The sequence below is a fragment of the Pinus tabuliformis genome, chromosome 5_1, assembly GCF_031772625.1.
Source record: "Pinus tabuliformis cultivar Carrire ecotype Pingquan chromosome 5_1, CPIR1, whole genome shotgun sequence".
Taxonomy (NCBI): Eukaryota; Viridiplantae; Streptophyta; class Pinopsida; order Pinales; family Pinaceae; genus Pinus; species Pinus tabuliformis.
In genome coordinates, this window is record NC_142305.1 from 326,551,391 (window position 1) to 326,623,479 (window position 72,089).

At 35.9% G+C, this 72,089-nt stretch overlaps 2 protein-coding genes and 1 pseudogene across 2 annotated transcripts; 2 read left to right on the forward strand and 1 right to left on the reverse strand.

Moving 5' to 3' along the window:
* The first annotated feature begins 30,170 nt into the window (after window positions 1-30,170).
* On the forward strand, window positions 30,171-31,173 carry LOC149164691 (germin-like protein subfamily 1 member 7). Its single transcript, XM_089429578.1, has 4 exons — window positions 30,171-30,376; window positions 30,484-30,620; window positions 30,751-30,887; window positions 31,000-31,173. Exons 1-4 carry the CDS (start codon window positions 30,171-30,173, stop codon window positions 31,171-31,173), a joined length of 654 nt encoding a protein of 217 aa, XP_089285704.1.
* Window positions 31,174-35,652: 4,479 nt separating this feature from the next.
* On the reverse strand, window positions 35,653-38,268 carry LOC149164692 (transportin-1-like). Its single transcript, XM_089429579.1, has 4 exons — window positions 38,020-38,268; window positions 36,193-36,282; window positions 35,946-36,023; window positions 35,653-35,799 (listed from the first exon to the last, which is right to left on the reverse strand). Exons 1-4 carry the CDS (start codon window positions 38,233-38,235, stop codon window positions 35,653-35,655), a joined length of 531 nt encoding a protein of 176 aa, XP_089285705.1. The 5' UTR covers window positions 38,236-38,268.
* Window positions 38,269-38,996: 728 nt separating this feature from the next.
* Window positions 38,997-39,521, forward strand: LOC149164693 (UDP-glycosyltransferase 72B1 pseudogene; annotated as a pseudogene).
* The last annotated feature ends 32,568 nt before the right edge of the window (window positions 39,522-72,089 follow it).

Genomic DNA, 72,089 nt, shown 5'->3' on the forward strand with positions numbered 1-72,089 from the left:
TTCATGTACTAGACTCAGTTAAGTGAGACCGTTTTGCTCGAATTGGTGTCACTTCGGGAGGCAAAGGCAGTTTGCTTGTTGTTCTCCGCGAACGACGGGGTATGGGTTGATGTTCCTCCACAATTGCTGATTAATTTTATTATCAAAAAAGAAATAAACAAAAAAGGGTATACTAGGTAAAAGTTTTACCAAGCAACTGTGAACTACAGAATACCTCCTGGAGAACCAAGAAGTATGAGCAGACAATCTCCCTGAATGTTGTGCTCGGTGTATCACAATTTACAAGGCGACCAACTCGGTTACCTAAGGATGGATAACAACCTAGAGTTGTCCTCCCATATATTCCCGAAGGTACATGGAGGCCCAGTCTGTATAAGCTCTGTCTAATGCAAAACCGCACAATGAGAGCATTCCCATATACTTTGCGTACTGTAACACTGCCCTATATACCTGAAGGTACATGGACGAGCTACGATATACTCACGTACATGGAATGAGGTATCACACTCGGGATGTATTGCAAACAAGTTACTGACAACTGCTTTGTTTTACGACGCCGGAACACGTCTCTAGCCTTGAACCACTAAATGTTATCGTTAATGATAATGCTCCATTAGGTAAATTGATGTTTATTTTAAGTTGATCCTGCTTAGGAATTTTCCTTTCAAGTTCACCACGTGATGTATTCTAAAATTCCTAGGAATGCAACTATCATGATAAGCATTCTTTCCATTCAATTTAACAATGAAAATCCTAGCTACTTAGGGATAGAGCAATCAAATTTATTTTGATCAAAGAGCAAAGAGCACAATCTAAATGCAATTTCCATACACTATTCCTATCAACACACACAAACTTTTTCAATGCAACATGCATGTATTTCTTTTCGATTCCCTTAATGTGAATATGAACAAAAAGGAAATATGCACATACAATCAATCAATCTTTCATATGAATGAAGACTTTTATGACAGTTCAGATTCGAAGGAAGAGAAGACTTTACGACACTTTCTTTCGAATGAATGATTAATCAATTATATCCTAACTTTGACTATTGATCGATAATGACAAAGAAAACATGAAGAAACATTAATCAATCCAATCAAAGACGGGCTAGACTAGGAGATAAACACTCATTTTCAGAGACATAACATTCATTGATCAATCAGCAAACAATCAAACAGAGAAAACTTGGTAAAAACTCTTTCCAAAGGTGGGAAACTGATCCTAAGATGATCAAAGTAGCCCAGAGTGGGAGACAGTGCACTTTAGAACACTATCCCTAAGCCAGGGATGCCCTACAGTGCATTGTGTCCCTCACAAGCCTGCGCTGGTGAAAGTAAGCCATTTTAAGATACAATTTGACACAATTTTGACCAATTTTTTCAATGTAACCAGCTGAATTACAATCTATGAACATAAATAGAGTCTACAAGGATGTCTGAGGAGGTGGATAAGCTACTAGGAAAGAGGATTCTTCCCCAATGGAGTCACCAATTTGTTTTGGAGAATTTAGTATCTACGAATAAATACTAATTCACTAGACAAGTAGTTGTGCCTAGAACAACAGTTTAAAGTGTTTTAGACTTTCCCTATAAGCAATGGATAAGAAGAGAGGATAGAAGGCCTACCTGTAGTTCGCTTTCCTCTCGTCTCCCTTCTATCGATTATGTCGCTCCCCATACTTAATCCGCTTGAAAAGTACCCTGCCAACACAACAGAAGATGAAAACTAATCAAAGCATACGATCCATTAAATATAAATGAAAGGAATCATATGCAATTCATACATATAAGCGTTATGAAAGAACACAAATATGGAAAAAGGTTCAAACACTTTACTAGATAGAAGAAGGAATTACAACCATCAGTGTCTAATTCAAAGTCATTCCTCCAACTTGGATCCCATCCATATCACATCAAAAGCAAGACAAGCTTGTGGCATCACATCATTTGCTCCAAAGTCAAGTCTCATAGTAGCATTATCTCCTTACAATTCAACATAGTCCAACTCCTGATCACTTAGATGAGTGGTCAATTTATAGGAAGATGAAGGATGTTTTGTCATTAATGGTGAAATTGAATGGCCTTCCATACTTAGAATTAGTTCCATGGAGGAAGGGATGAGAGGATAGGATGATCCTTAACTCATTCCTCATCCATTTTCGAGCTCATAGGAGTTGATAAGATAGGGAAACTTCTAGATGACTCCACAAGATAAGAATATTCCCAAACCCTATGTGAATTTCGCTCATTCTCACCTAGCGCAAGTGAAAGGAAGCCTAAGTGCTCTGCAGAGCACCTTGGCAGTGGACTTAGCTGCTCTGCAATGCACCTTCATAAGGGCTTACCTGGGCTGGTCCTTCTAGAGGAAATTTCTGGATATCTTCAAGTCATGAAACAGTTTGGGAAGGAGGCATTCAAAGGGTTGACTTGTTTAGGGCATGAAACAACTGATCTTAGGGTTTGATGAGTCCTAAATCACTGATTTGAATGTTGGGATTTTATGTGCCCAAATGGATCTGTAACAGGGACAATGTTACATCTTAGGGGGCGGGGAGAGGTGATATCCCCAGACAATGTAAATATTTGAATTACTGCATACCAAAAAACTGTTTATTATTTTAAGTTCTAAAAACTATTTCTTGAATTTAAGTATGAAAAAAGTGAAATAACAGTTACCTGTAAATATTGTTTTACTTGCTAAAATAGTTAGGATTGACAATTACCTGTCCCTAACTAATTTATTGAGGATTTACTCAAGAAATATCAAGAGGATAGGGGTATCTAAGATCAAGAAGGAAAGTGAGAAAGAAAGGAAAAGGAGGAAAATCTATGCTGAAATGTGAGGCAGTTTTCTATGGCTACATCTGGTTTGGACCAGATAGCTGTGGGATCGTGATTTCTCATACTAAAAGAAGGTTCCTATATTTAGGAACAGCTCGAGGAGAGACTAACTAACATGGTAGTCTCAAGGTTGGGAGGCAAAGAAGCAAGCAACAAGGTCTAGTTACATACCAAATCTGGAAGACAGCATGGTCTAGATAAGTGAAAAATCCTCATGTTAAACAATTAGAAATTTGATATCTATTTTGATACAAATCCATGCATGTTATTTGCTAACAGAAAGTAGAAACAAGTTGTTTAACCTGAGGAATTTGTATAAATAGTCCATAGGTAAATTTTTCATGCATCTAGATGAGAGGTAGATTACTTTTAGTACCCAGTAAAAGGCATAGTCAAAATCGATGGACCATGACAAAAGAAACTCATAAATTTTAGTTAATAATTTGTCACAACAATAAAAGAAAACATTTAAATACGCAAATGGTCAAGGTAGTTGTTACACATATTAAATATTCATGCAGTAACCAAAATGCCATAATATTTATTTAAAGAGGCAAAACCCTGAACACCAGGGATAGAATGAACAACTGTATATGAATATATGATAAGAAAACATTTGTATTATGTACCAGAAAAGAAATAATTATGGATACTGACCTACATAAATTAATTGAGAAAGCAATTGAGAGAGCTTAAGCAAAAAAAAAGAATTAAACGAGAATTTAAAGTTTACGACAGTTAAACCCACGAGGATTCATCCTTTGATTTTAAATCCCTACCCTCGGGGACCAAGGCAGACAATACTACCATCTCTACTTAAAATCAACAGATTGAGTAGAAATTTACAACTTCAACTTAACAAGCAGAATATACTTTTATCTTTGTCGAAACTAATGAAGAAACTACTGAAAACATTACGTTCCCAGAATATGATTAAAGATAAATAAGTAAACGGAAAATAAATAATTGTAATTTACTCACCACAACATTACAAGGTTGTCCAACTTATCATCAAGAAAGGAATATAATAGAGTCATGCCAGGTTTGAATCACAAAACCATTTGCAATATATACAAAATACATATCGCCCTATTTAAGGTCAGCTAGAAATTAAATACAGTTATTTACAAAAAAACTGATACATTAATAGTGGTCTGCATAACCCTTATTCAAATGTACCAAATGCATATTTCCCTTTTAGGGGCTGGCAATGCCTAAGGTAAATACAGTTAAGTATATTAACAACATAACAGTTCACAAATGGAGTTTCCTTCTAAGAGCCGAAACCCTCAACCAAGAAAAATCGTAATACCAAATCTTTCGGCAAGCACAAGTACCCGGTAGTGAGTTGGGACTTTCATTACCATGCTTAGTGGGCTAAGAGAGGGCTTCCTCCAGCATTTCACCCAAAAAAGTTATCACCTGCAAAACACTCCACCCCAAATGGGAGGAGTATTGAAGGTTAAAAGCTGGCATACAATAACAATAGAAGGATAAAATACTTGAAAATGAAATTAGCAGACAAACCATTCAGATAGTACTTGATTTAAACACATGTAGAAATCCTCCTCACTGCAGAATGCTGAGCCAAAAGCCCAAAACACATGATAAGGAAAACCAGGACAATTAGAAGGCATAAAGCAGCAACGGTGAACAAATTTGGAGCAAACAACCTCCAGTAACAAGCGATCAAACTATGAATACTTGAGCATGGAGGAAACCTCTCCATAGAGCATACCATATCCATTTCCAGAAGAGGGAAGAGTGAATGGATATACAACACTACTCCAAAGGCATAGAAACCTCAGGACTCTCATCCACCATCTGATGCAAGTGACAATCGGACATCGTCGATCTGGAGCCAATTCTGATGTCGAATGACAGAGTTGTACAACAACGACTCTAGCAAGGCGACACCTCCACCTAGGTCGATACAAGAACCGGTGAATTAATGTAGTGCAGGAGGCCGAGTGATAAATATTTATTGTTAGCTCAGAAACCGGACAGTAATAAAGTCTTGGCTTAAATGCATATGAGTATATGGTATAGTTAAATCGTGTCTCGAAAGTGACAAATGGGCATATGGCCTCGGTAGAAACCCCACCATTGTATAACCATTAAACAATAGTCATGGAAATTAAGCTATGGTGTAACTTGTAGTAAAGAATTATATTATAGTAATCAAATATTACATTAGTCATAGGTAACGCAAAAATGCATTGGTAAATATCTCACAATTTTGGTGCAATTATTAAAATCTTATAAGTAAAGTTCTCTATTGAATATACAATATTTATTTAAAAATTTCTTTATGCATATTTGACATGTGGGTGTGTGACAGATGCAAGGGAGCATGAGGGATTCACTAGGGGAGAAATACCATACCACATGCATTCATATTAGGGGATATATATTGAGGAAAAAATTACATAATATATTAAGCATATAATAGAGGGTAAAGGGTTTTTATATTGGCAAGTATAAAAAATGGAGCTCAAAGTTAATGAAAAGAAGCAAAGGGGTATAAAAAATGTTAATAAAAAAATGGATACCTACAATATCTAGTGAAAGTAGGGGTTTTCTAAATTGGCAAGGTGTATTGGGTTCTTATTGGTAGGGGGTTAAATAATGTTATTTTTAGAGGTATTCTCCAATATGTAGTCAAATTAAGGATATTGTTTAGTATGCCATGAACGCACGTGATATATTAGAGGTTTATTGAGTGAAGCCCCCGTGCAAAGGAACAGGTTACTAGTATTGGGGTCCAAACCTATGCAAACAATATATGTAGTAAGGAACGGAATTAAGACACAAATATGACAAAAAATTATGGTCATGGGAAATGACATAGGCATCTCTTAGACACCTCGAGTGATGGATTTATTGCTCATAGGAAGGTTTTGCAGGAAAATGTTTGAATAAATTTCTCCATTAAAGTGGATAGAGTGATCATGGATCAGGGTCAACCATAGAGGATGTTCCCTAGATGACCCCCTTTGAGGAAGGGGTTTCCACATAGGGGAGGGGCATTGGGTGTCTTGAAAAAATAAAAGGGGCTAGTATCCAACCCTTTATATGTTTACTCTAATTCTAAGAAAATAAGGGCACATTACATTCATTTTATGTTTAAAGAAAAATAGGTTGAGGTTTTTGAGGGGAATTGAGCCTTGGACCCTATCCCTTCTCCATTGGTGAGAAGAATGTCAAATATGTCCAAAGCTCAGAAGAAACCAAAGGTGGACATAATAAAATGTTGTAAATACATAATTGATAGGGCCTAGAGAGAAGGGAAAGCCATAAGGAAAGATTCCTAATTCAATTCTTATCCATTAATGTGAGGTTTAGGGATTGTTCACAAGATGTAATGTAACCGCTCCTCCTGCATTTACCCACTTTTACAAGCCCTCTCGGATGAATCTTAGCAGAGTGTTATTATGACATGACCTGAACTCCAAGTTCCAGTAATGGAAGTAGGATCTACAATCGACAACTTATAATTAACCCTCAGGGACTACAGACCACTCAAAGAGCCTGTAAACAACCCCAAGTGATCAATCCCTGACCTAAAACGTTTTTCACACAGTTTACTCCCCAACCATACCCATAAGACTACATGCATGTGGTTGTGAGGCTATATCTACATGCATAGGCCTCCTTCCATGTAGTTATGACCTAATTTCCCTAGTTTAGTGCATGTGATCACGATATCTGTGCCACATTTTCAGGAAAGCTTGCAGACCATGGCCCATAACTGCCTGTAACTTTTGAGAATCGTGATTAAGGTGATAACAATGTCAATTCTTCAAACTTGAAGCAATAACTTGACCTAGACTGCCTAGTACACATTAGTCATTTTGTTAAACATATGGTAAACATATAAGTTACAGGTCATGAATGCATATATGATCTTTAATATTTGAACTTCATCCGAGAATCACTAAGAAGGTCTAGTGTCCTCTCAATTAGCTACAACAACACTTGTTAGCCCATGCATTCGTCAACCATTCAAATACTTATCAAATCATGAATAAGAGACATAAATAGAGCACATCATAGAACCATGCTTGTAACCAACATATAACCAGAATAGAAACCATAACAACTCAACCATAAAATCCACATAACAACAAGTACAAGTGCTCATAGATCACAATATGAAAATAACTCTTATTAACTTATGTAAAAGCCAACCAAGTTAGAGGCTTCCACATACCACCCAACGATAGATTGTGTTGAACCAAATCTTTCTTTCAGCTAATCACCCTCGAGCCATATTACAAGCATGAATGTGGGATCTCATAGGATAAACCAAGACATAATCAACCAAGTACTCCAGAGGTTAAACCACCTCCAATCTCAAGCTATCGTGATCTCACCTAAACCGCTCCAAAGATCACAAAACCAAATAAAGATTAGATGCCTCAAAATTTCTTCACCATACCTTGAGGAATTTTCTTGTCTCCACCCACATATTGAGGGATTCCCATAGAAAAACATCTCCACTCCAAACCCTTTGGAATTCTCTTGAGACCATGTCACTCGGTTCCAACTTCCAAAACCTTTCGGTAATCCAAATCTCAACCAAGAATGAATCCCGTCACACCTTGAAAATCCAAGAAATCGAAAGGAAATGTTGAAACTATCGTCAAACTAGGAAAAAACCATGCCTATGATAACAAATGGACCAAAATAAACAAATGCATGTGTTATAGACATTTTTGTGCCTTACAGCTTTAAGCATGAAATGTCCATAATCCAAGGCATCCAAAGCCCCTAAAAGTGTTGTTCCTGCCCCTAAAGGAACAAGGTCAACCAATGATAGCTTCTCCCAGAAGTTCTCCACCAAAAACTACTCAGAATCAGTCAAAACAGGATCATTTCAAGTGCTCCACTAGCTGCCTGCGTTGCATAGCACCCAAGTACACTAGCTAGGTGCGTTGCAACGCACCTAAATGCACTACCAGGGTGCGCTGAGCGGGAAATGGCAAATGGCAGTGTCATTCCGCAAGGTGGACAGATAATGGAAGCTTCCAGAATCTTCCTCAATGACACTTGCCTCACTGAATTCGACCAAGGATGAGTAAGAGGCTCTCAGCCTCCAAGTGGAAGCAAGAACTGACAAAGAGAAGCAACAAGTCAAAACATAAGCTGACTCATCCTCTTTGCTTGCATCTATATATGGATCCCTCATCCCAGAGATCCAGAGGCTGGAATTTTGTACTTTGCAGAGAATTGCTGTTGGTTTTGAGATTGAGATTAGTGCATTGGGTGATTTATGCTTTGTTGGAGGTGAGGAAGGGATTCCTTTGCTGGGAGGTAGATGCTGGATCGAGACTCACTTGGTTGTATCTCCTCTTGGACTTTCTTATTATATCAATAAAACTATTTGAGTTTCTCCTACATGCTTGTGTATCGATGATGTTTTGTTATATTTGCATGTTTAGCTTAAATCTGATCCTAAGCTATTTATGAATGTAAATCTATGTCTTTTGTGTAGTTTTCCTCTTCTGTGATCTTGCAGGAACTTGGTGAAGCTGGGCAAGTAAAGGAGCAGGCAGCGGGAAGCGAACAAAGAGGAGAGCGATTGGATCAACAAACTAGCGAAAGACACAGGTTAGTTGCATCCTTCCTCTTCGTTTACATTTCATAAAGAAGAATACGAAAGTAGTTTTCCTTGTTTGTTGCTAAGGCACTGTCACACCTTAGAGTGGGATAGGGGCGTTCTGAATAGATACTTTTCCCAACAACAAAATGGCGACTCCGCTGGGGATCATGTCTAGTTAGTTTATTTGTGTTTCTCTTGTTGTTTGTTTCATAAACACAGAAGTAGCAATCGAACTGCATTTGCCATTGTCAAATGCAAAGTAGCTGCTACTTCAATCCGCTCACTAGGATTTGTTTATGATTTGAACAGCTGATCCACAAATGCTCTAATTACCCTTTGTGATAGCTCTTAGTCCTCCTTTAAATCATCCCTCTAATTGTACCTTACTGATTGCTTTTATTCGGCCAAAAACCATAGATCAAACTGCAAACCGTGACCCAGAACCCAGAGAAAATTCTCGTTTCTGCTTCAGCGCAGGCTCTGTGAAGAGACTCTGCATTTCAACGCAGGTCCCGAGAGGGCTACCTGCGCTGCAATTCAGTTTCTCTGTGCAACAGGTGCGCTGATCAGCCTTTGCCCTGTGCAGCTGAGGTTCTTTGCTTCATTTTGTTCAGTTTTATCTCTGATTTTTGCAGCCTGTTATCAGTGTGTGTACCTATCTGAAAACCCCTTTTCTTTGCCTTAATTCCACCTCAGTTGTATAAAAGAAACTGTACTTGTTTTTGTGTATTTGTTACATCATTTACAGTTTCCCATTGCAAAAGTAAACTGATCATACTGTCGCCCTTAGATCTAGATCTGTCGTAAGTGTCGTTTTGATCTTAGGAGAAAGTTTATTTGCTGTTGACAGTTGATTGCGCTTTTACTTTTGCCTTTGGTTTGAATTTGTGAATTTCTAGTGTCGAAACAAGTGTTTACTTCAAAATCATAAAGTGTCGTAATCATCTCTACTTTTTGATTTCGAAAAGAAGCTTGTTTGTGTTTTTCACTTGAAATCGAATTCAAATTTGTACAACAACTTTCTTTTTAGGCATCAATATTAAGAAAGTAAAAAACAAATACATGCATATGTGCATTTGCATTTTGACAGTTTGTATGGATTGATTTAGGAAAAGTGCATTTACAGTGTGCTCTTTGCTCTTTGAGAAAAGATTGTGTCTTTCGTTTCCCCTTGTAGCTAGGATTTTCATTGTTGAAAAGAGATAAAAGCTTGCTTATCATCTTTAGACTGCATTTAGGAATTACATCTACATCTCATGGTGATCCAAAAAGGCAAACTTCTAAGAAGGATCAACCTAAAATAAATTGAATGAACTTAACAACACATTGGAACTTAACGCACAACATAGAGGTCTAGGCTAGAGACGTGTTCCGGCGTCGTAAAGCCTGGTAACTGTTGTCCTCACTGTTGGTTGGGTGATTCCTCCACTGTGAGACGATAAGTGCCAGTACGGATTGTGCTCCCACGTACCGTCGAGTATATATTGGGAGACCCCTATAGGCATAAAACCTTTATCCATAGGAAGCCGTGTCGGCCGCCCTACTGATCGCAATGCACTGAACACAGCATTCGGGAAGATTGACCGCCCGTACCTTAAAAAGTATTCTGCAGTTTTGCGATTGGTTTGGCACACCCTCTACCTAGATCTCCAGAGCAGTCCCTTTCGTTCCTTTTCAGACTCCTTAACAGAAAAGGTCCATCTGAGCACTTGTCACTTCAGGCTCATTAAAAATCGAAGGAGACTAGAGTCATCTTTTGTTTTTTCTCGACTCTTTAAAACTGAAAAAACAAAGTTGTGTCTAAAGCGTCTAAAATTAATTTAATTCGGAAACATATTTCCCCTTTTGTATTTTAGTTGATCAAGTAATCCGCAATCGTGGAAGAAAGTCAATTGAAACCCCATCGTTCACGGAGGCTTACGAGTCAACCGTCTTTGTCTCCGAAATCGAAAACAGTACGGACAAACCGAACTCGTTTAACCGGTTCGAAATCTCCTATTAAAGTTAGAACAAGTGTTCCAACAACATCCGAGATTCCGGTTACTCCAAACATTTCTGGAATCCCTGCCTCAACAGAAGAAGTTCGACAGCCACAGAAGGACAGTGATACTGATCCTAGTTTGAGAACAAGCACTTGTGTTACTGAACCAGTTCCATCCATAACCGGTTCAGAGAGTCTTACCTTTCAAACATCTGTCGCTGCCTCTTCGACACCAGAAATATTTTACGGACCTGACGGTCTTCCCCTTCCACCTGGTTTGATTGCGATAGAGGAAATTGTAGAAGATCCGCAAGCAAGTACTCCAACACATTTTGGAGTCGGGGTCACTCTATTTCCTTCTTCATCAGAAGTTGGTCTACCACCAGCGGAAGTTCCTGTAGAATCGCTAGGTAATCTTTTGGATAGACTCCAAATGTCTGAACAACCGTCAACATCTAGGACTGTGTCGACTGACACAGCGACAGCAGAACTCCCTGCCGTCACTCCGACAATGTTTGTCGGCGTACCATCTGTCCCGACTAGCTCACAACCGCTAGAAGGAGTCCATCCAGGGGCTATTTCGACAGTATGGTCCGTTCTTGTTTGTTCCTCCGGAATAATATCCGGCAACTCTTATGTTGAGTCTCGACAAATTGATCCATTTGGAGGTCAATTTGGGCAATCCAGTCCCCAAGGGCAGACGATTCCCTTGAGTTCCGGATTACCACCGTATGGGGGGCAGTATGCCCTTTCATTACCCCCTCCGGGAGGATATCCATACGGGAGTTCACAACAGTATTCAGGTTATACTGGAGTTACATCAAGTGGTTGGGTACCTATACTACCCCAACAACCAAGGGTTGTGTATTCAATGCAACAATGTGTACCTATGTCGAACATCCCGACTACACCAGCTATTGTGACGGTGTCACAGGTTCAAACGCTGCCTGTTGTATGCCAACCTCAGATTTCTCAGGTTGTAATGCAACAGCCCCTTGACCCTGTGACTCAACCACAATCGCCAACTGGTGGGGCGACACAGGTCCAAACGGGTACAATTACCCCACACCTTGGTCCAACGGTTAGTATAGCGCAACAGAACATGGCTTCACAACCGTGGCTGGTGCAATACCAACAACCACAATTCCAACAAGTGTACCAAGGTTCTGAGCAGCAGATCTTTGCGAACAGTGGACAGCCGTACATTCAAAACGGTCAAAATCAACCATTTTATAATGGTCATGTCCACCAACCGTATCAGTCATACCAGCATCAACTGCATTATGCTGGTATGCAAAGGCCAACTGCTCAGGCGATTCCATCGTATCCTGGGTATGCTTCACCTAACCTGAATCAACAGTTACCATTCGTGGCAACTTTAGAGTTACCTGATTTACACCGGTTAACAAACGATCCAATTGCTTACGCCCCTTGGTGGCCAGCGATTCCGCATAAACTTCCATCAGATATTCCTAAATTTAATGGAAATCCAGGTGAAGATCCATCGAATCACGTGATGACATTTCATCTATGGTGTTCATCAAACACCCTAAACGATGATTCGATAAGGCTTCGCCTTTTTCAGAGGACGTTAACGGGTCCAACGGCAAAATGGTATATTGAATTGCCTAGAGCTTCGTTCGACAACTTTAGTACCTTAGCCACAACCTTTTTAACCCATTTTCAATTACCGATAAGGTACGAAACGGGAACGGAACTCCTCACCAACTTCAAACAGACAACGGCCACTCACATATCTGATCATATACATGAGTGGCGACGTCGTCGTAGGATGGTAAAAACGTACGTTCCCGATCAGCTATTAGTTGAATGGTTTATCAAGTCTTTACTACCTTCCATCACGGAAGATGTGGCAAAGGGGGGAGTCGTAACAGAAGAGCAAGTTATAGCTCGTGCACAATATCTGGACTTGATCTATACTCAGTCCGGCACGCTCTACGACAAAATACCTGACGCCCCTAGACCGGAATTCTCAATTCCTCCTCCTCCTAAATCAAACAATGACTCTCACGCCGGAGATGGCGTGATTGGCACGACAAACGCGAAATCGACAAAGGCTACGTCCAAGAAAGCCCGTAAGATTTCAGATCAAAATGCAAAAGACGAAATTCTTGCTTCGGAAGTAAATGCCATATCAACAGATAAAGGCAAAGAAACCAAACAACCAGGAAGCAAGAAGAAACAAGGCAAAGGGAAGAAGAAGAAACAGGATGAGTCATCTCCTGAAAAACCTTCTTCAAACCCTCCTGGAAATAGGAAACCCTCTACAGGATGTCACATATGTGATGAGGATCATTGGACCTCACAATGTCCATACAAATCTGAGCTTAAGAGATTCTTTAAAAGTTCGAAAACCTAAGCAGTGTTAACTGATCCGTTTCCAAATCTAGAAACAAATCTGGTTGATAGTGGAAATGCTTCCCCGTCTCAAGTGCTAATGTTGTCGATTTCAAAGCAACAAAATGATGCTTTGATTTCGACAAGGAACAAAGATTACAGGAATCTGCAGCCGTCGAACGACAAGGATAAAGATCAACCAAGTAGTTCGACAACAACTTCGACAGAAGTTGTACCACCCATCATTCCTGAATTAACAATAAAACCGCCAAAGGGAGTAGTACACAAGTCGACATTTAATCCCCGCGCTAGAGCGGCGCAGCATTATAACATAGTGGAAGATTTGGCCCAATCGCCATCCGCTATGTCGACTCTTGAAGTACTACAAAACTGTCCATCCCAAAGGCAGGCTTTGTTATCAGCCATTGGTGGGGTTGATCCAAAGGATTCCAATCTTGTATCCTTTGACCACAAAGGGTACGATCCTCAGTTACCAGCTCAATTAGCTTTCCTTGTTCAAGTGAAATCCCTCAACAAAACTGTTCACCGAACGATTATTGATGAGGGGGCATCTACATGTATTATGTCGATGAGCTGTTGGAAAACTTTAGGATCTCCAACCTTGTCGCGATCTTCGACGACGTTAAAAGCATTCGACGGAAGGACATATACCCTGTATGGTATCCTAAATAACTTGAAAGTTGAACTGGGGGGAAAAACAGTAGAAATAGATGTTGAGGTCATCGATAGGAATCTTGATTACAACATCCTACTAGGAAGACCATGGATATACGCCATGGCAGCTGTTGTGTTGACCTATTTTAGAAAGATTGCATTTCCCTTTCAAGGAGGGATTACAATCGTCGATCAACAAAACTTCCTCCCCAATGGTTCTCAAGTTACAGGAAGCATTCCCATGATCCATGGAAGCCCCCATTCGCTTCAGAATATCGGAGTAGGCCTACTAAAAGATCCTATACTAATGGGAACTTTCGCTCTTCCACCTCCAACCAATTTGGTGGAATTAGTGTCGATAGGAACCTGCAATATGATATCTTCCACAAAGAACTCAGAAAACGATATCAACATGGATCATACAATGGTTTTTCCCCCAAGCCCAATAGAAGTATTATAGCAATCAATGTTTCTAGCATGGGAGGCAAACCCAAATCAATGCTCATCAAGCGTTTGGGTAGATAGGTCTAGAGAATATGGTACCCCTTCAGATCCTTGGTCGCGAGTGCATGGAACCGACGAAGGAATTGTACAATCAATGTTGATTGAAGGGGCACCATGGAATGACTGCCACCATCGTTCCCTTCTTCCGGATTATGAAGAAGATACTCAAGATGACCTTTATCATCCTTCAGTTTTTGAATTCCTATCAAATACTGTAAATACGGTGGATTCCGAGCGAAACTTGTCCAACATTGAAGAGACTATAGCCATAAATATATCGACCAAAACAAATATTGTAGAGAATATTTATGTCGGCAAATGTTGTTCTCCTTCAGAACTAGAAATATACAACGCTCTTTTTCGCGAATTCAGAGATGTCTTTGCTTGGTCATATGATGAAATGCCAGGCATTGACTCGAGTATCGTTGAACACGAAATTAAGATGTATCCAGATGTCAAACCGGTACGACAACGGCTCAGGCAGGTGCACCCCAAGAAAGCCGCTGCCATTAAGGCAGAAGTTGAAAAACTTCTCCATGCTGGTTTCATCTACCCGGTTCCTCTAACCGATTGGGTATCGAATATTGTCCCTGTTATGAAGAAACAGGGGACAATTAGAGTGTGTGTCGATTATAGGGATGTAAATCAAGCTTGTCCGAAAGACAACTACCCTACACCCTTCATCGACCAGATAATTGATGAATGCGCCGGATGCGAAATCTTTTCATTCATGGATGGATTTTCCGGGTATAATCAAATAAATATCCGCCCACAGGACCAGTCAAAGACTGCATTCATTTGTCCGTGGGGCACATTCGCATATCGAAAATTACCCTTTGGTTTAAAGAATGCAGGGGCGACGTTTCAGAGGGCAATGAATTATGCCTTCCACGACATCAAAAACATCGTTCAACCTTACCTCGACGACCTTCTGGCTCATTCGCGAAAGCGGACTGATCATCCGCAGCATTTAAGAGCGATTTTTCTACATTGCCGACACTACAAGATACGACTCAATCCGCACAAATGTGTATTTTGCGTCGCTTCTGGTCGTTTACTTGGCTTTGTAGTCTCCAAGGATGGGATTCGTCTCGACCCTTATAAGGTACAGGCAATCATAAATTTGCCTCCACCTTCGAATTTGCTTCAGATTCAGAAACTCCAAGGGAAAGCAAACTTTCTGAGGAGGTTCATTCCAAATTACGCCAAACTTGCTAAAGGTTATACACGTCTTTTGAAAAAGGAGGTACCCTTCGTCTGGGATCAGGTTGCGCAAGCTTCCTTTGATGCTTTAAAAGATTCCTTAATAAAAGCGTCATTAATGTACGCCCCCGATTATCAAAGAGATTTTAACCTGTATCTGGCTGCAACAGATACAACCATCGCAATGGTTTTAGTTCAAGAAGTCGATGGAATTGAACACCCTATATATTATTTAAGTAAAAACTTAAATGATACAGAAAGCAAATATTCTTATGTTGAAAAACTAGCGCTTGCAGCGGTTCAAGCGATACAAAGATTTCGACACTATGTCCTCTTTCGGAAAACTACCATTCTGTCATATTGCAACCCCATGACTTATATATTGTCGCGACAGTTGCTGGGGGGCAAATATTCAAAATGGATAGCAATCCTTCAAGAGTTTGATCTGGAATTTGTAAAATCCAAGTCAAAGAAAGCTCTAGTTTTTGCAGAATTATTATGCGATCTCCCATTGTTGTCCAACGATGAAACATTTGAAGAATCAATCGTGGATGAGAATTTGTTTCTGATATCTACAAGCAATGAGTGGTATGGAGATATAATAATTTATCTCCAAACCCAAAGGTTTATGCCTAACACCTCTCACTCTGAACAGAAACGTATACGATACCAAGCAAAAGACTACATGATCGTCGGTGATACGCTTTACCGTCGTGGTATCGATACAGTTCTGAGAAGGTGCCTCACCCATGAGGAGGCCGAAAAAGCCCTGAATGAGTGTCATTCAAGGGCCTATTGGGGGCATCAATCTGGATATGCTACAGCACAAAAAATCTTACGAGCATGATACTTCTGGCCAACAATGTTCAAAGACTGCATAACCGCAGTCAGAAGTTGCCATGCTTGTCAAATTTTCGATAGCAAAACCAGAAGACCACCCACACCGTTACAGCCAATAGTTGCTGTTGGGCCATTCGCCAAATGGGGCATCGATTTCATGACATGTAACCCCACCTTGACCGGGGGGCATGGGTATATCATAGTCGCAGTTGACTATTTTACCAAATGGGCCGAGGCGATGCCTACATTAGATAACACTGGTGAAACAGCTGCCCTTTTCTTTTTCAATCATGTAGTCGCCAGATTCGGCGTACCACAGGCTATAGTCACAGATCATGGATCGCATTTTCGCAATCACATGATGGTTGAATTAGCTGCCAAGTTAGGGTTATCTCACGACAACTCTACTCCGTATTATCCGCAAGCCAACGGACAAGTTGAAGCGATCAACAAGGTCCTGAAGCGTATGTTGCAAAGGATGATCGGAGTTCACAAAAGAAGGTGGCACCTAATCCTGTACTCAGCCTTGTGGGCTTACCGAACGTCGGTAAGGAATGCAACCGGGTTCACACCCTTCCAACTGGTATACGGCTTGGAAGCAGTCTTACCTGTCCAGTGCGAAATCTCGTCTCTTAAACTCGCAATCGATCTCCTCCCCAGAACTTCAGAAGAAGAGGCTCGTTTCTTGGAATTAATCCAATTGGATGAAACCCATCGTGATGCCGCTTTGGCTAACGAAGCCCATAAGAAACGAGTCAAGGCGCAGTTCGACAAAAATGTCAAACCCCGTGTCTTCTCGGAAGGTGACTTGGTCCTGCTTTACGACCAAGAATCCGACAAATTGGGAGCGGGTAAATTTAACTCTTTATGGATGGGCCCCTACATTGTTAAACGGGTGTTAGCAAAAGGAGCCTACGAGTTGATGGATTACGACGGAATTCCACTGGCGCAACCTCGTAATGGGTTGTACCTCAAGCGTTACTACGCCTAGTAGTGACCAATATGCTTTTGTTATATTTTTGTTTTCGCTAAGAGTGTTTGTTTTGGTCGAGTAATCCACCTTTTTACATTTATTGCAGATGTCAAACCCATTGGAACCATGTGTTGGATATGCCGACGGAGCGAGTCGTAGTTCGCGGAACCTGTCCTCCGCAGCCTGGGCCATTTTTGATCCAAGCGACGAGTTAGTAAGTTTCAGAGGTGTATGTATTGGTCAATCAACAAACAATATCGCTGAATATAATGCGTTGATAGAACTTCTCTCTGATGTCATCACTCATGGTATACGCCAGCTAATCGTCAGGCTAGACTCACAGCTCGTAATACTACAACTCAATGGTATATATTCCGTCCGAAACCCAACTATTTATCGCATGTTCCTAAGGGTTAAGATTTTGGAAAGACAATTTGATCTTATTCAATACCAGCATATTTCCAGAAACTTAAACACATTAACCGACTCATTAGCGAACTATGTGTTAGATAGACATTTGCAACATTTATAAAAAGAGACACATCATCAATGTTCTACATGTGGATCACATAACTCAATCAGAATAAAACTCCGAAAATCAAAAATACATATATCACTGTTTATGGTTTACATATAATGTTCTGTAACCAAGACAAAATCGGTCACATGACCTAAAAACTCAAAATGCTAGGGGGCACCCTAGTCTAATGATGCTCGTGATAGCAAGTCACAGCCTGTGCGATCATGCGTAAGAGACGAGTCCATCGTCTAGGCACACCAGTAGTATGCCGCTGTAACTACAAAGGTAGCTCGTCGATCCTCACATCTGGAATACCGAGAGTAAGGCTCTCAACCTGCTCCTGCACAGCTGTGAGAGTCTCGACCACATCAAGGTCACGAAGGATAACCCTCCCGGCGGCCTCTCCTGCTAGGGCAGCGGCTGGCACTCTCAGGCGAACTACTAGACGAACAGGACCAACATCTGCATGCACACATGAGTTTGATTAAAGTCTTGATAGAATAAAGCACAAGGACATTATAAATAAAAATAGTAAACAGTGATATGGTCAAAGATTTTACCAATAGCACCCCACTGCTCGCCATCCGGCAGTACTAAATCCGGATCACCCCGGAAGTCCATGCCAGCATATGGATACTCGGCATAAGTCATCTCCTGACGATCAAACCACCTGAAGAAGGTATCAGAAAATGAAATCTGAGACTGGCCAGCATGCCTAGACATATGGTCAACCCATCTCTGCATACGTGGTTCAGTAGGAGAAGGTAAGTCGAGTGCAATGTACTGCGGCTGCATCAATGGTATCTTCTCCAAGGCAAAGGCGGTCAAAATAGAACTGAACCCAAAGTTCTTCAACCTCCCGTCCTTTATCTTGGTCAACTGATTTTTCATCACAAGAAGTACTGCATCACACCAGTTGAATATTTTCGGTTGGAGGCATTCCAAGGCATGCTGCATATAGGATCTGTTGGCTACATGAAGAGACGCACTACCGGCCATCCTACCAAAAGTAAACAGGATAAACCTAAGGGACCTGTCAGTGACATCACGGATGATGATCTTGCCGTCTTTACTCGGCTGAGATCCTTCCCTGCAATACTGGCGAACATAATCTCTCACAGAGTCACTCCCTCGGGCCGAACCTGACAAAGAGATGGGGGCACCCCGCCTCGACAAGCCTGTCAAGAAGTAAATGTCTACTGCAGTCAAGGGGATAGTTTTGCCCCTAATCTAGAAAACTTGATTGATAGGATCCCAAGCATCGAGCAAATACTGCAGTAGGTTGATCTGCTGTCTCATGCTAGAGATACGGAAGAACTTCAGCAAGCCACAGTTCCGCAGTGCGTTCACTGTAACCGGATCATGTAGGGAAATCATGTCCTCTTCTTCATGTTCTCGTTCTCGCCATGTAAGGGTCATTTTGCTCAGAGATCTCTGAAAAACAAACAAGAGAGGAGTTAGATCCTGATTTTGATGAGAAACAGGCAAAAATTTTCATCAAAAACTGTGCAACAAATTCCTTTTCTGCGCCCAACGCACCTGCACAGTGTTCCACCTGCGTTGAATGTCAAACTGCCTTCATACTGGTCAACATTCAGCGCAGGTTTCGATATGCCCAGGGTGCGTTGATGGTAGAACGAACCCATCAAACCCCAGGGGCTCAGAAAAGCAGAGAATGAAGCACAGAATGCAGAAGGGAAACCATGAAATGAAAGAGCTCAGGTTTAGCTCCTACCTGGTCCAGACGGCGCCGAGAATCGTCCACAGAATCTCCCGAAATCAGCTGATGAAAATCAAGGGGGAAGAGGCACCTCCAAAGCTCCAACAAACCAAGTTCAAATGAAATGGTAAAATGAGAGGTAAAAACACTTTTTAATTGCTTTTTACGTAGTTCAAAGTAAAATATTAGCGTTTTAATCTCATTCTCAAGCAAATGTTGTTCATTTCTAACTAGTTTGATGAAGCAATTGAAAGTACAGTACCATCTTTGAAAGGACGAAGCTATTTATGGTAAAAAATCAAAACTAGACCATGTTATCGAGCAGTTTTAGCACATAGTTCATGCTCGTTAAAAAATAAACATAAGACCGAGCAAGTGTTTCAATCCGCATTTAAGCTCGTTAAAAAATGAACTATCCTCCGGTAAATAACCACCGTGAATGTAACATTATCAGCCATTAAAGCCTTGGTCGTGTTTGCACCGTCACCTCCACTTGTACATTGGCCGATCATTCACCTCCATTTGATTGTTTACCCATTTTGAGGAACAGCTGCGAAGAGTGATTTCACTAGCCATCCTTGTGACACTGCCGTGCTTGGAAAACTCCAACCCTTACCTGGAATTTGCTGCTACCCATTTTATCACTCGTTCCTCAAAAGACGAGTCTTCTTTAAGCTCTTTTCATCTGACTCGTAAAATATGAAAAGATTGCCGAGTTTTGGCCTTCCAGCTTGTTAAAGCGACCAGAAGTGCTATCCCTCCTCTAGATTTTAATCTTTTTGGACCTGAGGGATTATTGCACAAAAAGATCGAGCGCTTGTATTGTTCGGCTCGTTAAAACTATCAAAAATTCATCCCTTCTATATTGTTTTATACTTTTTCGGACTTAAGGGATTAGATGACGGAAAAGGACTTCCGGAGTTACCTTTACGTTCCTTTTCAGACTCTCTAAAAATGAAAAGGACCGAGTTATCTTTGTCGTTAAACTCGTTAAAAACATTAATAGCGACAAACTTGTCTTTAGACGAGAACGAGTTTCACTATCGCTAGGCTCGTTAAAACATAGCGATGGGTTTGCCCGAAGGGAAAATTATAGAACAAGCATATGTTATCCTCCTCAAGCTTGACAAAAATAAAGAGGTACTGGTCAGCAATGACTGGGGAAAAATTGGGAAGAAACTCAAAGAATCTTTATTGGTAGCAAGTCGCTCTTGAACATGACACTTCCACTCCGTGCCAGAGTCGGGTTGGGTTGTTTCATTCACCGGTCACATCACCATGGTCTTGCCATACCATCCACATTTGGGGTAAATGCTACCGATCCATCACATAAGTGTCGCCGACATGTTCAAGAGAAGTCATCCAGAGAAGTCACCCGTGTCCCATCCACTACCATACATTATGCTTCATTCTTTCATGACCGCCACCCTGAACCGTATGTCACCAGATCGTTTTCACCTCCATCAAAATCATTTGCTCCGTTCCATGTCATTGATGAGGGATTCATTAAGGCCCTCCTTTGACAGATCGCTTCTTGTCGACATCAACTCATTATCCAAGAAGTTGATCTAGGAACACCCCTTCAGTACTTTGAAGCTTGCATGCCTCAATGGCAAGTTTCTCACTTCCGGCGACAGGTATACATCAATGACCTTCGACCGAAAGATTTTGCGTGGTGTTCGACACCAAGTCCTTTATTCACACCACGTGAATTGTACTGCAGTACCTTGAGGGTCATTATCATTATCGGTGATTCCTCTCGTGCTTGTTAACAGTTTACATCATTGGCTGGTAATCAAGCGATGTCTTTCCATGTTCGACTTCAAAACATTCACATGGATCGACTTGTACTTAGAGTAAAGATCGGACGAGATTGAAGACCCCGAATCTAGTTTCATCCATCCGGGCTGCAATATATATTCAAGAAAAATAAAGACATTGAAATGTACAGCATTGCAGCACAGATAGTCATCCTACCAAAAGGATGATGACTTCACCAGAATCATCAGTCTACCATCAGACGATTGTCTGTCCTATGTACATGAAAATGAATTTATAAAGCTGAGCATGGGAATGCCCGCCTCAGCTAGATCATGAAAACAGTATGAAAATAATGTATTGTATTGTATCTCATTATAGGTCTCCTCTCCAGCATTAGAAGAACTTCGGATCCTCCTAATAAAGCATTTCACCCGATAAACGGCCTCATACTTTAGGGGGCAACTGTTATAGACATTTTTGTGCCTTACATCTTTAAGCATGAAATGTCCATAATCCAAGGGATCCAAAGTCCCTAAAAGTGTTGTTCCTGCCCCTAAAGGAACAAGGTCAACCAATGACAGCTTCTCCCAGAAGTTCTCCACCAAAAACTACTCAGAATCAGTCAAAACAGGATCATTTCAAGTGCTCCACTAGCTGCCTGCGTTGCATAGCACCCAAGTACACTAGCTAGGTGCGTTGCAACGCACCTAAATGCACTACCAGGGTGCGCTGAGCGGGAAATTCCAAATGGCAATGTCATTCCGCGAGGTGGACAGACAATGGAAGCTTCCAGAATCTTCCTCAATGACACTTGCCTCACTGAATTCGACCAAGGATGAGTAAGAGGCTCTCAGCCTCCAAGTGGAAGCAATAACTGACAGAGAGAAGCCACAAGTCAAAACATAAGCTGACTCATCCTCTCTGCTTACATCTATATATGGATCCCTCATCCCAGAGATCCAGAGGCTGGAATTTTGTACTTTGCAGAGAATTGCTGTTGGTTTTGAGATTGAGATTAGTGCATTGGGTGATTTATGCTTTGTTGGAGGTGAGGAAGGGATTCCTTTGCTGGGAGGTAGATGCTGGATCGGGACTCACTTGGTTGTATCTCCTCTTGGACTTTCTTATTATATCAATAAAACTATTTGAGTTTCTCCTACATGCTTGTGTATCGATGATGTTTTGTTATATTTGCATGTTTAGCTTAAATCTGATCCTAAGCTATTTATGAATGTAAATCTATGTCTTTTGTGTAGTTTTCCTCTTCTGTGATCTTGCAGGAACTTGGTGAAGCTGGGCAAGTAAAGGAGCAGGCAGCGGGAAGCGAACAAAGAGGAGAGCGATTGGATCAACAAACTAGCGAAAGACACAGGTTTGTTGCATCCTTCCTCTTCGTTTACATTTCATAAAGAAGAATACGAAAGTATTTTTCCTTGTTTGTTGCTAAGGCACTGTCACACCTTAGAGTGGGATAGGGGTGTTCTGAATAGATACTTTTCCCAACAACAGCATGTACCATGCATTCAGACCTTGGCTATGAAATCACACTTGCAACCTTTTACCTACAATACCTTCCCACTAAAGTCATTGATCCAACCTTCTCCTTATTTTCCTTCGCTTGTCCTTTGCTTTACTTTGCTTGCTTTCTCTCTCCTATTGGAACTCTCTTTCTCTCAAAACTAATTGAAAGCCAAAATTGACAAAAAGATATGAAAGATTTCTCTGATGTCTTTTTATCATTAATGTTTCTTTTTTTTTCCATTTTCCTTCTAATTTCCTTAACATGCAAATTTTTGTGTGTTCACCTTCCTTCTCTCCTTTTTTCCTTTATTTTCATAATTAAATGTCAATTATTGCCTATTTTCATTTTTCAATTCCTTTGCCAATTTCCATATCCATAACTAAACCACAAGTGATTCCCACTATAGTGGTTTCCTAACTTTCAACTTGGAATATGTGTCTCGTGACCTTGGTATTATTTTCCATTTATTATCTTTTATTACATGAAACTTTAACCTGGAGATGTCACAAACCCCTCCCCCTCGGGGGAACATTGTACACAATGTTCTATGACACCTATGACCAACAAACCACTGAAAACAAAAAAAACAAAAACAAAAACAAAAAAAACACATACGCTTACTGGAGCTTTATAACATAGCTCGATGTGGTAGTTACAATAAAAACACATATAATTATGCACATTTTCTTCAACAAGAAAATGAACATACTGTCTAAATAAACATAAATGATTTTTGGAATACAAAGAGAGTGTTTGTATACCTTTACACAAGCATATGTAAAATAGGGACTGATTCTCAAGATAATAGAAAACGTGATAGAGTTCATGGGATGCCTGAAATGCATAATGAGTTAAAATACTCAGAGAAGAAATGAAGAATTTTAAGGAAAAGGATGTTATAGATCATTTTGTCACATATGGTCAATAGGCATTCAACTGGATCAATCAACATCCTTTTACCTCCTTTTCATCATCCTTGCATAAAGCCCTAAGAATGACTCATTCTAATCCTCGAGTTTCAAGGACCAATGCTTCCTAGCCTCCTACTATATAGCGTTGACTACCAGGTTACTCCACTATGGCCTACATTGATTACATATAGGTTTCTCCACTGTGCAGGTACGTTGGTTCTAGAAATTCAAGAAAAATGAGAGAATCTCAAAGCCTCTTCTTCCAGAAGCTTCTAGGATCTATTGTAACCATTTACCTCAGACAAAATTCTTGAATCCTATGTTATTCTACCTTGGAGTTTTCATCCCTTATCCCTTGAGCTCATCCTCCCATCAAGAGTGGATCTCAAGCCCTAATTGATCAAATGATAAGAATTCATGAACTACCTACATCACCTATATATTTACTGCCATCAATGGGCAAGGGGTTGGATTTTGGATAGTGATTCTACCCTTATGTTGTTGATGTGAGAGATATATTTCCATGCATTAGGGTGATTAGAGGTGCACTTTGTGACAAGGAAAGGACAAGTCAACTTGGAGGAGCTCTTTTATAGGATGAACACCTATCTTTGGTTTTAACTCACTCCATTTCTATTAATGCAAAGAGTTCCTTTTTTTCCTATGTATTATGTTATGGTTTCATATATTTCAATACCATGTTGATCTATTGAATAAAGTGATTAGATGACGCTATACAGATTCAGTGGATCGTTGGCTTGTGTTATATGACTGTGCAGGTTCTAGTAATAGTGATTGGAGCTAGGATTGGAGCATTCAAGCCAAGGAAGGAGCGAAGCATATGACAGATTCTAGGTAGGATTCATCCTGTTATCTATTTACTTTAAGGAAAACATTAGTGCCTTTGTCTTTTTGTTGTTTTAGGTCAGTCCACCAGGCATAGGGAAGATATTTATGTCCTACTGATCATGGTGAGAATGGGAAGTAACAGAGTGTGAGGATCCATGGGAGTTGTCAAATTTCATAACTTGCATGTTTTTTTTTCTCCTAGCTGACTACAAGCTGAGGTACTTGTGATATTTTTTATATGACAGGAATAATATGTGGGGCTGCACATTGCAGGTGCTAAGATGGTTGCAACAATGGAGGGGGTGGCAAAGGAGGGAACGAGGCAGTTGGCCATACATGTGTTGGCTTTTGTTGTGGGTAAATATTGTCTTTCCAACTATTGTTGGCGTGGATAAAAGAATTTATAGGAACATGAGGTGACACAGGTATTCCAATGCTTGGCAGATGATTAGGAGATGGATGGAGAGGGAAATATGCTTGTTGGATTGCGATATTTAGGAAATTGGTTTGCAGTAGTTGGTTTAGCTCATCGGATTTAGCATCAAAATAGATAGAAGACCTAGGTATCTTATTCCTTCTCTACTATGGGTTTTGTCCTCTTTCTCTATTATTTCTCCATCTCCCATGACTATGCCTACTAAAAGAGCTCATTCTTTGGAAATAAATTTATCATGTTAACTCAGTAAGCAATATAATAAACAATATATGCATGCTTCTACTATTGTAAGGGAAAATGAAAACTCACAGGGGAAACAATGACTCGGGGAAAAGGGAAAACTCATGTATGTGTCAGTAAGAATACTATGGCATATATTGAACATTGGTCTAAACTAAATAGTAATGAATATAAATCATGACACTACAACCATATGTTAACATACAAGTAATAATTGATGTGTGAGACCCCTTTTCTTGCTAAAACACATGTGAATGGGCATTCAAACTAGCTAGACGATTAAAACATGTGTTTGTGGGGTGATAAAATAATAGACTATGCGTTCTTGTTGAATCAATAAATAATTGATGACTAAGTATGGAAAATATGTAATAACTAGAGTGAATTTGAATTCATGATTATGAAAATACAATGTAAAGGAAATATTTGAAGCTAGTGGAGTGGAAGATAAGTATTAGACTCCCCACAAAGAAATTTTTCATAGCAAGATATATGAAATGTGATTCTCCCATTATCAGGTTCCTCGTCTGGACCTGATACTAGAGTGTCTCAAGGGTCTAGGAATGTTATTTTGTGTTAATTTGCTAATACACTAGGGAGAATCGACATTTTTTTAATACCTCTCACATAAATATCTATGAGATTTAAGGAAATAAATAGGATGGAGCATTTGTATCTATGTGTGTCTTCCTTACTAGAAGAAGTTTGTGCTCTAAGTTAACTGTGATACTTCATGTCGACATAGGGCATGTGGTGAGTTTTTTGAATAAAATTTGTTGTGTGTCAGGGGGTTGATATTTCTATGAGGAAATATAATCATAACCTGAGAAAGATGGGTGCCTTACAATGACGAATTAGTAGGCGAGGGAAACTAGGTTGTGTTTCAGTGGATATGCGATTAAAGTACAATATATATGACCAACACATACAAGATACCAAGGTTATCATGCTCCATGTGAGATATAATGAATTTGGTATGAGGGAGGTATATTTATTAGAGGGATGAGCAGGTGACAATGGGTGTTTGGAAGATGTTGACCGCAGCCGAGGTCCGTAAGGTTGGTCAATGTTGTTTGAATAGAAAAAAGTCGTTATCATATGTCATCACACAGTTGCTACATTTCACCATACACACCCAGTGAATCATGAGTTGAAGAGAAAAAAAACAAGTCATAGACTTATTGACAATATAATGTAGGCATATCCCCTTGTTTGACCCTGGAGATATGATTTTTTTCAAAATAATTTTTTCTTGTACAGATAAAAATAAAATAAACTAGTCATGCATTATATATAATTTTTTTGATAAACGGGGGCAATTATCATGAGGTTGAGAAGCCCCAAGTTTATTTTGTCTTTTTATAGTCTACATACATGCGAGCATCTTGTAGCCATGGATTACCTAAACGATCTAAATGGTGCTAAGTCATTTTTTAGAGGACATCTTAAAGACTAGTAATAGAATGTGTGTGTGTGTGTGTGTGTGTGGGTGTGTATAGATATATATTTACGGAAGCATAAAATTTAGTACTAAAAGAAGGGACAATCACTTAATGACCATGTAGAATGGAACACACCTTGCCAGAAATAATTTGTGGAATACAAAGGGAGTGTTTGTGTACCTTTACACAAGGATATGTAAAATAGGGATTGATTCTCAAGATAACATAAAATGTGATAGATTTCATGCCATTATTGGGCCTTAAACGTCTTCATAAACTTCCAAAATGAATCACTTAAATGTATGTTCAGGTACCATTGTAAAAATGATGAATAGTAAAATCACAATTTGAACCATATTCATATGCATTAAAACTTAGGGCTAGAATTTATGGACATGCGTTGGTGCAACAAACCTATACCCTCCATACAATTTAACGTGTATTTTTGTCGACGGATTTCAATCACATAATTACTTTCAGCAGGCGTTGACAGTGACAAATATGCAAACACAATCCCCTTCAACAAAATACATGATAGGTTTTTGTATGCATTTATGCATTGCTCATGAAGAGATAACTCTTACCCAACATATGAGGTTAAGCCTTTGATCCCATGCAGATGTTGGTAAAGTTAAAACACATATATCACAACATTTCATGATAATATTTGTATTGGAAAATAGCTTTCAATCAATATCCCCTCACTTTAACACACATACACACATATATTCTTAAGGTAGGCCATTCCCACACCAAACTTCATTACATTTGCGCTTGCAAAGAAAGTCTATGGGTATATCCTTTTCTTTAAATATGTATTTGGATATGGAAGGACCCTTTAATATCTTCATTGACCAAGACTGTTGAATATAAGAAACCATAAAAAAATTTAGCATAATATGGTAGAACCACTGTTAATGTCAAGCCTTTGTTGAGGATGCACTAATAGTACATGGAATTCATTAGTATGTAGATTAGAGACTTAGAGAAGTAAAATAATCCACACGGGCTTCACTCAATGAACCTCTGACATATTATGTGCATTCGTGGCATACTAAACAATACCCTTAATTTGACTACATATTATAAAATACCTCTAAAAATCACATTATTTAACCCCCTATCAATACGAACCCAATACACCTTCCCAATTTTAAAAACCCCTACTTTCGCTATATATTTTAGGTTTCCATTTTTCATTAACATTTTTTATACCCCTTTATATTTTTTCATTAACTTTGAGCTCCATTTTCTTTACCTGCTAATATAAAAACCCTTTACACCTTATTATATGATCAATATATTATGTCATTTTCCCTCAATATATATCCCCTAATATGAACACACATGGTATGGTATTGCTCCCCCTGGGAAGCCCCCATGGAATAATCATACAAGTACCTTCATGAAATTATTCTATAAACAAGTGATCATCCTTATGATACCCATGGAGGTAGGACCCCACCTACTGTTAGGTTGATTTTAGTTTTATTTTAGCTTAGATTTGATTAAGGGAGAGACTTAGTTAAGAATCACAATGTTTTGCGAAAATTTTTGAAGAAGTGTGTCAACAGAATTGAGGAAAGAACATTTGAGGCCTTTGCGCCAGAGCCCTTCTTACTCTTAACTCACTCCTTTTTCTTTTAATTTTTTTCGTGGGAGCCACCTTCTAACATTGGCTCTATAAATGTCTGACATCATGGAAACTCACGCAATGAAAGGGAAACTTCTAATACGCTACTTTCTGGAGCCATAAAGAGCCATTATATATTAGATCAATTTTGCTGAATAAATCCTCTCTTATGTCCACTTCGACTAAGACCCAAGTCCACCTTCTATTTGGCCTTGAAGCCTAGTTTGGGTCAAGACCTATGAATCAACCTAACTTGTTCTTGATTTCTTTCAAGATAGATTCAAACCAAAAAATAAAGGGGAGGCTTGGCAGAATATTCCACACCTATTGAATGGCTAGAAGAGCCTTGACATGGTTGAAGTCTATGGTCCACCATTTCAAAATCAATACAGAGGTATCTAAGGACTAGTCCTTCTCCAAAATTTTCTAACAATCTTGCTCTAAATTAAACAGGAAGTAGATACATCCTCTAACCAAATTGTGGAACACAAGAAAATACCCTAGCTTTAACGCCCATGAGGAAGATAACAAGTTCTTCAAAGTAGTGTCACAAATAGAATTGCAACAAAAGTTATTGACCAAAGCTTTGTTCACTAGAGAAGTAATTTCTCCAAACCCCATGTCCTTTCCTACAACCATTGAGACCTTCCTAAGCTTCACTATTATAGACCTCTTAGTAGGCTTGGGGCCTAAAGAGAGATTAAAATGTGCACCGAGATTAGATTTCTCCAACGGCTTATTGTTTTCCTACAGAGTGAAAAGGGATGGAACAAAATCAATGGGGGGAGCATTCAAGGGGATAAAACCATTATCCTTGGGTGGGAAAAGGACCTTTAGGATAGTTCTTCCATTTGTTCATTGTGCTTTGCATTGAATGAATAGCCCATTGAAAGAACAATCACATTAATTGGAGTACTTGGAGCAGCCTCAAAAGACCTCCCAACACCCTTTGACCCTATCGATGTGCTACTTAGAAAATCAAATTGTGGTTCAAATGGTTGACAAGGATACAAACTCTTCGCATAATCCACCTCATCCATTTCCATGTTGGAAAAGTACTTGGACAAGCCCTGAGAAAGGTAGAGAGTAAACCAAAAAAGAAAACTGAATCACTTCACCCTCCCACATGGATCACTAGAAAACAATTCACTTGCCATAATAACATAACCTAAAACCAAATCTAATTGTCATAAGTCTACATTAAAACTTATCCACTAATAAATGATCAAGACTAAAAGATACATATATAAACATAACTTAAAAAAAATACATACATTTAAATTTTTAACATTTTTTAAAAATAAAAAGATATAAAATCATATTGGTAAAAACAAAAATATTCGTATATAGCATTATTAGTACTATAAAAGCGTACAACCTACCATTTAAACTTTGCATAAATATTTTGGTAGTGGCATGCACGAGTGACTAAGTCTAAAGGCCTCCCTTATAAACATTTTCATCAAGTGCATGATTTATGGAATTGTATAAAAATTACAAATTTATTTCATAAACATCTTTATCCATGTAAACGAGTAAGAAGTCTAAATCCATGTATTAAAAGCATCTTCATCTCCTATGGACTAATTAATTACGATTTATTTATTTCGTAAACATCTTCTACATCACACACATCATCACTTGTCCTCTTACGTATCCATTGGCATTACTCGACCAGTGAAAGTGTCATCTCCGTAAACAAATTCATGGCCCACATCATTCCTTTCGGGAAGTTCAAGTTCATGCGGTACTTTTTAAAAAGCGACCCTCACTAATTATGCAAATGTTTACCGAGTCACTGATTTCGTTTGATTTCTCTCCACCAAACGCTTACTGAGTGAAGTCCTTACTGAGTCAAGTCGTGGTCGAACATTGGTATCACATACTCTCCACCAAACATTTCGTTTTATTTCTCTCCACCAAACATTTACTGAGTCAAGTGGTGGTCGAACATTGTCATCACATAATTTCATTTACCATTTCCAAAATACGGCGTGGACTGAGCAAGTGCCAAAGTTTTGCAACAACCGTTACGTGTTTTAATAGAGATATTGAAGAGGAAAATTTGAAGGTTTGAGGCCTATAAATACACATTACCGCCATACAATTCTAAACATCGTTTCATTATCGTTTCCTTTGTTGCGAGTGAAGATGAAGGCGAGTGCAGTCCTAGTTTCAGTTTCAGTTGTATTATTCTTTGCTACCTTTGTTTACTCTGCAGATCCGGATCCCGTTAGAGATTTTGAAACGGGATTGAGTACCTTCACCCTGCGTAACATTTTCAAGAATGGAGATGTTAGTAGCGATACCGGCGGGATTCGAGCTGCAACCAATCCTCAAAACTTTCCTGCAGTCCGGTAATATATTCATATCATTCATATTCACATATTATTTGCTTGTGGAAATATTTTGTTTGTATGGTCTGTACATTAAATTAATTAACGGTGTTAAATTGATTTTGCAGAACACAAGGGCTATCTGTAGTGAGGTTTAAAATGGTTCCGTGTGGAAGCAACCTTCCTCACACACATCCCAGAGCTTCAGAAGTTCTCTCCCTTTTGTCTGGTGGACCCCTTCAAGTTGGCTTTGTTGACACCACTGGTATTAATCCAACCCATGCCAACTCATCTTATTCTCTTATTATCCTGACTTGTATTCACTTATTATTATGTATATATATGATCTGATCATTCAAATTCATTTGTTGTAAATTAATAATTAATTTATATAGGTGCGTCACACATTGACATTCTTTACCCGGGGGATGTTACCGTATTTCCTAGGGGTGTGCTCCATTTTGAACTCAACGTTGGAAGCGTGGAAGCTGAGTATTTGTCGGCACTTAACAGTGAAAATCCCGGCACTTTGGTACGCCTGCATCCAACCAATTATATTTCCATTATAATTTGAAACCTAGTGCTGCAATATATTTCAGATGGTTATTGATTATATCATATCATATTGTTTTATATGATTTCAGACTAGCAGCGAAGCTTTATTTCATATTCCCCTGAGAGCACTGGCAACATCCCTGAACATGGACCAGGGGGCTGTAAATTGGCTGAAGTCAACAGCTCATCGGTACGCTCCTTCTCTGAAGAAAACTGCAAACAGTGGGTGTGTACCCGGTAGAGATATTACGACAGCCTTTTAGTCACTATTGCACTTTATGAATATACTGTAATAAACGGCGCCAGCGCGTAGAAGTGGCCACAACGACTTTTGCGTTTGAATGTTGAAATTATAACGATGATGGTGTACAAATAAATAGTCATAGATTTTGAATTTCATCGTTTGTTCGATCAAATTCTCAATACGTCGAACTTCTATAATCTCTTCCATGTTTAGATACAACTGTACACGCATCTATGCAAAACATTGTTTTGTTCGTTATAAAGTGATTGGATGGTACATTTTTTACTTCATTATAAACTAATAAACTAGCATTTGCACCAGATGTTGCAAAGAAAACGCCGTAAGGCATAAAGTGCGGAAATCCATTATCCATGTAGTGTGTGCATTATTCAACAAGGTGGATCTCTCTAAATTTGTTGCAAACATTTATGTTGTTGCATTGCTAATTTATTTAGAATCTACTACTACCTCCTCTTCTTGGAATATTAAATTTCTTATCACCCCATGATGACAATCCCTCTAATTATTGGCATCACAATTTTTGCACTTTAGTGGCTTTACCTTCAACCTAAAGAAACATGAATTTAAGTCACTCAATTAAAAAGAAATTGCTAAATTGCTATTTATCAGATTTTGAGTAAAAACAATTAATAACTCATATTTACAACACTTTAAATATTTACAACCTATTAAGTCTTGTATTTATAACTCATATTTATAACCCTTTAAAATGAAACTAACTATCTATATTTTTATTAATAATAAAAAGAATCTTCTTTATAAATCTAACACTCACATGCTACTCCTATATATTTATCCCTATATATTTATCTTATATTTAATATTGAGTGTCCATCAATTGAATGACAAGATGAAAGCTCAACTTAATTGCACATTTTTGAACTGCTTTGTGGGAATTCATGTCCCATTAATTTAATGGCAAATTGAAGTTTCAAATACAACACACATTTTATACCAGATTCAGAGAGTTCATGAACAAACTTTCAAGGTTTTAATGGATCTAGGTCATTTGTATTTTCTCTCATATTCTGGGTCGTTTGTATTTTCTCTGATGTTGACTATACTAGCAATTGTCCCAAAAGGTACAAACCTTAATGTCCTTTTAATGATCAAGCCTTATGTGAAAACAAACATATTGATGCACTAGTGTACATTGATTTGTTACATTTGTCTTGGTCTATAATAGAGGTGTAACAAATATGCATTGCAAGGTATGTTGAGAATTTGGTTATCTAGTAAGCTTAGAGTCATTCTTGAGTCATTATCTTTACCATCTCAGGAAGAAGAAGAAGAAGAAGAAGAAAAGCCTATTGAATTGAAAAAGAGCCCTAAAAAGTATTAGGATCCATGGGTCATTTTTTTGCATCATGTAGCAAGATAACATGGCTAATTGATTATGCCACATGAAGAATTAGCCTTTGCCAATATTTAGGCTTATAACTAGGTGATTTTTTCTACTAATATTCTTATACCAATTTACCATGATAATTCTATTCTAAATTAAAACATTGTTTGCAGGCTATCGCGGGAGCTGAGCGTTTGCTCCCTGAAAATATACCTTCAAGGTTCCTTAGGTGGATAGCAGAGCTACTATACTTGACATTGGCAGTATCCAGTAGTTTTTCTAGCCCAAAATCTGCTATGTATGGCTCCATGTCAAAGCCCAGAAGGATGTTGCTTGGCTTAATATTTGCATGAACAAACTTCCTTTCATGTAAATAAGCCAGGCCTCTGGCTACTCCCTTTGCAATTTCAATCCTGGCCAACCATGGCAGATAAAAGGGAGAGTTTGATGACCATCCTGCAAGATTAGAGAGATATAGCGTTAGTCAAAGGATCTGAAAAGGATAGGCCACTAAGAACCTTAGAAGCTGAACAAGATGATTAAGATTAGCATGCAACAAGAGGAGAATAACAATTCAAACCCTACATGATAATGGACTCCCTTTTGCAATGATTACAAAGAACTGGATTTGGTTATCCAGAACGCTGAAATTGAAAAGGAATCAACACTCTTTGATAAGCAATACTCTTTGATAAGCAAGGAAAGCATTATACTCGACCTCAGGGAACTCAGTGGGCAAAATTATCAATAACTAGTTATAACAAAATACAGAGAACCCAGTGAACAAAATGACAAATATCCAATTTAAATGAACCACAGAGAACGTGGTGATAAAAAAGATAAATATCCATCTTAAAGATAAAAGAGAAATGAAATAAACTGCAACATATCCTTGAAACAAAACAAAAGGGTTGATATATATTCTAAAGAAGAGAAAACAGGGATAGACTCTGCAAAATCCAATAATACGGTATAATGGACCTGTTCAATATATAACAGCAGAAACATTCCATAGAAACTTATATAAATGCTGCAGCCAATTGTTCTCTAGCTAAGTAAGAAGATGTTATGTAGAATAAGATACAAATACAAGCACAGGGTCACTTGTCTTATTTCATGGTCTTCCTAAGAAGGCTTATGAAGGAAGTTGTGTAGCACTCTCATGGTTTTGATAGATTATCATTTGTTGCTGAGATGAACATGTATATATAAATATTCTAACCTAAAAAAGGAGCAGTTTCTTCTTTGTATATGCAAACTATAGCTGAACCAATAAATCTAATTTTCAATATTGATTTGCATCAATTTCTTTTGGTCCAACCAGCAATTAAAATCCATCCCCTGCCACTGCAACAATAATACACCATATATCACCTTCCCATTAAAACTGAGAATGAGCTGCAAGTAAACTGTGAGAACGCGGATGCCTCATAAGCATGGAGTTAAGTTTGATCCCTGAGTTTTGCTACAATCCTCAACTGTAGAATACTGAAATTTTTAAGAAGACTCTAGAGATTTCATAAGCAGCTGAGTTGACAACAGAGTTTGTCTGAGTCCCAATCATAGAGGTGTCTATGTCAGTTATGGCAATGTCTAAGTAGAGTTGTTGAATACGGAATGTGGGTGTAAGTCCTCATCTCTGTCCAACTTATGTCAAAGCAAGGATGATACATAGGAAGAAAGAATTGGTTAATCGGTTGTGGATGATGGCATTTTTTCTAGAAAATGCAATGCCTCCTTCATTGATGGTCTCTTTTGAGGGGAAGCAGAAGCACAATTCAATGCAATCCCCACAGACACTGAGATTTCTTCCCTTCCTTCAACCTCTGGTTGAAGAGTAGGATCTATGATGTGCAAAAGGCGATGCTTGTCATTAACAAAGTTTTGACCGCATGCTGTAAAATCCTTATCTGAAGGTGGCTTCCCAGTAAGAATGTCCAGAAAAATAACCCCAAAGGAATAAACATCCCACTTTTGGTTGGGTTTGAGATTTTTCAATGCCTCTGGGGCCTGGTAAGGAGATACAAAGTTCTTGGATGTGCCTGGACTGCTCAGCAAATCAGGTGTTGTTTGCAGGCTATCGCAGGAGCCAGTGGAGCGTTTTCTCCCTGAAAATATACCTTCAAGGTTCCTTAGGTGGATAGCAGAGCTACTATACTTGGCATTGGCAATGTCAAGTAGCTTTTCTAGCCCAAAATATGCTATGTATGGATCCATGTCAAAGCCTAGAAGGATGTTGCTTGGATTAATATTTGCATGAACAAACTTCCTTTCATGTAAATAAGACATGCCTCTGGCTACTCCCTTTCAAATTTTAATCCTGGCCAACCACGGCAGGTAAAAGGGAGAGTTTGATGACCTTCCTACAAGATTGGAGAGATATAGTGTTTGTCAAAGGATCTGAAAAGGATAGGCCAGTAAGAACCTTAGAAGCTGAACAAGATGATCAAGATTAGCATGCAACAAGAGGATAATAACAATTCAAACCCTACATGATAATGGACTCCCTTTTGCAATGATTACAGAGAACTAGATTTGGTTATCCAGAATGTTGAAATTGAAAAGGAATCAATACTCTTTGATAAGCAAGGAAAGCATTATACTCGACCTCAGGGAACTCAGTGGGCAAAATTATCAATAAGTAGTTAATATCGATTTGCATCAATTTCTTTTGGTCCAACTAGCAATAAAAATCCATCCCCTGCCATTGCAACAATAATACACCATATATCACCTTCCCAAGTTGCGCCTCAATGTCAGCTAAGAGTTTTTCCTTCCTCCTAAGAAGCTACTCACTTGAAATAGAACTCTAGTATTTCACTTTCTGACTGGAATAGTAGAGCTCCTGAATTGAGGATGCAACTAATAGCAGTTACAATTCTTGAAGATAAACAATCCGCAGAAATTCATCTTCAACAGCCAAGGCAATTTGCAAAGCTCAACATTTTGTCATTTATTGGGATAGTTGATGCAGCAAAAATAGCACATGGAATAACCACACAAACACCTGTCTAACCTTAGTGTCTCACCATTCTCGTGTTCTCTTCTACAACCAATGTTTTCACTAGTTGATGATTGAACATGCACAAGATATTAATCCAACAATATAGATCTTTGTAATTTCTGCATGCACTAGGATGAAAGGACCAACGTTATACAAAGAGCAAAGATAATGGCAGATAAATAACGATAACTGACCAGTTTCCTCACTTCAGGAGCAGGATCCTGAGAAAGAGTAAATAGGCCCTGAAGATATTGATCCATTGATATTAACAAGGCCTGCATGCACAAAAATATAAACCTTAGAAACAATTAACTTTCTTATTGAATCTAATACATTGCATTTGTTTAACAGCATAAAGATATGTAGACAGTTAGACCCTGACTGTTATTTCACATTGCATTGTGGTTACAGAGAAACTTACTGTCGGCATAAACACAATAAATTGATTTACGGAGCTAAGCGCTAGTTTCCTGAGAGAAACATGAGGTGACTGGAAGAACTGCAAACCAATTAAAAGGTTGTAAATACATTGGAGCTTAGTTGGAAGTTGAAACCAACATAAAGCATTCTCCTTTGATAATGAGTTATGCTAGTTTCCCATCAAATCCTGACAAAACAACTATGTAGTGCTATCAACAATCTAGAACAAATTCTCCAATGGTATTTACCTGAAATAATCTGGGCAAGAATATATTGATAGCTCGCTCTGGTAAACCTGGCACATCAGCATCTAGTTCCTCTGGTATATCTTCACATATCTACGTGGGCAACACATTGTTATGTTCATAAATAGGCTCCCTGTTGTACAAAACCTACTACAAAGTTGTAAAAATGAATCAACACTTAGAAAGCTCATCCCCATGCATTGCTGTGGTCAAATGATTTCATATCCAATTCATTCTCTTGAAAGCAGAGATATATTGCAGCTGCCATGCACATTATGGATCTCATAAACTCCCGCAAAATATTCCCATTTCAAAACCACATCCCCCCCACCCCGCGATTTCCCCGTCCACCTCAAGCACAATCCCAATGCATTCACTATTCCTGCTGGGATAATTTCTTTCTACCCTCGCTATACATTCCCCGACCCATATTGCAAGATTGCCCTTAATTAAAGAACACCTTTTGAAAGATCACTTGGATATGCCAAGTGTGCTTGATAAAAACCTTAGAGAGAATGTATTAAAGTACATGTATCGAGACTATTTTTGACCCACATGCTCCCCTTCAAACAAGAGGAACTTTCAAATCCATGAATATTAAATCCTTAAAGGAACGAATTATATTGCATGCAAAACATCTACTTATGAATTACATATCCCTTGCATGAGCAGAACCATTCATATAGCTTTAAAAAGCATTTACCAAAAATAGAGAAATCTTTGGCAGACAATAAAACCATTTGCCTTGTTCAAAAGTTTTTAAAATCAACAGCCAAAAACATTAAAACAAGGTTTAAATCCCATAGCATCTCTTATATATTGTTTGCTGTGTCTCTTATATATTGTTTGCTGCAACCTTTTCTACTTCTGTATTGGAAATGATAGACAAATGCCCATTACTTCCACAAGAAACTTACTTTATATGACTTTTAAAACAAGGCAATCTGAGAGAAAGGCAGACAAGTCTTAATATGTTTAAAATGGCAACCTTGAAAAAAGACAGCCCAGGATCTACTTTAAAAAAAACCTAAAATCAATTCAAATGCTTACATAACAATGTACTCTGCTTTAAAATTCGCATATTCATGATCTGTTTTTGTATGAGAAATTGTGCAACCACAAACAACACAACTAGATCATTCTTGTCACCACCTGCACATGGCAATGATCCAAATCTCACAACCTTCATGCAACTTAAACAGTTACATCTTCCATGTTAACAGGATAAAAATGTCACGACCATTCAGAAATTTCCCTCACTTCTGAAGGGTGCTATAAATGACATGATATACATGAAAGATTTTATATTATTGCTACAACATCATTAATAAAATAAAATTTCATATTCTCTCCATTATCAACTGTTCATTTCTAAGTGTGCACTCCAAAATCTAACAAACATTGGAATTGGAATTGGTTACAGTAGAAGCTGTGACCAAAAGGTTGAATATAGGTTAACGAGTTTTTTCTTTTATTTTTGGAGGGGGTAAGGGGGTGTTTCCTAAATCCTTTGGGGTTCTCAGAAATGCAAGTGTCAGCAAACGAAATCTGGGACATTATTACTCATCAAACAAGAAAATTCCATAACTACTCCACTCTCATGGCTTGATTAGAATTTAGATCTATTATTAAAAATGATAATTTCCAAAAAAGGATCCAAAAGAACAAATCCAGTTTTAAATGCAGCTCTCTGAAACATAGGCAAAAGAATTTTAAACATACAACTTTGAATTCTTATGAAATACATAAAATCTGTTGAGATAAACAAAAAAAAAAACTCTGGGAATATATTACAACATACGGAGAGCCAAAAGTGAGACCTTGAGTTACCTTTGATAGTGCATCAAGAGCACCTTCCATATGATTAAAGTCATTGCTGTCAAAGCATTGAACCAGTGCCTGCATTAATTCTGGCCAACCCCGCACCTGTACTTGCTGAACAATAACACTGACAACAGTTCCTACCGTTGAACGGAGGTGTCTATCTGGTGCCCCCAGACAAGGTAGCAACTCTGATTTGATATATTGTTGATAAGAAGCAATCATCAGATGAAAACTTGTCCTCAGATTATTTTTCAAAAGCAGTCCTACTGCCTATCGTACTTCAACAGATTTTCCCTGCCCATGTGACATATCACACATGTCAAGCTATTAGTAGATGCATCTAAAATAAGGCCAAGTAAAATCAGGCAATCAAGTTCTAATTAAAATCCCATAGATGCCTCACATCTCACCAAACAAAATGCAGATCAATTATTATTGATAATTATAAAACAAGGGAAGGCACCATATAATCAAAAAGCAGCAGTGACATCGCAGATATGAAAAAGCATTCTAATCCAAATCTATAAATCCCTTGCAACTTGCAATACAGCTTTTTGCTACAATATCTTGAAATAGAATAACCCAAACCATGTCCTCATTTTATAAAGGGATTTGAAAGACAGTTTTCTGCTACAAATTCTTACCCAATAATAAAAAGAACTATATGCTGCTTGATCAGATGGCATGTGTGAAAAAGTATTGTAATACTCTTTTTTCACATTTTATAAAGGAGACACTATAATTTAATAAGCTTTACTTTACATCCACTTTAATTATAATTTCTTTCTGACGGGCCTTCCGCCGATTCTCGGAATAGATTTGCCAGACCCTCTTCTAGACAGATCTGATATTTCATTCAACTGGTTCATTCAACATTCCCTTCGGCTTCAGGAAGCTCATGGAATTCTGATAAATACATGCCAAGAAATGGAACCAGCACAAATAAAAGCTCTCAAGGAAGGAAGGTTCTGAGCGCTGTTGAAATGACCCCTTCTATTTATCCCGTTGGGCTGCTAATAGCTTTGTCTCTGTCAGAATCTGAAGAGAAGTTTGAGAAGGAGGGCTGCCTCAAATGGCTGGACCGCCAGCCCGCCTCGTCAGTTCTGTTCGTTTCTTTTGGGAGCCGCGACACCCTGTCGGAGAATCAGATTCAGGAACTAGCTTTGGGGCTAGAAGCAAGCGTGCAGCGGTTCCTTTGGGTGTTGCGTAAGGAGCCTCCTCCTCCAACTGAATCCACGATGACTACCGAAGCAGATATGAGGGAGGTTCTACCTGAGGGTTTCGAGACTCGAATCCAGGACCGTGGATTTGTGGTGGATTCATGGGCGCCTCAGATTGTTGTCCTCTCTCATCCATCCACAGACGGTTTCCTTTTTCATTGCGGTTGGAATTCAACGATCGAAAGCATCTTACATGGAGTGCCGATGATCGCTTGGCCTCTCTTTGCTGAACAGAGAATGAATGCCTTCCTTCTAGTGAAGGAGATGAAGGTGGGCATTGAAGCGTAGAAGGGCGCAGATGCATTGGTGAAGAGAGAGGAAGTGGAAAGAGCGGCGAGGGAATTAATGGAAGGAGAGGCCTACGACATTCCAATAATCTGAACCGCCTACAACATTTTTCACCGACGATCTAATGGCTGGAGTTTATTCCATCGTCTAACAATCAATCTAAGGGCCCATAACGAGACACCGCGGCATGGAGGGGAGTTCCTTTTAGAGGGAACGCCTTACGGCGTAATTAAAATATACTATTTTGAAATTTTGTACAATGAGAAGTATATTATATTTTGATGATTTTTTTATAAGTTGAGTATCATATATATATATATATAGAGAGAGATTAATATAAGTTGTTGGGTATTAAGATTTTGTTGCCCTTACACCATTAAAATTTATGGTTTTAAAATTTGTCTTTTTAAATATAAAATATGTTTAGGAACACAATTTTTTATAATATATTATATTTTTAATTTTCATTATAATTATCGAATATTTTTTGTTTTTATTTAATATAATTTTAAAATAAATTGTAATTTTTTGTTATTTATTTTTTTATATATAAAAATAAATTAAAATTCTTAAATATCAATATAACTTTTTAAATTATCAAACCCAAGGAACAAATCACATATTGATATTATAACTTTTAATTTAATTAAAAATATATATATTTCTTTTTGAAAATTAATAAAAATTATATGTTTTGTAATTTATTTTATTTTATTTATAAAAAATTTAATGGTAAAAAAATGTTTTTAAATATTTTAAAAATAAATAATTTTAAATTAACAAAATAAGGATTTGGATTTTTCACCAATGTTACCTCTCAAATCAAATTTGAAAAAGATTACATTATCAAATATTACATCATCAGAACAGAGAAGTGCTAATCATCCCCTAATCTTTAAATACAAAGTAAGGAACTTTAGATACAAAATAAGGAATTCGAAATATTGCATTATCAGACCAGAGAAGTGCTAATCATCCCCTAATATACTATTCAACTATCTAGCCACTGGTCATGTTTGTACAATTTTGCAGTTTTAAATTAAGATAAATAACGAAAAATAGTTAACCGTATATTCATCAGCCAGGTTTGGAGAAACTTGAGATGGAAATAACGGAAAAAATCAGCGATTCCGTGATGATAGAAGGGCCACATGCAGCAGCGGTAGTCCCTTCTGTATGGATGTGGAAAAGTTGTTATAAATATGGAAATTTAAAAAATATAATTAATAAATTTGCTTTTGTCTCTTTGTTTACACTTTCAGCCGCCACTTGTGGCTTAACATGCTGACTGACTTTAGCCGCGTGACCAACACGGTTACTCGGACAAACGAAAAAACCAAAGCAGTTGTGAAATGTGTGCTATTCAAGTTAAATAATACTTTTAATTGTTTTAAAAGGTGCAAAGAAATTGGAAAAATTGTACTTTCACTATAATTATGGAATAAATAAGTTTTGCCACTTCACTTAAATTTAGTTTATTTGTAAGTTTGTCTATTTTGTTAGGATTTTCAAATTGAGAAAAAGTTGTAGTTTGTGTTTCACAATTATTTTCTTGAAACATTAATTATAATATAAAATATTGTAGTCTCTAAAAACTAGAAAATTTAGTTTGTTTGTAAGTTTGTCTATTTTGTAAGCATTGTCAATTTGAAAGGAAGTTGTAGTTTGTGTTCCACAATCATGCTCTTGAAACATTAATTATAATATGAAATATTGTAGCTCCAAAAACTAGAAAAATGATTTTATGTCATTGTGAACAAATAATGAGTAGAAATATTAAAAAGATTTATGAATAATTAAGTAAATGAAATATTAAAATTGTATCTTGGAACAAGAACTGATGGATTTGATACAAAGTACTCCTTTTTAAATAAATTCAAAACATATTAAAAATAGATATTTATATATAAATAAGAATTCTCAACCTTTCTTTAAAAAATGTTAATTATTGTTTATAAACTATTTCTTATTAAATAAAACAAATTATTCCTTGTGAAATAAAATTGAAAGTAAATGAAATCAATATTTCTAAAGTCACATTGTGAACCAAATGTTTGGAATGAAATTTTAGTACGTATCCTTCAAGGTTTGATTTCTTCCTCAACTACCAAAATGGTTGCCACATTGTTTTCCTACTCTCCAGAGAAGATGTGCCAACTGAAAAACAACTCGTCAACTGAAAAACAACTCGTCAGTGTTGTGAATTGGGTTGTATCTTGAGTCTATTTTGAAGATAAAAGAATCTCTTCCTCTGATTAGATCTTGTAGGAAGGATTGTTTCCCTACTCTCTAGAGAAGATGAGCTCTCTCGATAACCAGGAAGGATTGTTTCCCTACTCTCTAGAGAAGATGAGCTCTCTCGATAACCAACTGAAAAACAACTCTTCAACCAACTGAAAAACAACTCTTTAGTGTTGTGAATTGGGCTATATCTTGAAGATATTTTGAAGATTAAAGAATCTCTTCTTGTGATTAGGTCTTGTAAGAGGGATTTGTGAAAATTTCCAAGCCTAAGTGATTAATTCTTTATGATATCAATAAATCAACTAATTGTTGAATTTAATCAATATAAAAATAAATATTAATAGCCGAAAATTAATCACTCAAGTATAAAAAACAATTTCACACAAACTACTCATTCAAGATTAAAATAAATTTCACACATAAGTAATTACTAATTCAAGATTCTCTTTATATTCCTTATTTAAAAAGCTTACAAATAAACCTTCCCATGCTGCGAAGAACAACACTGCATAGTGACCAAAACAACCCGAAGCCCTCAAGTTGAGAAAAATGATTACTTGAACAAATAAATCAATTTCACACATAAGTAATTACTAATTCAAGATTCTCTTTTCATTCCTTATTAAAAAATCTTACAAAGAAACCTCTGCATGCTACCAAAAACAGCACTGCACAGTCACCAAAACAACCCTGAAGTTGAGCAGAATCACTGCTTGAGCAAGTATGGCTCACTATATGGTTGTAAGGCTATACAAATTGTATGGAATGTCGAGAGGTTTGCAAGACTTTTCCATAGGAATATATGGATCCATATAATAATAGGATTGTTGTTGGGAAAAGTATCCAATTCGGAATGCCCCTATCCCACTCTAAGGTGTGATAGTGCCTTAGCAACAAACAAGGAAAACTATCTGAGTATTCTTCTTTATGAGGTATAAATAGAGAAAGAAGGATGTAACTAACCGGTGTCTTCCGCTAGTTTGTCGATCCAATCACTCTCTCTTTTGTTCGCTTCCCGCTTCCTGCTCTTTCACTGGTCCAGCTTCACCCAGTTCCTGCAAGATCACAAGAGAGGAAAACTACACAAAAGACAAGGATTTACATTCATAACTAGTTTAGGATCAGTTATAAACTAAATATGCAAATATAACAAAACATCATTGATATACAAGCATATAGGAGAAACTCAAATAGCTTTATTGATATGATAATAAAGTTCAAGAGGAGATACAACCAAGTGAGTCCCGATCCAGCATCTACCTCCCAGCAAAGGAATCCCTTCCTCTCCTCCAACAAAGCATAAATCACTCAATGTACTAATCTCAATCTCAAACCAACAGCAATTCTCTGCAAAGTACAAAATTCCAGCCTCCTGAACCTCTGGGTGAGAGATCCATATATAGATGTAAGCAGAGAGGATGAGTCAGCTTATGTTTTGACTTGTGGCTTCTCTCTGTCAGTTCTTGCTTCCACTTGGAGGTTGAAAACCTCTTACTCATCACTTGGTCGAATTCATTGAGGCAAGTGTCATTGAGGAAGATTCTGGAAGCTTCCAGGGTCTTTCCACCTCGTTGAATGAGCTTGCCATTTGTCATTTCCCGCTCAGCGCACCCTGGTAGTGCTTCCACCTGCGTTGCAGTGCACCTAGCCAGTGTAGCCTCTGCATTTCAACGCAGGCAGCTAGTGGAGCCTCTGAATTGATCCTGAATTGACTGTTTCTGAGTTGTTTTTGGTGGAGAACTTCTGGGAGAAGCTGTCTTTTGTTGACCTTGTTCCTTTAGGGGTAGGAACAACTCTTTTAGGGACTTTGGATCCCTTGGATTATGGACATTTCATGCTCAATGCTGTAAGGCACAAAAATGTCTATAACAAGGATGTATGGAAATGTTCTGTACGCTATAGAAACTATACAAATCCTTGTAAAGGAATATGGGCGGCTTGGAAATGTCTTTTTCCCTGCTGCCTGAGTGATTTCTCTTTTTCTGTCACTCAATCTACTCAGTTGTTACTATGATGAAAGTCTTTCTTTTAAGTTGTCTTTATAATTTTATCTGGAGATCTATTTTTAAAATTAGTAATGCATGAGATACAAAATCAATTTTTAGATATGTTTATTTTAACAAATAAATTGCAAAATAAAGTTACTTATTCATTTTTTGGGATACTATTCAAACTATTCCCATTGAAACTGTGTGAATAGTAAAAAAATAGGAAAAACCAAAGAACAAATCATATATTGATATTATAACTTTTAATATAATTGGAAAATAAATTTTAAAGAATTAAACATTATTTATTTTTATCAAATTTATAAGTGAATAATTTCCTTCTAAAAAAATAATAAAAATTAAATGTGTTGTAATTCATTTTATTTCTAAAAATTTTAATTAAAAATCAGATGTATTGTAATTCATTTATTTTATTTTTTTTAAATTATAATTATATTTTAGGAAATTGAAATTTTAAATTAACAAAATAAGAATCTGGATTTTTTTATTAATGTTACTTCTCAAAAATTTAAAGTCAAATTCAAAAAAGATTGCATCATCAGAACAGAGAAGTGCTAATCATCCCCTAATCTTTAAATACAAAGTAAAAAAATGAATTAGTGAAATATACTATTCAACTATCTAGCCACTAGTCATGTTTGTACAATTTTGCAGTTTTAAATTGAGATAAATAACGGAAAAAATAGTTAACCGTGTATTCATCAGCCAGGTTTGGACAAAGTTGAGATGGAAATAACGGAAAAAATCAGCGACGTTTGGAGAAACTTGGACTCACGATATTCCTCGATGATAGAAGGGCTGCATGCAGCAGCGGTAGTCCCTTCTGCATGGATGTGGAAAAGTTGTTATAAATGTGGAAATTTATAAAGTATAATTAATAAATTTGCCTTTGACTCTTTGTCCACACTTTTAGCAGCCACTGGTGGCTTAACATCATGACTGATTCTAGCCGCGCGACCAACACGGCTACTTGGACAAACGAAAAAAATCAAAGCAGCTGTGAAATGTGCGATATTCAAACCAAGTAATAATATATTTATATTTGATATAAATTAAATAATTTACCTATTAAAATAAATTAATAAACTTTTAAAGACTCAGAAATATAAGTCATCTCATATGCACATATTACATTAATATGGTAGAGGATGATCCTATGCGAAAGATTTATCTATATTTGGTAATGCATAAGACCCTTAGATTGAGTTGGGCACAATTAATGATATTTTAATGATGTTTTTATAAGTTGAGTATCATATATATATAATTGGTTGGGTTTTAAGATTTTGTTGCTGTTACATCATTAAATTTTTTTATTTTAAAAATTGGTTTTTTTTTTAAAATATAAAATGGTTTATAAAATAAGTTTAGGAACTCAATTTCTTATAATATATTATATTCTTAATTTTTATTGTAATTATTAAATATTTTTTGTTTTTAATTAATATAATTTAAAATAAATTTATATATATATATGTTTTATAGAATTCTTAAATATCAATATAAATTTTAACTTTTATGTAAATTATCAAACTCAAAGAACAAATCCTATATTGATATTATAACTTTTAATTTAATTAAAAAATAAATTTTAGAGAATTGAACAATATTTATTTTTATCAAATTTATAAGTGAATAATCTTTTTCCAAAAAATTAATAAAAATTAGATGTGTTGTATAAAATTTTAATAATAAAAAAATATTTTTAAATATTTCAGAAAATTTAAATTTTAAATTAACAAAATAAGAATTTGGATTTTTTATCAATGCTATTTCTCAAAAATTTCAAGTAAAATTCTAAAAAGAGTGTATTATCAGAATAGAAAAATGTTAATCATCTCCTAAACTTTAAATACAAAGTACGGAATTGAATTAGTGAATTAAGCTATTCAACTATCTCATTACTCAAGTTTATACAATTACGCTATTCAACTATATAGTCATTACTCAAGTTTATACAATTTTGTAGTTTTAAATTGATACTGAAATAAGTCAGTGAGATCGGAAGGAACTTGGATTTACTATATTAAGTGATGATTATATATTTGTTTTAAAAATAAAGGAAAATTTATTATTATAATAGATCTATTTTAAGTATAGATCTAACATAAGTCTAGAGAGATTAAATTTTTTGAGGTGTAAACTTATTTTAGAGTTAAAAAACAATGTGTAATTTTTCATTGTTTAAATTGTATTTTGAATGCTATACAAATTACAAAACATGTTTCTATTGATTTTTTATACATCAATCTTAATTCATATTAAAATATTTTATTCATAACCCACATTGCATATCTTATTTTATACAACATTAAAATATTTTCTTTTAACATTTTTTTTCTATATATAAATATATATGAAGTTGATAACACCTGTTATTTTTTTTTTTAAATATAAGGTTTAAACATCTTACTCATATATTTTTATTACTTCTAATTACTTTAAATGAAATTATATTACGGCATATAGACAACTAATTACTTTACGTGAAATTATATTAGGGCATATGGACAACTAATTACTTTGCGTGAAATTATATTAGGGCATATGGAAAACTAATTAAACATGCATAACATGTTTTTTCCTTTTTTATTGTAGCCTACATTGTTTTTCTATTTAGAGAATATTTTATTTTTATTTTAAGAGAGATAGAATGAGCCTCTCAACTCAATAAATATAGAAATATAAAAAGTATAATTAATAAATCTAGCATTCTCTCACAATGTAGTCCTTTGCCCCTTTGTTCACACGTTAGCCATTGGTGGCTTAACATCATGAGAGACCTTAGCCTTGTGACTAACAAGGCTACTTAGACAAATGAAAAAAACAAAGCAACTATGAAATGTGTGATGTTCAAACCCACTGATAATATATTTATATTTGATATAAATTAAAGAATTAAATTAATAAATTTTGATTGCTAAAATAAGATCCAAAGGCATCTGGCAAGAATAATAGGTTGTCTCTTTAAAAATCATTAGTGGGTTATCCAATGGTTTTCCTTGAATAAGGGTGATGAGTCAACCTCCATTTAGTTAGTTATTCTAGTGGTTTTCCTTGAATAAGGATGATGAGCCAACCTCCATTCGAAAATAACAGCCAATAATAATCATCCTCACTGCTGGTTTGACAATTAAATTATAATAAATTTTCCCCAATAACATAAAAATTATTTAAGAAAAAAATACCTAGCATAACCATATAAATTGCTAAAAAAAACTTGTGTGTATTTATTTGTTAAAAGGGTCCTGAATAAATGGTTCATACGAACGATGAACGAGTTTCTAATCACGACGGCACACAAAATAGATATTTTTGAATACGTTTTTTTTGGGTATCCATGGAGAGGAGGGAGGCCATTTTCATTTTATATGCCTTTAGCGGACATAGTACATAATTGTACCAATGAATATGTTTTTCTTCTATTTCTAGTGCATTGTGTAATGCAGAACTTGGTAATTAGAATCCAAACAATTCATAAAATCCGTGTGTTAACTTGAATGTTATGATTAATTGAGGGTGATTGCATGTTAAAAATAGATATATCCAGACTATCACATAACAGAAACTCAGTTAAATTATGGCATTAAATTAATGGAAATAACATAAATATTTTAAAATAAAGTGATGTGACGGGCTTAAAACTTACATTCAAATAATTTTAATTAAATATTATACATTTAAAATATAACACAACATCATATTAATCAACATTTTTTTAAAATTATAGGGAAAAGTTATATATCTAATTCGCAAAAATATTTACAAACCCTATATTCTATTGAAGATCCCTGCTTTCAATGTTACAAATATTACTTTCCATTCATCTTCTAATGTATATTATGTTGATGGGCCGTGTTAGAAACTTGAATTTCTTCTTCACCTTTTCCATACATACCTTTAAATGATGTAATATGATTTTCGAATTATTTTGAACTTTCAAATTATAAATATATGTTATAATTATTTTATAAAAAAAAAAAAAATATGTCGTAAGGCGTTACCCTATGAGAAGAAGTCTCTTTTATGCCACGTGTATAATTGTGGGACATTGATATTAGTGTTAGACGATTAAATTAATTATTGTCATCAAATTTAGACGGGTATTTTCAGTTACAGTTTGGTAGTGCTGTGTAGAATATGATATGCCAGTCTCAATTGTTTTACTCTCATCCTATTTCATCTCCTTGTTTTGGCAATATGAAAGTTGAAGGTCCTGTGAGGTCTACATCACTTAGGAATTCCAAAACGACCTTTTATCCATCGCAGCTCCATTATTCAGGGCACTCAGGAATTCCAGAATGACGCCTTTTATCCATAGTTACCAAATTCGAATTCGAATACGAATTCGAATTCGATTCGGTACGGAAAAAATTCGACTACCAAAAATACAATACGGAAAAAATTCGGAAATATAGATCTTCCAAAATTAAATTATTTAAAAAAAAAAAAAAATCTATATTTACAATATGTTTTAAAAAAATCACTCAATCAAATCCAAAAAAATGGAAATTATATATTTTATAAATATTTATAAATAAAAATTTATTATTCTGTGTTATAAGAAATTATTATTTTTAACTATTATAAACTTACTATTTTCTACAATATTTTAATATAAAATTTATTGTTTTTTACAACTGTAATTTTTTTAATATGCAATTTACTATTTACTATACTTTTTTAATATAGAAAATTCTATTTTTAATTTTTAAATATTTAATTTTTTATTAACAAAAATCCTTGCCAAATTAGATCGTAACTGCAATTTTTTTAATATTGAATATTATGTTTTTAATGTTTTAAGTAATGTAGAAATTTCTATTTAAGTATTAAACTTTTTATTAACAATTTTAGATGGTAACTACATTTTTTTTTAAATTGGAAATTTATACTTTTAATGTTTTGAATAATATATAAATTTCTATTTAAAAATTAAATTTTATATTAAGAATATTTTTTATAAAATTAAATAATATAGAAATTTCTATTTTTAAATATTAAATTTTATATTATTAAAAACACTTTACCAAATTCCATCATAATTGTAATATTATTCTTAACCTACAATTTACACTTTATTATAATTTTTTTTTAACATAAAAAAATTATTCGCTAATTCCATCCTAATTGTAATATTTTCAACCTACCATTTACAATTCATTATATTTTTTTAATATAAAATAAATATTTAAAAAAAATACTTACCAAATTGCAATTTCCAAATTCGCAGCCGAACCGAATCATACTATTGTATTTTCGAATTTTTTGGCCCAATACGGCCAAATTTGGTAGCTATGATTTAAAACATAGTTACCAAAAATTAAAATTCGGCAATATATCTCTTATGATAAAAAAAATGTTTTAAAATTATTTGGATTTGCACATAAAATTATATATTAGACTTTTAGTTTTACATTTAAAATAGCAAGTATGATAATAGGTTTTAAGAATTTTTGTATTGTTACACCATAAATTATATGATAATTAATATAGAGTGAATTTCCAAAATATTCCACATTACAATAAACCATCTAAATTTTATGTTATCAAGTATTTTAGCTTGATAATGAAATAATATATTAAATATTTGTAAATATTTTTTGAAAATATATACTTAGAATATCAATTACTAAATTTCAATTAAAAAAATCCATTTTGAAAAACACTAAATTTTTTATTTACTCAAATAATTTATAAATTTTATAATTATCATAAATTTCTAAATATTTCATTTCTTGTAAATTTCTGGTGGCCTAAAACTACATCTACCGTTATTGTTTACTAACGTTAATCGTATGCCATTTACAGTAAATAGGATGCTCGAATTTATAACTATTATTAAAAATCTGCGAAAATTATCGTGAACTGAAATATCAAATGCATTTTACCGAATCCGAACTCGAATTGCCGTTTTAATTCGCGAATCGAACCGAACCGTCGAATTTACGAATTTTTTTCGGCAATACGGCCGAATTTGGTAACTATGCTTTTATCAGTGGCAGCTCCATTATTGAACGCTGGCTTATTCATTTTAATAGTCTTTAATTTCACATTTATTATGTTTAAACATATTTGTAAGAGACTGGCCTCTAGGGCTTTGACTCATTTATTGTAAAAGAAAAACCTTTTTATACATTCTTGTTCGGCTTAAGTGTCCCAGAACTCAGGAATTTTGAGTTCTTGAATGATAGAACCCTCTCTCTTTGTAGAGCCTCACCTGGTTTTGACCTTCTGTGTAGAGCCTCTGTGTGGAGAATTCGACGGATGTCTCAAGAGCTGGATAGCTTCCTGGAGAAGCCACCGACTCCAGATACTTCTTTGCTGTATATAAAAACCTGTTCAGTAATCAAATGAAGCAAGTGTGTTATGTGTTTTCTGTTTAGTGCGTGTTCTCTGATTTGGTACCAGAGCTCAGGTGAGCTGTGAGAAGAAAGAGCTCAAGCGAGCTGTGAGGAGACAGAGATTAGGTGAAAGGCGGATTGTTGTGAAGGGCGAATTGTTGTGATTTGAAGCGCTGAGTTTGGCTTATCTGCGTTGAAGGTTGAAGGCCTTGTGGAGTTGCCTGGAGCAGAGTCGAGTCGCGTAGCAGAGTAAGCTGGGGCCGCTATAAAGTGTTTTTGGAGGATGCCAAGGGTTGCAGCGTTGTGGAGGTGTGACGCTCTATGTAAAGTGGAGGTCGATTAGTAAAGAGCAGCGTGAAGCCTGCCTGAGATTTGGAACTTGGATTGTTTGTCTGATACCTTATTTTTCAAGTGCATAACCCTTTGTTTGGTGAGGAGGACTGTGTTATACGATAGAGACTGTCGTGGAAGGTAAACTCCTGCACTGTTTGGTTTTTTGGTTTTTTTTCCAAACGCTATTGCAGGGATCTATGCTGGCGTGGCCGTAGGAAGCCGAGGTTTGAGAAAGGAAGTGGATGCTGAGAGAGTGTGAGCGCTGCATGGAGATAATACTTTGCAGAAAATGTTGGAGCTGTTGCTGCCGCTGCTTGATGGGCGTGTTGTGAGTCCTACAAAGTTGGAGCCTCTGTGAACACTAAAGAAGCTGAAAGCTTGAAGGTGAGTGTTCTGTTGAAAAAATTGTTCATTAAGTGTTGTGTGAAAGTGAGAGAAGTAAAGTGGCGTGAACGTTAAAAAAAAAAAAAAGCCAAGCTCATTACGTGTTTAGTTCCTAAAGTCAAAAAAAAGTTTTTTTTTTTTTTTTTGTGCTATGGAATCTGTGTTATTGTAACGTGAAACCAAAAAGGAAGGAGGGTCGATTTAAATAAAGGAAAGAATAAAGGAAAGAATTTATTGCATTTACATAGGGACATTAAAGTTGTAAAAGCACCTTGCCTCAAAATATTTATTTAGTGGAATATTTTTAAGTGGGTTTATTAAAAAAAAAAAAGAGGAGGCAGCCATATTATCCAATGATATTGGATAAAATTTTATGATTTATGCTTGAGGGTTTATATTTGTGAAAATTAGTAACTTTTTTTAGTGATTGGTATGGTGAAAAAAAAAGTAACATGGCTAATGTATTGGCAGAATCTTATTTATCTGACTCTAACAAGTTAGACGGTGAAAATTATGCAAATTGGAAGTTTAAGTTGCAGACTTTGATGGAAGGCAACAATACATGGGCGATTGTGTCTGGAGCTGAAGTTAAGCCAATGTCTCCTCAAGCCACAGATGCTGCAATTCAAGATTGGGAGCGACAGGAAAACAAAACAAAGGTGCTTTTGTGGATGACGATTAAGGACAACATTATTTCACACATTAGAGAGTGCAAAACATCCAAGGAGACATGGGACACTCTAAAAAATTTGTATGAGACAAAGACTACAAATCGAATATTGTATTTAAAGAGTAAGCTTCTTTCAATTAAGATGGAAGAAAATGAAAGCGTTAGTAATTTTATTTCTAGAATTAAAGATCTAAAGGATGAATTAGGTGACATTGGTGAATCAATATCTAATACAGACTTGGTTACTATGACATTAAATGGAATTCTTGATGAATATCAAATGTTTATAACTAGTCTTTCAGCTAGAGAGAAGGCTCCTACTTTTGATGAGTTGGCAAGTATACTTATGCAGGAAGAAGAGCGAAGAAGAAGCCTTAAACAGAAATCTCCCAAATCAGATTTGGCATTGACGGCCCAAGGGAAGCAGTCCCTCAAAGGCAAACAGTGGGAGAAAAATGGCAAAAAGCCACAGGTAAAATCATTTCAAGGTACCCCTTTACCAAAGACAAATGCCAAATCAAGTAGAGATGATGTGTGTTATTACTGTGGAAAACCTGGTCATTTTGCTAAGAATTGCATGAAAAGGAAGACTGATCAATTTAAACAAAGAAGGCATTCAAGAAATTATGTTGATAGAGATGAATTAATTAGTCAAGAGGTTAGCAATCTTAAATTGTTTGTGTCCAATGCTGCTTTATCAGCAGAAACTGATGATGATAATGCTTGGTTTATAGATTCTAGTGCATCGATCCATATGTCATGCAAAAGAGATTGGTTTGATACTTATCATGGGATTAATAATGGTGGACACATCTATTTAGGAGATAATAGATCACATGAAATTAATGGATATGGTAATATAAGTGTTATGATTCCTAATGGACAAGAAAAACAAATTCAAAACGTGGTGTATGTTCCAGGATTAAAGAAGAACTTAATTTCAGTCTCTACTATCACAGATCAACATTTAAAAGTTGAATTTGTGAAATCACATTGTTTGGTAAAGGATGTGCAGGACAACTACAAGGTTGTTGCAAAAGGAATGAGAGTTGGAGGCTTATACAAGTTGGATGTAATGAAAAATGGGCATCAAGCTTTGGCATCAACAGGCATGTCAACTATAGAGCTTTGGCATCAAAGGTATGGACACTTAAATCATAATGACCTAATGTTACTACAAAAGAAATTGATGGTAGAAGGTCTTCCAATTATTAAGGGTGAACACTTTGAATGTGAAGGTTGTGCACTAGGAAAACAACATAGGGAAGAATTTCCTGTGCATGAAAATAGAAGAAAACGTGAAATACTTGAACTAGTGCATACTGATGTATGTGGTCCAATGCAAACTAAGTCACATGGTGGAGCATATTACTTTCTTATATTTATTGATGATAGCACTAGATACACCTGGGTATACTTTATAAGAAACAAAAGTGACGTGTTTAAATACTTTAAATAATTCAAGAGTATGATTGAAAAGCAAACAGGAAAGAGCATTAAAATTCTTTGATCAGATAAAGGTGGTGAATACACTTTAAGAGCTTTTATCAAATATTGCAAATAAAATGGAATTATGTAACAATTTACAGTACCACATACACCTCAACAAAATGGAGTAGCTGAAAGAAAGAATAGAACATTAGTTGAATGTGCTCGAAGTATGTTAAAAAGTAAAGGACTTTCTAATAGTTTTTGGGCTGAAGCCATTAATATAGCGGTATATCTTAAAAATAGAAGCCCTACTAAGTATCTTGAGCACAAAACACCATTTGAAGCATTTTATGGTTTTAAACCTAAAATTAATCATTTAAGCATATTTGGATGCAAGGCCTTTGCTCATATTCCTAAAGAGGATAGGATAAAGTTAGATGCCAAAGCCATCAAAAATATTTTTTTTGGATATTACACTGATAAAAAAGCATATAAAATGTATGATCCAAGTACTCACAAGGTCTTTGCAAGTAGAGATGTTATATTTCATGAGCATGTAGATAAACAAATAAAAGAAGATGAACATAATATATGGCAATCTCCCTATGAAAACTTTAAGCAAGAAGAAGAAGTTGTGGAATCAACTCAAGTACAAGAACACATGGAAATTCCAAAAGACACATCAAGGAATCAAAGTCCACAAAGAAGTGATGAAGGCACTCCACAGAGAAAAAAAGGAGAAGGTACTCCACAAAGTAATGAACCTCTAAGAAGGTCAACACGACAGATTCAAGCCCCCATCAGGTATAAAGATTATGCCTTAATGTCTTAAGTAACGAATGTTTTTGAGCCCTTAAATTATGAACAAGCCAAAAATCATAAAGAATGGATGGAAGCTATGAAAGAAGAATATGATTCTATAATGAAAAATGAAACTTGGGAATTAACAGAATTACTTGAAAATAAAGTCCCTATAGGATCAAAATGGTTGTACAAGACAAAATTTAATGCAGATGGTAGCATAGACAAGTATAAGGCAAGATTGGTTGCAAAAGGTTATTCACAAAAAGAAGGTATAGATTACGAAGATACCTTTGCTCCGGTTGCAAAAATGAATACAATCATAATAATGATGGCGTTGGCAACTAAATATGATTGGAAGCTACATCAATTAGATGTAAAGTCAGCTTTTCTAAATGGTGACTTAAAAGAAGAGATTTATCTTGTTCAACCAAGAGGATTTGTAAAGAAGGGTCAAGAACATCTTGTATGCAAGTTAAATAAGGCCTTATATGGACTAAAACAAGCCCCCAAATAATGGTATGAAAAAATCGACAAATTCTTCTTTCAACAAAGATTTAAAAAGAGTAAAAATGATCCTAATTTGTATGTCAAGACAGATAGAAATGGGGATATAGTGTTACTTTCTATACATGTTGATGATCTAATAATAACAGGGAGTGTTGATAAATTAATTACATATATAAAAATGAAGTTATCACAGGAATTTGAGATGAAAGATCTTGGTGAGATGCACTATTGTCTAGGTCTTGAAGTATGGAGAGATGATGGAAGTGTTGGCATTATGATGCATGTATTGTACTTGATGGCAACCCTCTCATAGAAGAATATCTCACTTAAGTATAACTGGATGAATCTTCAGAAGAGATATCAGATGTGACTGATGGAGGACAGCTCAAAGGAATCAGATGATAGTTCTAAGTATGACAAGTTAGCTTTGCCATCAAGTCCAAAGGGGGAGATTGATGAATCAGACTATAAGAAGAAGAGAAAAGTTCATACACGCATGTGCATTAAGCCCAAGTCGCGTGTACACGCAGGTTGGCTTCAGCAAAAGCACGTGTATGTGGGAACGTACCTTTGGTCAGTGGCAGTTAGTCCTTGGAAGTTGTGCCTATGGTTTCGGACCATTGTGTCTCGACGGGCGTGTCGATCCCTAGTATTGAAGTTGATGGTATTATGTTACTATGGTTTTGGCTCTTGGTATTAAACAAGGCCTAAGGCTATATAAGGAGAAGGAAATCATTAGGCAAGGGCATTCGAAATGTCTTTGAATATCTGAAGAAGGATGAGATCCAGTATGCAGGTTATGGGTTGATGATGCATTGCTTAATCTGAGCTAAGGAGAGATCTCATCGGTTGATGGAGAACTAGATCTAAGGAGAGATCGGGATCAAATGGTTTGAAATGAACTATCTTTATGATGCTTATTCTAGATCTACATACTGACGCATGTATTGTTCTATAAACATTATGAGTATGACTGATGTCTGGTACAGCTGCAAGTTATGAGAAATTATTTTTAGATCTGTACGCGGGTTGACTTTGGAAAAAGCGCGTATACACGCGGGTTTGATTCATCGAAGTAGCGTATACATTGTAAAGCTTGATATTTGAAGTTGCAGATGGATCTGATGGTTATTACAGAGTTCTGTGTCTGCTCTGTGTTCTGGTGACTGTTGTTAACAGGGTTTCAGTGATTCAGGGTTTGATGATTGTTTTGAGCTTCAATGATAGTTATGGGTCCAGTATGAAAATTGGATGAAAAGTGGCCTTACAGATTATGTGTTGTGCTTCAGTGTATCCAGTCTGAAAATTGATGAAACGTGGTACCTGGAGGTGAGAAGATTGTAGGCAAGCACCTACGTACTAGTATCTAAGCTAGTACAAAAGCTAAAGGAGATCTTTGGAGCATTGTAGCAGGTAGCAGCCTGCGTACTAGTAAATGGATCAGCTAGTACAAGAGCAAAGGGGGTTGGAGCTCCCTTCCAAGAAAGTTTGGAGAACGAGAGAAGGTTGAAGCCTTCTGCAGGTTGTAGCCTGCGTACTGGTATAAGACTGCACCAGTACAAATATTGTAAAAGGATTTTCTTATTAAGAAGAAGATTGAGATGACTTGCAGCAGGTGGTTTTCACCCACATTGGGTTTCCACCTTATATCTTTGTGTTCATGTGTGTGGCTCTTGTGTGATGTTCTGTTCTGTTATTCTGCACCTGTTTACTGTTAATATGCTTAATAATGATCTGATGCATTTACTGAAGATTAAGCTAACTGAATTATAAGATCTCTGGATATACGCGAGTTTCATTAGACACAGTAGCGTGTACACGCGGGTTCACTTAATTGAAGTAGCGTATATGTTTCTGAGTATGAAATAGAAAAAGTTTGATTGATCTGATAATACTGATTCACCCCCCCTCTCAGTATTATTTCCAACAATTGGTATCAGAGCAGGTCCTTTGACAGAAGCTTGATCGCTTGAAGGAGATCCGTGGAACAATGGGAAAGAAGCTTAAAAAGAAAGCTCATAAGAAGAAGAAGACATCTCAAGAGATCTATGACAGTGGGAGAGTCGATTGGGGATTAGGTATAAGAAGCTCTTCAGATTCAGAATCAGATTCAGAATCATTATCAGGTATGAATGTATTATCCTCTGATGTTCCTGCTATATTTCCTTGTGAAAGTGATGGAAGTGATAGTGAAACTACTGAACATGCTTTTATGGGTGAGCAAGAAAAGTGTCAAATAGAGGCATTATTTAGAAGGCTTACAGACAAAGTTAAAGATCAACAAGATCTTTTGAACAAAAGGGAATGTGCTTTCAAAGAAGAAGTTACCGAACTAAAAGCCCAACTAGAAGAAGGAAACAAGGTAAGAAAGCTTCTCAAGGACAAGGAAGACCAATGTCAAAAATTGCAGCATGAAGTGACATCATTAAGAAAAGAAGTCAACGAAAGAAGCACAACCATCAAGAAACTCAAAGACAGATCCAGCTACTATGAAAATCTTGAAGCTACAATCCCCTCACTAAAAGGAGATCTTGAAGAATCAAAGAAGCAGAATACAGATCTACTCCAAGCTATTGCAAAACAAGAAAATGAAGTCACCAGCTTAAAATCTCAACTAGAATGTGCTTTCCGAGTTCGTGAAATGCAGCAGGATCTGAATGAAGAACAAGAAAAGGAGATTCTCAAATTGAGGCATCAGTTGGAAGAAGGAAGGAAAGATGGAGAAGACATGAAGAAGCAATGTCTAGAAAAGGAGGAACAACTTCAAGTTGAGGTAAATATCTTGAAAAGTAAAATAGAAGAAAAGGATAAGCTTTTACGATTTCAAGATAGTTCTAAAGTCTTGGATGATATTCTTAGTAGTCAAAGGTCTCCTGCTATCAAGACTGGTCTTGGTTTCCATGAATCTGTTGAAGGTGAATCTAGTTCACAAGGTGAGGCAAGGAACTCTAAAGAGAAATCCAAAATGATCAACAAGGAGATGAAAGGTCAATCTCATCATCAACCAAGGAAAGAAAGTCTTCAAAGAAAATCTTTTACTCCTCCTATGAATAATGTTGAATGTTATGTATGTCACAATCTTGGACATGTTGCAGCTAGATGTAGAAGAAGAAGAGTTCAAGACTATTATGCGGACAGGTCATCTCAATCAAGGTACTTTAATGGATATTGCTTTGCTTGCAATATGTATGGCCACAAAGCTGCTGATTGCTACAGGAGGAATATGAAACATGTAAGATGTTATACATGTAACAAGCCTGGACATATAGCAAAGGAATGCAGGAACAAAGGATGGACACCACACCAAAAGGAGAAAACCTCATCACACTTGAAGATATGGAGGAAGAAGGAAGTACAGTCAGCACAATGTATTGAGACACAGCACAGCACAGACATATCAGACTCAGGGGGAGCTGAAGGTGTAAAACTTCAGTGTTCTGAATCTCATACGCAAGTTCCTTAAATGGAAGTCGCGTGTATACGCGAGTTAGACACTGCAAAGTCGCGTATATGTCAGTCTGAGGAAAAGCAGTGGGGACAGGATCAGAAAAAGGATCTGATATGATTCAGTCTATTATTTGCTCTATTGGTTACAGTCTGCTGAGGATGTGTGGAAATGTTTTGTTACTTGTATGATGTCTAGAAGTGTTTTTGATCCTATCTTGAGGATGATGATGTTTTGATGCTTATTTGCTGATATATACACAATCAGATCTAACAGATGGCACAGGTTGAGGGGGAGCATATGCCTTTAGCAATTCAATGTTGGCATTATGGTTAATAATCCTTGGTGATGATTCTTATATGGCTAAATGATATATCTTGCTATTTGTGAGTTGTCTATGATAAACTCTCATATGATTCTTGGAGTTACATAGAAGATGTTCAGATCAGATTTATGGTTGATTCTTTGATGATGCATGTATGGTGCTTACATGGTGATCTTCATAAGAACAAGGAGAAGTACAAAGCTTGAATACACATCTTCCTCACTTGATGATGAGTCACTTATATACTGCTGTTGTCATATACATAAAGATCATACAGTTATGATGCAGGCACTCATGTGGATAAGGATTGTTGCTGTTGATGATATCAAGAAGTTTTGTCAAATGAGCTTGAGCTCAAGATACATAGTGCTGACACATGGATGACTACTCAAAGTTGTTTTATTGAAGACATGGTGATGAGTTCTTATCTATATGATGATAGGTTGATCCTTACATATGATGCAGATGTTCCCAAGTAATGATACTTGGATCATGTAGAGCTTGATGAAATGGCTATGGTGGTTTCACACATGATACAATGTGAATGATTCTGAATTCTGTTCAAAAGGATGAATTGATGCAGACATACCTTGTTATAGGTTGATGACCTATTCTCTTCAGGACATTTACAGGTTGATGATATGGAAATTTGTGTACGCGTGTTGTTTAAAGGATATCCGCGTGCATACGCTGTTTTACAAGGGGATAGTCGCGTATATGGTGTACGCGTGTTGCGTAAGGGATATATGCGTATATACGCATGTTTATGTGTATACAGACGCGTATATGGAGAGTTGAAGGAAATTAGCAGGGACAGATGTTGGTTGCAGAAAGTCTGATATAGGTCTGACAGAGATCATCTGGCACAGGTTCAGGGGGAGCAGATAATCTTCCAATGATGCATTGTTGGCGTTATCTTAAAAGCTTTTGGTTCTAGTTCACATTTGGTGTTGATTTCAGGAGGAACAAAGGCGAAAGGAGAACAGAAGGATTTCTTGGTTGCTGATCTGAATGGTGATTATCAGATGCTGCTGGTGACTTTCATAAGTCTTGGTCTAGTTATTTCGTCTCTATGTCATATATCTTTTTTGTGGTATCTCTTTCATGGTGTCAAGGTCATGTAACCGCCTATTTTGGTTTCCCCACTATGCCTGGGATGATTGATGCAATATGATGTAAACTTTTGATGTATCCCCACTTGGTTGGGTGGATGAGTCAATTTTTGTATATCCTCACTTAGTTGAGAGATGGATGTATGTATGAGTCTTTGGTGACAGGAAGGTCTTTTATGATGTATAGAGTCATGTTCTTCTTGAAGAACATCTTTTGCAGATCTTGCCTACAGTCAGGAAGAGCATGAACAGCACACTTCAGCGGCACAGAGATTCAGCATGTACTCAGAGGGAGCATGGACAGATTGGTACACCTTGGCATATACAAAGGGGGAGTTTATTCAGAGATTTCAGCAGGTACTCAGGGGGAGTATGGACAGAGGAATGATTCAGCAAAGGAAGAGAATATCTTGGTCCACCCTTTGCCCTTGATGTCAAAGGGGGAGAGTGATTTGGTATTGTTGCCATCAAGTCCAAAGGGGGAGATTGTTGGCATTATGATGCATGTATTGTACTTGATGGCAACCCTCTCATAGAAGAATATCTCACTTAAGTATAACTGGATGAATCTTCAGAAGAGATATCAGATGTGACTGATGGAGGACAGCTCAAAGGAATCAGATGATAGTTCTAAGTATGACAAGTTAGCTTTGCCATCAAGTCCAAAGGGGGAGATTGATGAATCAGACTATAAGAAGAAGAGAAAAGTTCATACACGCATGTGCATTAAGCCCAAGTCGCGTGTACACGCAGGTTGGCTTCAGCAAAAGCGCGTGTATGTGGGAACGTACCTTTGGTCAGTGGCAGTTAGTCCTTGGAAGTTGTGCCTATGGTTTCGGACCATTGTGTCTCGACGGGCGTGTCGATCCCTAGTATTGAAGTTGATGGTATTATGTTACTATGGTTTTGGCTCTTGGTATTAAACAAGGCCTAAGGCTATATAAGGAGAAGGAAATCATTAGGCAAGAGCATCCGAAATGTCTTTGAATATCTGAAGAAGGATGAGATCCAGTATGCAGGTTATGGGTTGATGATGCATTGCTTAATCTGAGCTAAGGAGAGATCTCATCGGTTGATGGAGAACTAGATCTAAGGAGAGATCGGGATCAAATGGTTTGAAATGAACTATCTTTATGATGCTTATTCTAGATCTACATACTGACGCATGTATTGTTCTATAAACATTATGAGTATGACTGATGTCTGGTACAGCTGCAAGTTATGAGAAATTATTTTTAGATCTGTACGCGGGTTGACTTTGGAAAAAGCGCGTATACACGCGGGTTTGATTCATCGAAGTAGCGTATACATTGTAAAGCTTGATATTTGAAGTTGCAGATGGATCTGATGGTTATTACAGAGTTCTGTGTCTGCTCTGTGTTCTGGTGACTGTTGTTAACAGGGTTTCAGTGATTCAGGGTTTGATGATTGTTTTGAGCTTCAATGATAGTTATGGGTCCAGTATGAAAATTGGATGAAAAGTGGCCTTACAGATTATGTGTTGTGCTTCAGTGTATCCAGTCTGAAAATTGATGAAACGTGGTACCTGGAGGTGAGAAGATTGTAGGCAAGCACCTACGTACTAGTATCTAAGCTAGTACAAAAGCTAAAGGAGATCTTTGGAGCATTGTAGCAGGTAGCAGCCTGCGTACTAGTAAATGGATCAGCTAGTACAAGAGCAAAGGGGGTTGGAGCTCCCTTCCAAGAAAGTTTGGAGAACGAGAGAAGGTTGAAGCCTTCTGCAGGTTGTAGCCTGCGTACTGGTATAAGACTGCACCAGTACAAATATTGTAAAAGGATTTTCTTATTAAGAAGAAGATTGAGATGACTTGCAGCAGGTGGTTTTCACCCACATTGGGTTTCCACCTTATATCTTTGTGTTCATGTGTGTGGCTCTTGTGTGATGTTCTGTTCTGTTATTCTGCACCTGTTTACTGTTAATATGCTTAATAATGATCTGATGCATTTACTGAAGATTAAACTAACTGAATTATAAGATCTCTGGATATACGCGAGTTTCATTAGACACAGTAGCGTGTACACGCGGGTTCACTTAATTGAAGTAGCGTATATGTTTCTGAGTATGAAATAGAAAAAGTTTGATTGATCTGATAATACTGATTCACCCCCCCTCTCAGTATTATTTCCAACAGGAAGAACCTTAATCACACAAAGCAAATATACAAATGAAGTACTAAAGAGATTTCATATGAATGGATGTAAAGCAGTGAGTACTCCATTGGAACAAAATATCAAATTAAGAAATTATGATGGAACAAAAGAGGTGAATGGAACATTGTATCGACAATTAGTGGGAAGTCTGAATTATCTCACGACCGCTAGACCAAACATTTCTTATGCAGTAAGCATACTTAGTCAATTCATGGCTAAGCTTCATGAAAGCCATTGGATAGATGTAAAAAGGGTCCTTTGATATTTAAAGGGAACTATCAATTTTGGTATTGAATATACTAATGCTTGTAATGTTGAATTGACAGGTCATTCTGATTCTAACTGGGCTGGAAATCTAGATGACAGGAAATCCACCACTGGATATGTCTTCAATATAGGATCGGGAGCTATATCATGGAGCAGTAAGAAACATGCAACAATTTCCTGAAGCAGAATATAAAGCATTATGTAGTGGCACCTGTGAAGCTATTGGCTCAGAAGAATACTTGAAGATGTTGGTGAAAGTCAACAAGAACCTACAGTGATCAGATGTGACAATCAAAGCACCATCAAATTGGGGAAAAATCATGTATGTCATGCAAGGTCAAAACATATAGACACACAATATCATTTTGTAAGAGAAAAGGTCCAATCAAAAGAATTTCTTTAATATACTGTAATACAAATGAGAATGTAGCTAACATATTCACTAAGCCTCTTGGAAAGGCAAAATTTGAGTTTTGTAGAAGTAAGTTATGTGTTGTAGAAAATCAAGATTATATTGTAAGCCTAGCTAAGACTTAGACTAGCAGACATGAAAATTAAGAGTATGTTTACAGAATCTTATGTATTGTGCTATAGTATATTTGACATATGGTTGGAATTAAGGGGGAGTGTTGGAAGACATTAATTCCAACCACCTGCAATAAATGCAGTAGCTAGTCTCTTCTGGAGAATTTGGTGGATGTCTCGAGAGCTGGATAGCTTCTTGGAGAGGCCACTGACTCCAGAAACTTCTTTGCTATATATAAAAACCTGTTCAACAATCAAATGAAGCAAGTGTGTTCATTGTTTTGTGTTTAGTGCGTGTTCTCTGATTTCTTCACCGAAACATTCTTCCAACTCACGCATGGACACACTTGGGATCCATCACAATGGATTTCACAGATTTTGACTTCGACTACACTTACCTAATTCTAATCTCACCCACCCTTTCTGCAAAGCAAAAATCGTAAGCGATATTAACAAACTAATTTTTTTTTGGGCTCTTAAAGCTAGTTTAAAGTGCACGGTGAAAAGCGGAAAGAGAGGACTAAGATGCTCAGAAGCTCTGGATACAATATTGTCATCTTAAAAGCTACTTAAGAACAACTTATTTTACTTCCAAACACAATAAAACACATCACATCGTTTGTTAGAAATTTAAATAATATTTAATATGATTAAATATTATCGTTTGTTATCTAAAATACTTTCCACATATGCATTGGACTTCACCATTGTCATCTCTAAGAATTTTAGATAAATATTAAGTAGCTGGAATTTGCAAGATGAGTAGAGCAATGACATAACTTTAACTGAAGTTCAAATCGATGATTTTTTATTAATTTACTTTAATTTGATAATAGAAATCCAAAATAAATTGGAATTTGATGTTGAATTCATTAAATTTCAAAATATCGAAAAAAAAAAAAATGATTATACGTTTCACTTTAGTCAAAACACTCTCAATTTATATTCATTAATAACATTTTCCTTCAAAGTTTTTTGCGTTTTGTTTTCATGTCCAAACCGTTTGAATTTTTTTATAAAAGTTTTCTACGTTTCAGTTCAGTATCAAAACAGTTTGAGTTTGTTTAAAATTTATATTTTGTTTAATATTTGGAAAATTAGGGTAATAAATTTAGAATTTTTAAAGTAAGTCAAAAATATGTTATATTTTCATTTGTAAATTAAATTATTAAAATTTTAAAAAAGAAATTAAAAAAATGTTATTTGGTTTTTTTAATAAAGAGTAACAATTAATTATTATTAATTTATGTTAGTGAGGAAATGATGTTTACACATATCAACTAGAATTTTGGTTATGTAGTGTTTTTATTATTATCTTGTTCTTATTTAACTATGATTAATATGATGCATTATTTTGTTCTAACTTAATTATGATAACTATGATGCATTATCATGATATGTTTATTTTATTGTGTTGTAATGATTTACTAAGATTTTTGGTGGGTTCAAGATTCCTTACTCTTCTTCTTGGTTGCCTATATATATCATTGGGGCTTACTATGGGTAACATGCTCTCTTCATCAACAATGTTTCGGTTGTCCATTCCAACGCTTTTCCATCCACAAGGTTGTTGCCCATGGAATCATTAGGCCTTTTGATCTAATTAACATCACAAACATAACTAAATGTGAATGTGCCTCTCTCTAGACATTAAACATGGAGATTTACTTGTTGGATGTCAACAGATATATCCACGGAGATTTACATATTGAATGTCAATTGATATATGCATGGAGATTTACATATTGAATGTCAATGGATATATCCAAGTTTGATTGTCTTCGTGATTTCATAGTTATATCTTTAAATTTATATGTATTGACATGTCAAGAAATTTAAATGAAGACTTGCATACCTCCCTTTGATTTTTTTGAGCATTCTAGATCATTGATTGAACTTTTAGCAATATTGATGTAGTTATTAATGCTTATGAATATGTTTATTTATAACCATAAAAATATTCATAACCATATTTAGGATATACAGGCATTGATGCAAATGCAATCTAGATTACCATAGAGTTTTTCTTTAAAAGTAGATCAATTCATTTCTTTGGGGTTCATTGTTAATATTGACAACTATAGAATATTAAAATTACTAGAAACGTCCACATTGTTGAAAAAATGTAAGTTCATAAAACTTTTGAGTTATGGAAACATTGTCAATTGAGTTGCATTTTATGTTAAAAATTTAGCTTTATATTTTGGTAACCATAGAGGTTGATGTAAATTCTTAGAATCAATTTATATAGGATTTCAATTCATGAAGCCTACATCAAAACCCATCTGAAATTTTGCAATACCTTTAAATTACAATATGTACTTACATACTTTAGAATCATAGACATTGTTGTGGAAGCATTAAGCATAATTATTATCTAGGTTTGACCCATCCATTTCCTTAAGCACATAAGCAACACATTGAGTCCAACTAAACATTCTGTTTCAATAAAAGAAATCATATTTTTATAATTGTTAATGGTTCATTTATTGATAATAACACAATTAAGTAAAAGAGAAGCAACTCAAACATATAAGTGAATTGGGAATTAAAATTTGAACTAAGCTTGAGGTTATCCAAACACATTCACCTCACTTAGGACAAAATTCAATAATTATTAAGAGAACTTCTAATGTAAATAGATTTCTCCAAAACCTTTCTCTTTTTTATAATAACCATTCACTCAATGTGAATATGGATATTAATACTTACTTTACGCATTATGCATTACATCTCTATAATTCCTTAATCTATCTAATTACTTCAAGCTTCTCTTTTTACAAGCAAACAACAGTTCTAGAAGCAAATCCCTTAAGGGTTTCAAGATGGCTAAGATGGGAAAGATGGGTAAGTTCACTAATTAAAGTATTATCCTCTCTTCCTCCTACCAATGATAATGTGCTTAAATCCCTTAAGGATTTCAATATGAGTAAGATGGGAAAGATGGGTAAGTTCACTAATGAATGTATTATTCTCTCTTCCAAATATTTACCGATTTTTTCATGTAATGAGAATTGAATTATAGAGTTCACTAATGAAAGTATTATCTTCTCTTCCTCCTACCAATGATAATGTGCTTAATTACACCATTATAGAGTTCACTAATGAATGTATTATCCTCTCTTCCTCCTCCCCTATAATTATTATTTATCAATGATAACGTGCTTCTATCATGTAATGAATTGCACCATTACGTGCTTCTATCATCTCGGCTCGATCTGGTGCAGATCTGGTAAAATATGGCTCCGAGCTTCACAAAAATAACTGGTGGCTCATCCGCCTCTGGAGGGCAATCTCCTGCCCATATCGTGAGTGAAGCCCCAGCTCCCACTATCCAAGTGGTCCAGGACTCACTCGATGAAGCTTTGAAGTTCTCCGAAAGTGCCCTAATTTGCCGGTTCAATGGTTTTTGGCCTCGGCTGATAGCACTCCACAATTGGATCTCGGAGGTATGGAAGCCTATCATTTCTGATGAAATTAATATCTACCCCTGTGCTAGAGGTTTCTTTATAGTAGATTTTGAAAATCCTGAAAGCAGACAATGTATTTTAGATTCTGGCCCTTGGTTTTGGGAAAAATCAGGCCTATTCATGAAGCCATGGAACCCATCATTCGATCCCTCTACAGCAGTGATAACCTCAGCACCAGTTTGGGTGAGATTGCCAAGCCTACCCTTGCATCTCTGGAATCTCTCATCGCTAAAAGCCATCGGAAATGCAATTGGGAAATTTTACTGCAGGTGCCCAGAAACAGAGGAATATGCCAAAACCACCTATGCACGCATCTGTGTGGAAATGGATTTCAGCACCGGATTCCCAGCTGAAATAAACCTAACAAGTAAAGACTATGTGTGGAACCAGAAGCTTGATTATGAAAGTATCCTCTTCAGATGTCGATCGTGCTTTGAGACGGGGCATCTAGCCAAAAATTGCCCAAAAGCCTCTGAGAAAAATTTTGCTAGAAAAAACCACCACAGATCTACATGGTGGGAAGGAGCACAAAAAGAACACTACACTGTCATCAAAGAAGACTATTCTAGAGAAAACTCTGAGTCACAAGAAATCAAGGAAGAAGGAAACAACTCGCAAAGCAAGCAAGGAGAAAGCCCGCCCCAACAAATCAACAGTTATGAAGATTTGAATACCGTAGAAAATAAATCTCCATTTAACAGCAAAGCAGATCTCCTAAACCAAACTTCTCCGACTATAGATCGCGAAGCTAAGACACCAATGTCCCAAGAACCAGAAGAGATGAAGGAGATGCAAGACAAAGGAAGTTGGAAGACCGTAGAGAAAAGAAAGAAAGCTACAACACCAATCTCGCCAAGAAAGACGAGGAGCCAGACAAGTAAAAATTAAGAAAATTGTAGGTCCGATAGACCAATTTGGTCTCAGTGGACGTTAACCACCACCACCATCATCATCATCATGAAATTATTATCCTCTCTTCCTCCTCCCCTCTAATTATTTAGGATTTTAGGGTTAGATAATTATTTAGGATTTTAGGGTTAGGTTATTGTAACGAGAGTTCCATGTGTTGTTGTACATGGTGGGGGGTTGGGTTCATTGAATTTAGGGTCTATTAAATATGGAAATTAGTAGGGACTCATGTAAACGAACATATCACATCATTTTTCATCTATATTATTCCGCCATATGCGTTACCGACTTACGACGTTTCATTTGCAACATGTGGTGCAAATGCTAGTAATAGTAATATAAAATAAATCTAGTTGGGTAGCTCAATTGGCAATGTTCATGGAATGAAGTCTCATTGAACCTGAGATCTTAGGTTCTAATCTCGTGCTACCCTCTTTCTGTAACGGGTGAATAATGGAAACGAAAATGGGAGAGCAGATGTGTTTGAGCCATCAAGTGTGGCTCATCATTAGGACAAGATGAAAAGTCAGATCATAGAACCACCAGATGTGAGGAGAGCAAATTTTTAGACAGTTAGAGTCACGGGGGATTTACTCAAATTTGTAGACCGTTATAGTCACGGCTTTACTCAAATTTGTAGACTGTTATAGTCACGGGGGATTTACTCAAATTTGTAGACCGTTATAGTCACGGGGGCTTTAATCAAATTTGTAGACCGTTATAGTCACGGGGGATTTACTTAATGAACCTCTAACATATCAAGTGCATTGGTTGCATACTAAACAATACCCTTAATTTGACTACATATTGAAAAATACCTAAAAAATCACGTTATTTAACTCCCTATTAATACGAACCCAATACACCTTCCTAATTTAAAAAACCCCTACTTTCACTAGATATTGTAGGTATCCATTTTTACATTAAAACTTTTTATACCCCTTTATATTTTTTCATTAACTTTGAGCTCCATTTTTCATACCTACCAATGTAAAAACCCTGTACTCCCAATATATGCTCAATATATTATGTCATTTTTTCCTCAATATATATCCCCCAATATGAATGCACTAGTTTGACTAGATAATGAAATAAATTAATTGTAATTGACTATGTTAAAAATATTAAATTATAAAATAATTTAAGTTTAAAATAAACCCCTTGTTGCTCATATGCATTCCTTTGTCAAATATTTTGCCTATTTTGTCAATGAATTAAAGGATATAAGAATTGGTCCTAATGATAAGCTTGTTATTTTCAATGTGGTCTCACTCTACACTAATACCCCCATTAATGAGGCCATTGACGTGGTCAGGTGCTTTATTGATCTTGATATGACAAGCTTAGTTAAAATTTATCTTACCTCCATGTTCTTCAGCTTCGAAGGAGAATTTTATGAACAAACATGCCCTGTTGCCATGGGTTCTCCCCTTTCCCATGTTGTGGAAAATCTTTCTATGGAAGTTTTTGATTCGAAGGCGTTCTCCTCTACTCTATTCCAACCGCAACCATGGAAGAGATTTGTGAATGACACGTGTCATTTGGCCCCATGGTCAAGAAAGGTTGGACCTCTTTTTTCAACATCTTAACAACCAATCGAGTTCCATTAAGTTCACTATGGAATGTGAGATCAATGGTTGTCTGCCTTTTCTTGACATCCTTATTTCTAAAGAAGATGATGGTTCTTTCACCCTTCAAGTATTTTAGAATAAAACTCACACAGAGTAATATCTTAATGCTAAATCCCATCATTTCCCATCCCAAAAGCTAGGTGTTCTCAACACCCTAGCCACTAGGGCATTAAGAGTTTATGATGAAAAGAACCTCGATGATGAAAGAACCCACCTCTTGAATGTTTTCATCTGTAATGGTTACAATAAGGATCAATGTGTTAGAGCCTTCCATAGAGCTGAAAAAGGTCTGAAGGTTAAGAAAGATCCCAAGGATAGGTCCTTAGGGGTGCATCTTCCATTTATCCAAGGGACCATGGATAAGATTTCTAGGATTATGAGGAAACATAAATTCTCTTCAACGTTTAGGCCCCTTAATACCATTAAGAGCTCCCCAAGGTCGGTGAAGGACCATGTGGACCCCAAGAATTTGAAATGTGTTTATCTCATCCCCTATTCATGTGGTACTCACTACATTGGTGAGACTGACCAATCCATAAATCAAAGGATTCATGAACATGCGATAGACATAAAACATGGGAGGACACATTCTTCGGGTTTGGATGAACATGCAGAAAAGACTAAACATCATATTTGCATTGAGGACACACTTGTACTTGCTAAAATTGATCATTACCATCACCGTAAGTTTAGGGAAGCTATAGAAATTGAAAACATGCCTAGGAATCTAAATCGTGACGATGGTTGGAAGGTTAGTAGGTGATGGGTCCTTGTCTTTTCCTCATAGTTTTAACATTTATTTATTTTTATAGGTTTTCTTTATCTTCTTTCTTATTTTTATTCATTAGTATTGTTATTAATTTTCCACTTTAAGTGGTAGATTTTATTTCTTTTATCTTTATTTGAATATTAGAGTAGATTGTAAACTTTGAATCTCTTTACTTTTTTCTAGTAAGTGATTTGTGCAGTTATTCATAAATAAGATAAATAATTTTTTTTTTATTCTATTTTTTTTAGTTGGTCCTAACATTTTTATTGTTTAGTTTAAAAAATATTTTAGTCATTATTTATTAGTATACAGAATTTTATTGTTTAAGTTAAACACATTATAAAGAAGTTTACTTTAAATATTTATAAGGTATTAATTTAGTCATTCTATATAATTTTACTTTGGTATTAAAGTTTTAATCAAAATTTATTTGCTAAATTATTAATTTATTTAGTCATTTAATTATTCTAATATTTATATCTAGTTACTCCAAACATCTTATAGTTTTGTTAGTATTTAAATATATTTTAATAATCATAAGTAGTTAGTTAATTAGGTAGTCAATTCTAATCTTTATAGGGTTTATTTTATAATTTAATATTTTTAACATTCACCTTTTCTCAGTCAATTACAGTTAATTTATTTTATTATCTCCTCATAGCTATTTATGGTGCCATGATTTGCATGATCTTCATTTTTGTCGTGGACAAAAAACTCAAAACTCTTTTGTCGTGGACAAAAAACTCTTATGTGATTAATACTGAAAGTTGTCCTATCATTTATAATTATAGATCACAAAAGTCTAAATTTAAAAATAGATTAGAAATATTAAATTTATATTTATATTAATTTTTTTTCAATATATTAATTTGAAAAATAGATTAGCATTATACGGACTATTTCTTAAACTCAATCAATTATATCTACAACAACCCAACTGCTCTAACAACTTTAATAATACTATAAAATAAATTAAAACTTAAATAGTTCCATTTATAATTTATTACAATAACTTATATTTATATTTTTTTTTCAATAAATTAATTTTAAAAATAAAATAAATCTGCATTACATCATGGACAAAAAAATATTCAAAATAAATTTACATAAAATATTTAAATATTATAAATACAGGAGAAACATGTAAATTAAAAATTAAATAAATAGTGTCATCTAAATAGAGTGCTTTAGCAAGTCATATATCAAGCTTACACACCTATTTCTACAGTATTATCGTTCACCTATAATTTAATTAAATATTAGCAGTAAACGGTATAGCTTCTCTAAGTTTATTGATTCCCTAAATATTTATAGGGATGGCTTTACACCATTTTGAAAATAATTTGTAATTTATGACAATGGGTGTTTTGAGTTCAATTTGGCTAGAATCGATGGGAGTCCTTAAAACCTTGACTTTTTGAAATGGTAGGTTGGTGAATGCTTATATCGGTGTTTTTAAACACTCTATAGGGTTACTAATGCTACCAGTATTAATTCTAAGGGCTGGAATGCACGAAAATTTGTTTCAATTTATTTTTTATAATATTAAAATAATTAAAAAAAATAAATTATTTAATAAATTACAAATTTTAAAAAATAAATGTTTTTAGAATTGATTTAAAATAAATTAAAAACATTTAAGCATAATCTTTTATCGCTAAAATCATAGTATCAATAAAGGGGAATTGTATTTTTAAATATTTTATTAAATTAGAAAAACAAACTATTATTTTAATATCAAAATAATTAAAATTTATTTTATTTAAAATAATTTTTTTTAGAATTATTTTAAAATAATCATAATATTTAAGAATAAAATTTCTTAAAATTTTATTAGTAAAGGAAAATGGTAAAAAAAAATTTGCAAATTTTGTTAAAAATATATATATTTATTTATTAACAGACCGTGAATTTCTTTTTTTTTTTTGACCATTTGAATGAATATTTCATTTATTCTCATGGATTGAAAGCTCAAATGATGAGGCAAAGAATGTGAGACCAAGTACAAATAGAGGAAAGACCTAAGAAAAGGAATTTGACCATTAGCTAGATAAAAGGTTTGTGGACGTTAATGAAATTCAATGATTATTAATTATTAAGTTAGCGGATAGGAAAGGTTAAAGTGAGACATATATAAAATAGTAAGTCAAAAATAATAATAAGATTAAGTTAAAGTGAATTTAAGAAAGGAATTAAAAGAATATTTGGAGGAAAAAAAGGTCAAATTAGATTTTGAATGAGATTAGAAGTATAATTGAAAATGTTAAGTCAAATTAATAATAAATATTAGACTAAAGAGATATGTGTTAGACTAAAAAAGAATATCGAATTATTATTAATAAAATAACAAAGAAAGGAAAGAAATAAAAGAACCAAATTAAATATTTCTATTAATTCTAAAAATATCATTAAAATAGAATTAAAAGTTACTATTGTATATAGAATTCAAAAGTATGATTAATAATCATAAAGAAAGGGATGGGGATAAGGGGGATAAGGGGGATAAGGAGAGGACCAGGGATATTTTATCTGAAAAGGTTAGATTAGATTAAGAATAGGGTAATAAATATTGAAGGAAGGAATTAGATAGGATTATGGATGAAATAAACAACTATATATAATTTACAAATGGGTAAAAATAAATATTTTTATGTAGAAAATAGGTAATGGACCATTAAGAGATAGGATTTTCCTAAGAGTGTGTAATTTCAAAGTGGGGTTAGATTCCATAGAAAAGGATGAATTAATAGAATTTCGTTCAATCAATCTGGATCATTTGGTGATCTTCTATGTGCAACTGGACTTCACTCCATGGCTTATTTTTCCTACCAAGAGCATGATGATCAGACTAGGTGGTAGTTCTCCTTTTTCACCACATTATTTTTCTTTTACATCCATGCATGATTAAAAGGAGCAAGTTACTAGTATTGGGTTCCAAACCTATGTAAACAATAGATGCAAGAGGAATGGAATTAAGACAAAATTATGAAAAATAATTATGGTCATGGGAAATGACGTAGGCATCTCCAAGACCCCTACAGTCATGGATTTAGTGCACATAGGAAGTTTTTGTAGAAAATATTGTTGGGTGTGGAGCCTGATTATCTTCTATATTCAAAGGTATCGCCACATTAGACCCCAGTTCGAAATGGGGGCGGCAACACCGCCCGTAAAATATTCGCTGCAGGGGGGGTCCGGGGGGGGGACGGCTGCGACC

Bases quoted from the DNA above. Each gene is read 5' to 3' on its own strand.
- LOC149164691 (XM_089429578.1), top strand. From the start codon at position 30,171: ATGAAGGCGAGTGCAGTCCTAGTTTCAGTTTCAGTTGTATTATTCTTT. The intron at 30,377-30,483 runs GTAATATATTCA...TTGATTTTGCAG, and splicing joins CAAAACTTTCCTGCAGTCCG to AACACAAGGGCTATCTGTAG. The intron at 30,621-30,750 runs GTATTAATCCAA...TAATTTATATAG, and splicing joins TGGCTTTGTTGACACCACTG to GTGCGTCACACATTGACATT.
- LOC149164692 (XM_089429579.1), bottom strand. From the start codon at position 38,235: ATGATTGCTTCTTATCAACAATATATCAAATCAGAGTTGCTACCTTGT. The intron at 36,283-38,019 runs GTAACTCAAGGT...TTGCCCACGTAG, and splicing joins CTCTTGATGCACTATCAAAG to ATATGTGAAGATATACCAGA. The intron at 36,024-36,192 runs GTAAATACCATT...ATTGGTTTGCAG, and splicing joins TCTTGCCCAGATTATTTCAG to TTCTTCCAGTCACCTCATGT.